Genomic DNA, 72,089 nt, shown 5'->3' on the forward strand with positions numbered 1-72,089 from the left:
TCTGAATGTAATGTATATTCATGAGTACTATATGCATTCACATAAAAATACGGCGGTACAATACCAATTATTTTGATCACAGTAGAGCATTCAGACGTGTTAATCTATCAGTATGCATTCGTTTGGAATTCATATTTTAACTTGATCTTTTCTATTTGCTAATATGTTAATGCGTTTTTGTTGTTGTCCATTTTAATGAAAGAATAGGCATTCAATATTATATATTGTTGTCTGATACACCAATAGATCCCTTTCACGTACAAATTGGTTGGAAAATGTAACATTTGTAGAGTTGTTTTTTTATGCCTCAACAATAAAGTTACCTGAATTAATGTAGAAAAGAAAAAGTATTTATGTAAAATGTAGAAATCTTTTAAGAGCAATTACTCAAACATAAATCATTTCCCCGGAGCTACATGTAGAAATGCGCATCATATATTGTACTTAAGGCTGTTTATAGTTCCATAAAAACCGTTAAGTTGTTTCTCAGAACTGGCGAGGAATGTTTATGTATATTGCAGAAATATTCAAAGTACATAAGTCAGATGGATATAATTGACCCGGAACGATAATACTTAATCCGCATCTCCTCTTGGTAGTTCACGATGTTTTATAGTTGAATACAACGGATTCAATAGTTTCTGGAATTGATTAGGGACGGACGAACAGACGAAATGGCGAGGAAACGGATGGTCAAACCAGTGACTTGATGCGTCCTCTTAAAAAGCATAAACTAACACATTTGAAATTATATTTTTAGCATGTATTCGCATTACGAAACTATTATTATTATTAACATATTATATCAATATTTGTTTTCAAAGGACATTGTGTAAACAATTCCAGCATAAGGGAGCATTTCATACACCGTTTTAGTTAGCACCATACCTTTTAGCTTATATCTCATGTTTGTTTTCTTCTTTGTTCTGGTGAAGTTGTTGTTGCATCAATGTCACTAGGGTATTAACTTCAAACTATCCGGACGCATTTTATTTTGATCATCATACGCATTTTATTTTTCTCGTAAAATACAATGTATGATATATGGTCTATGACATAAGCATAAACTACATAATGACGCTTTAAAACAAAGATACCGGTAACACTAAAATAGCTCATGAACATTTCGCACATGTAAAACGAATTCAAAAGCTTAAATAGATCTATGTTTTATCGAAACAGTGGCCGTTTAATTTTATTTTGTATAAATTTTTGGCGTTGTGTTTGTTTGTCATTTGTACGCATTTCGGTGAGTTTGGGAAATAACGTCCGTCGTTTTCTGAAGAAAATGTTGACGAATAAGCCACACATCCCAACTTTTTTAACAATGAATAATATGATATTTCTAATGTTTAATATGCACCATCTTTCATATTTGTTGCCACGTTTTAATAAAAATGCCGAACAGTCGAAGTGCTGACAATAGTTGTTATTCGGAACTCTCATGTCTGGGTTTTTCCGATGTTTGAGCACACGCGTTAGGTACAAACAAAAGCTGACTAGCATATTTTAAAAGAGAGTGAATCAATAATTTCTCTTATCGCTGATAGTCAACACCACTTTTCTGCTCAAACGTTCGTTATAGTTGATAAAAAATACCATGATTTAATCATTTTTTCTTTAAATGAACTAATCTCGATCGTGTTTAATTTTATTAGATTTGTTATGTGTAATTATCAATGATAATAATAATATTATATAACAACAAAATACTTGAATTTCGACATTTCCTAAAAGAAACACTACTGTCGTTTAAATACGTATTATCCACTACTGAATGGGAAGCAAATCGGATATCGACGTTACTGGTCATTACTGTATTAATGACAATGTTTGTACCTCCCGTGCGCTCAGAAATCGGAAAAACCCACAGCGTGCGAGTTCCGAATTAAATCTATTTACATGCAGTAAATACAATGTTTTTATTTGAATACCTTTGTGATTGTAGATCTTTCATTTGGATAACATTGATTGAAATTAGAAGACTGGAATACGAGTTCAGACATTTAGACATAATACTGGTTTGATTACGTGTTTAATGCATATTTGTGAATATCCCGGAGAGAAGCGTAGAAGTCTACTAATAAGGAAAAAACAAACACTTAATACTATGAACAATAAATCATATTATCAATATCCTATTTATATAAAATAATTTACAATAAAACCTAGAAATACCACCTATACAAGGTAAACTGATTGTCTCAATGCTTTATACTCGAGAAAATTCTACCTAATGCTGGAAATTAACACATGCGCAAACTATAATGGAACTAGTTTCGTGAATTGAATATATGCCTACCATGTGTGTTTAAAATCCTTTACAGATTAATAAAGCGTTAGAAATTATTGCCAATTTAAGCATGTTGCAGTATTTTTGTGTAAAATTGTGCATTGTCTTAGAGTGTATATTTGTGGAAAACATGATCATTGAAAGCAATAGTTTGTATTACCTGCTTTGATTTTTTCTTAATTTTAAAGGGGCCTTTTCACAGATTTTGGCATTTTTTAACTTATTCATTAAATACTTTATATCGATAAATGTAAACATTGGATCGTAAAAGCTCCAGTAAAAAATCAAGAATAAAATTAAAAAAAGGAAAAGAACATTGCCCGGACCAGGTTTCGAACCAATGACCCCTAGAGTCCTGCCAGAGTCCTGAAGTAAAAACGCTTAAGCCTACTGAGCTATTCCGCCAAGTACACATGCATGACGTATTTTATACCTTATATAAGCAATCTTCGTAGTTTCACAAAATTTAACGACAAAAACAGAACTCTCCAAATTATTCAATCGTTTCGCGTTGCAACGCTTTATAATTTTTAGGTTTTAAAATCGTCAAAAGATGCATATAATGGCTATATTAGACCATGGTAAATGCTCAGTATTACTGTTTCCTCACAAATATCATAACTAAAACGAAAATTTGCGAATTTGAAACAACTTTTTTCAATTTTGTCAATTTACCAAAGCGTGAAAAGATCCCTTTAATGTTTATTTATGAATACTATAAATTATGCATTTTGTACAACAATACGGCGATACCATACACATTATTTAGGACACAGTTACACATTTAGACGTTCTAATCTTTGAAAATTCATACGTTTGAAATAACTACAGTACAACCTGTGTTAGTAGCCACCTCTGTTTTCAAAAACTTGTCATAAGCAAGCACAATTTTGATTTCCAAAATGACCTTATATAGTGCAAATGCACCTCTATTAAGCAGCCACCTGCACTAATTGGTCAGATCTGCTGCTTCCCATAGATGGCTGCTTAATACAGGTTCAACGGTTTTTGTAATTTTACTTCATTATTTGTTGATATGTCGATATTTGTATTGTCTTCTATTTATGAAATGTAAGGGGGTGAAACTCAAGCTGCCTGGCAGTATAGCACTCTAATAATCCAAAACTCATAAGAATGAACATTAAATCGATTACATATGGTTTATAATGAGATTCTTTTTCGGCGGCAAAAGAAAGATGCGTTCTCATATTTCGACATAATGCTATTTCTTTAACAAATAAAAACATCAAATGTAAGAGAAGATGCTTAAACTGTCATAATATTGCCCTTCATATAATAAAGTGACAGTGCAGCATATTCGTTTTAATGAATCCAGAACACAACAATTATGAAATTGCATAAAATAATCAAGGGAGAAACATTCATCATCACTAGAAAGTATTAAATAGTACCAATTATATCATTTTCGCGCAATCAATCTGAAATTGGATCAACAATAAGACTAAACCGGTTGTGGTTATTTTATTATGGCGTTGTCGTATTTATATTGTTTAAATTTGAATAAAATAACTTTACCATTGAGAACAGTAATGCATGAATTTTTACTCAAAAGCAACATTAAGGTGCTATGATTGCTAACATTCACTGCGTAGCGGTTTCCGGTTTAGAAAAGAAAACTCTGTGTTTTTGGACAAGTCGAAATTTTGAAATGTATTTCTTAAGCCTAAATCAACTAACCAACGTTATATAAACTGCACTATCAAAGGCGGCGTTCGAAAAACAATCTTTATAGGGTCAAACCCACAACATATATTATTAGTTTTGGAGAATAAATTCCACATATTTTAAATTTCGCCCTAAGCCTGGATTTTATAACCATATACATATTTATTTAAAACAAAATCATGAAAAATTCATTTAACATTTGAAAACGTCTTCAAATGTATTTAAATATTTGCTAGGTCGAACTGTATCAACGTACAAAGTTTCAAACCGTAATCGTCGACAGATAATTAATAATTAATTACGAGAATTAAGTCGCCTTCGACATAATGGTCGAGGTCGACTTAACTCTGCAAAACTGGATTTCGGCTTCGCCCAACGGTCGCGATAGTATTTATATATATATATATATATATATATATATATATATATATATATATATATATATATATATATATATATATATATATATATGTATATATATATATATATATATATTCATATATATATCTTCTTAAAAATAAAGATACCAAATTAAGCTTACTACAGTCTTTATATAACAGTGTTAGTTTAAAGCAAGGGCTCTGACCCAAAGGTTGCTTTTTACCACAGAATGAATGTTAAAAAGATGTAACACTTAAGTTTGAAATTCACAATTATAAATTCATACTTGTCATTGACAATATAAATTCTGGCTAAGAATATACTCAATAACATGGCAAAAATATAAATAAATACATTTCGCTCTGAAATTATACTGTAGATGATTGCAAGTGCAGTATATGAAGAGATGAATTTACAAGGTTGCGATGACAGTATTTTCACCTACGTGAAGACATGCGCATCCATTTGTTGGGAAATGCGAATCCACCAACCTCCCGTCTGTCTGGATTTTAAAGAGATTGATGATCGTACACTGTTTAATGCATCGATCTATAAACACTACACAAAAAGTGGCCCTCACGTGGATTACGTTGTGTGGCCGGCTATGTACCTAAATGAAGGAGGACCGTTGCTTAGCAAAGGTGTTGCACAGGGGAAATAACTTGTCATCAAATTTATGTTGGCATTGTAAAGTATCGTTGAATTACATATCAAAGTTTCGTGTAATTAACTGTACTGGTACTACAAGTTTCAATCACTAAGTTTGTGTAAAATACTAAGTGAAAAGTATAGTTACTGTACATCCATTTCTTCAGCAATAACTGTATTCATACCGATTGTTTTAATATGTGTTTACTTTACTACATTTGTGAAAGAAATTGTTTAGTGAGTTCATAAAATTTGTTTCAAAAAGTACTGTCACTTGCTACATATTTCAGTACGTAGATATCGGTTGCTTAAGTTGTCATAATAAACATATTCGATCGTTTTCATCAACAGTGTCATCGTCACTCAGCTATCCTTTTTTGTTTGCTACATATAGCAGCTCTTAACAAATCTTTTTCAGACACAAATGCGTTTATTGATTTTTTTTCCTGAAAAACAAATTAGGATGAAATAAGTAACTCCTATAATTGTCATTTTATAATCTGAACAATACACAGTGGAAATGCTTATTGTACAGACTGGATAATTTATATGTATAACGCGATAAAACATGCAAACGAATTTAAGTTAAATAATATACAGTATTATTCTGTCTAATTGTGTTGTTTTACCGGAATTTTCATTGGTTTAACACTCAAATAGTAAATACTTCTGTTGAATGTTTACATATCTACATTTCCACCATCATAATTCCTTTAACGTTTCACAAGCCCGGGTAATGGGTAGCATGTGTATGGGTTCTTATGAGAAGGAAAACAGCAAAAAAATGCAATTTCGATTAAGTGGACGTTTTGCATATATTGGTTTATAATTAAAAGTAAAAACCAACAAACAGAATAAAACTTACCATTATACTTTCGTGATACAGTGACATGGGAATTGATTAATATGGAACGTTACACATAAACAATTATTAAATGTAAGTTAAATATTAAATAAAATGTTATGTCTACTCATAAGGAATATGTCTTTAGTCCCCTGGCATCTTTTGATGCGGGAGGTATATAGCGATAGACCTGTACGTTCATTCGTTCTTTCGTCCGTCCTTCCGGCCGTACGAGGTAACCCAAAATTACATGTTTCGTAGAACATTTATATTCTTCATCTTCATATAATATATGTTATTTTATAGATATAGAGTATTTGCGAAACACATATACGTATAATAAATTATTTTTAATCGTGTTATATACCCGTTTGTTTTAAGAACCTTACAGAAAAGAGACAAACCCTTTTATTAACACGACAATTTGACGATAACATAATATCATGCTTAAATAAGTTTATTTCATGATGTTACCATTATTATTAAACACGAACGCATGTACGTAGGACATGTATTTAATTATAAGGGAATACATCCATTGTGCACCTTTCAGTATTGCATTACATTCATTCACTAATGATGTGTTGACGATGCTTCATTGAAAAGAAACACAATGCAACTGAAATGTTCTAATACATTTTCGTTAGAAAATAAACTTACCGGGTATTTTGATTATGTAGTATTAACAGATGCAACTAAAAGTATTGAAACGGTATTATCCAATACATGAACTACATCCAGTTGCATCTTATTTGAATTTAAAATTTCTGAAACTATTTTATAATTCGGGTCCGAATCCAAATTTATATGTTTATCAATCATCGAATTTTAGTCAATACCTTATTCCGCTTTCAAAACGATAAAGGACCACTTAAAGAAAGACCAATTCCTTCTCTCACGTTTTAGATTAAAATGATGTAAATTCGAAATAAATTTCTGAAATCACTATTAAATCTGTCAACTGAACCACAATGGAACTGTAGAGGTATTCCTGTGAGAAGTTACAAATCCTCTAGTGTGTATAGCAAATCAATCTCTTAAATTCAATCTCAGTAATAAAGTAGTGACATCCCTTACTTAGATGCAAATCACAAATTCAATTAATTGGTTTGTCGTATTTAATTTTGAACTGATTTAACCCTACGTTTATAAAATATTAAATCAAATGATTGGTTTATAGTGTGATATTTATTTCTTGAGTCGTATTTTTTAACAATCAGCGCTGTACATGTAGTCACAATGCATACATTTATTTTTGTCATATTTTCTCAATTATAAAGCTGTTTGGAAAGAAACAGACGTTTGAAAACTGTTTTTCTCAAAAACATTCCCCGTGTAAGAGGGGTATTTAATTTGTTAGCAATTTGCTTGCAATTTACATAATTTTAATCTAACACGTGGGAGAAGGATCAGACATCATAACGCGACAAAGAGACTACTTTTGATGGTTGATGCCAGCTTTTGATCGCGAAATATATGTGTGCACGATAAACAAACAATTCAAAGCAAAAACATTTACTGGTGACTTATACATACCACCAACTCATGTGGAATGCTATCTTGGGTTTATGCTCTTTGAATGTCATATACTAGTATATCTAAATTTGTGTTATGCGTGTGTCTATATAGTGATGCGTTTAAAATTGGCAAAAACTTTTTATAATGTTCCACTTAAAATTTCATGTTTAATACTCAACTTCTTATACATGTTTAAACACAAATAATCTAGTTCCCATTTCAACAAAAGCAAGTTCAGTGCAAAAAGTAATTTACTTAAACTTATTTTTTAAGAAACGGTATGATATAAAGATTGTATTGACCAAAACAGCTTTAAAGATACAAAATATTTGACTGAAGTGGAGAAAACCGAAATGTACCAAAAGTACATTTTGTCACAGTTGTTAAAAAAAATATGCTCCGACTTTGCATGTCATCGCATGATGTTACAATCAAATCTTGCCACATACTAGGTGTTTCTATTTTTAAACCAGGGGCATGACTTGGAACTTAAATAAAATGCAACATACCAAATATAAAACCTATTGGTTTTGTTGTTGCAAAGGAAATTAATGTTTACGTTATTTTACTACTTAACTTTATAGAAATTAGTTGAACCCCCACACGGGTGTGGACAGGGTTGACCTTAAGGTCATGATGCTTATATAAAACTTGGTTAAAAACACTCTACGTTATAACATAGCAAACAAAACACCTCTGGATAATCAGGTTTCAGCTATATCAATGGTGTAAGTTATTTGGCTAACAAATGCCTTTTATAAATAAGTTGCAAAGGCGAATAACGTCAACACTTTAAACGTTTTATGATAAAATATACAGAAAACCAAACCATGTGTATACATATGAATCATTTTCAATTTAAAACCCTCACTCAATGACTTCAAATAACAAGAAAATAAACAATATGGCAAGCCTAGCTTATCTGTATGAAAATTAAATAAACATTTTGAACCCACTATATTACCTTGAAAGTCATATATTATATCAACAAAGATTTTGTTATTGAATACAAAATATTCTATTCATTCACTATAAAGCGATTCGTTGATAATCTTTAAACAACTGAGCGGTGCGATTGAGGTCGATGTCTGTTGCACATTGATAATTTAATTTATTTATTTATATCAAGAGCCCTGTAAAATACAAACACCCACCCCTAGTTTGTCTTTGTGTTATTATTTATAATGAAAGAAATTGTTATGTTGTTGGTGATGATGAGGAAGAGGATCATATGGTACTTTGAGAATAGATAATAATATATGTACTCATGACTATTAGTAAGTGTGTTCATAACTAGCATATCAAAGGTGCTCTATTACAACTGTGCTATTGTTAATTGCATTTGATGTACAACCAAATCATCGTTCATACTTCAGAGTTCTTTCTAAATTATTCCACGAGCTTCCAACTGTTGGAAGTTCTGACTCCCAAGCCTTCAATTTTGGACGTCATAAGGTTTGAAGTCCCACCTACAGCGTATGTGTTGATCGTTGGATGCATACATGTTTCTATTTTCAAAACCAAAATATTGCAAACATTGACGATGAATGTGTTAAAGAATTGCATAGACACAGACGTCCGCTATTTAAAGCACGTGCATATTCAAAGTGAATTGTGGGATGGGGGTATTCCCATTAAACATGCGTGAAGCACGTGACGAATACATGTGTATAACAAAAACCATATTCGATGTACATGTAAGTATTTTCAATTTGCATAATTAAACGTGTTATCCGAAAAGAATTGCCAGATTTTATTATGCACGTAAAGTTAAGAAAATTCTAGAAACAAATAAACATTTTTGTGGATTTCGTGTAAACCCTTTTTAAAAGCATGCGAAAATCATAAAATATACTCAACATAACCCACGACAGCTCACCATCATAGCAATCACACATTTGGCTTCTAAATTACTACACATACATAATTCAACGTTTCTATGATTAAAATATTCCCTCGTAGCTCCCTTATCTTTCGGCATCAAAATTACTCATCATATTGACGAGCCACACGTGCACGTGACTACCTGAGCACATTAAGGTCTCATCGGCCACCGTGCTCTGGTTTCCATCTAAAAATATATTTGTTCGGCGAAGTGCAGCCGGGGTAAATTCGGACCCACTTTGGCTAAACATTTGTATTCTCCCCTGAAAGTTCACAGGGGCAGGTCAGTACTGAAAGTTGTTGTGAAGACGCGGAGCTGATCTGTAAATAAACTATGATCCACTCACACGCGCGAAATTGTGACTTCTTGTACAAACTCATGTCATTCTACCTCGAGGAGATCGTAGACTTTAATATTTGCTGAATAAAAAATTCGTAGCTTAAATCTTTTCTTTTGGTTAAAATATGTGGACACTATCGCTGCAGTCGTTTAGATACGTCAGTATTAACTATTGATATGTGATGGGTGCAGTTATTGTATGCACTTTCGCATGTGGTCGGTCCGTATTCGACTGCCTGAAATGATATTAACAACAATAATTTGATTGACAGCTGGAAAAATAAATATGGGCCACTTGCTGAGAAATTCATGTCATACAGTAGCATGTAAGCGGATGTAATAACAAGATCTAGTGTTGAGATTTATACGTCTTGTGTATAAGAAAACAGCGTAGATGCGTATTGTCGGACGTCCAACGGACTTCCACCAGTTATAAAATGGAGGTGTGCGACTGCCGTTTTGGGCGTAATTTTCGCCCTGACGTCCACTAACGGAAGCGCAATAATAATGCTGATGTTGAGTCCCTTCATGAATACATTGTCTTGATGAGAAAGTTATCTAACACTGACGGGGGAATACCGTATGAGCATCTAGTAAAACATGTGACTGGAAGATGTTTTAAGTTAACGGGATCCCATTCGTGAAACGGGAAGTCACGCGGATTTACCAATCAGCGCCTAGCCATAATGCTCTAATTCTTTTAAATTTTTCCGAATTATTATTATACCGACGTAAGATGGCTATTTGCTTAATAATCTCATGGTCAAACTATTGTTCACTGTAAGTATATTTATTACTTTTTAATTTAAAAAATGCTTGGTTTGATCGGCGGCCTGATTAAAGGAGGTTCCGTTTAGTGGACCAATTATCAACTATGATATGGTGTGTGTATCTCACAATATCACCTCTTAAAGATATGAGAACGTGAGTAAGACCTGTCTAGCACAAGAAACTAAGAATAATAAAGTCATTCCAAGTAACGTGTTCGTTGCTAATTGAAAGTTGTGTTTGCTTTAAATAAAACATTTCTCACATTTGCTGTTATGTAGAGAAAATTCGAAGGCCTATATTCGCAAAAATAAATGGACCGAAACGAAACATGAACTTCATCTGTTACTCATGCAGATAGACTCACACACCAAAAATTAGGTAAATATGTTAAAGCAGGGACCTATACAAACAAGGTATAGGTCCCTGGTTAAAGAATATTAAGGAAAAACAATCGGCAACGGAATTCCGGCCGACCGAACGGACATATAAATTGACTACTATATGACACCTTTCCAAGGTGGGGGGCATAAAAAGGTATGCGACCATTAACAACATGTTTAAGTTTATTGTTCAATTATTTCTACTAACAAGACTCAACATACTTGTAAATAAAAGTACAGGCAAATGCTGAGACAAAAAAACTTACCAAAGAGTACAGTTATACAAAAGTTATATAAGCAATGCGTCCAAAAAATTATTTGAATTATTCAACATACATGTATTCAGTCCACACAGGGTCAATATAAAAGATGGGGTAACATGGTTGGATAAGAAATTGTAGTACACATAGCCTGTATAAGTCAGTACTGAAGGATTCAAGTAAGTTTGTTGATGCTAAATAAATCAATTAAATCTAATTATCCAATAGAAACTGCTCATTTTGTATGTAAATACATCATTTATTATTCCAAATGAAGACACTAGCAAAAAATCAAAGTAATGCTTGGTTATATGAATGAAACACTAAAGGCCATAAGCATCAATTGTATAAGTAGTTAAGTTATGTGGATAAAACAAGAGCATCGCATAATGGGTGCCACGCTAGGCTGCGAAACCTTGTCAGATTATTTTTTTTAGAGGTCACAGTGACCTTGACCTTTGACCTAGTGACGCAACAAGAGATGTGTTTGTCAAAACACAATGCCCCCTACTGCGCCACTTTGAAATTAATTTCTATTTATCATTTTGCAGATATAGACATCATCTCCCTTTAAAGCTTTATTACTTCCCTTGTTTTATCAAAGAGATCATAGTCAGAGTTCATCATGTATGTATGGACATAAGTCCACTGGTATTTAATGAAAACTAGCATTCACAAATTAGAACAGGTAAGAAATGATAATTATATCAAGAGATGTGTTCGTCAGAAACACAATGCCCCCTATTGCGCCGCTTTGAAATAAAATTGCTATTTATCATTTGGCTGGTATAGAAATCATCTCCTTTTAAAGCTTATTACTTCCCTTGAATTTTGTCCAATCCAACCGGGGGGGAGGGGGGAGGGTCTCACAGTCAATTATGACCATGTCAGACATCACTGACAACGAAGGCCTGTGGTTTAAAAGAGATCATAGCCAGAGTTTTTTTTTCTTTTTTATAAAATAAAATAGCCAGAGTTCATCATGTATCTAAGTCCACAAGTATGTAATGAACATCAAAGAAATTATAATTATATCATTAAAAAAAACTTTGAAAAATCAATCATTTGAGTTATAAATAATCAAAATAATAAATCTGAACAGTAACTGTGAAAAGAACTTCAATTCTTGGAAAGGAAATATATAATATGAGATTTATAATTATATAAATTACTTCCCTTGAAAATAATTGTCTCTAACAAATCTCTATATTTAGTAGCAAATAATTAAAAGCCACAACCTTGACTGTGATTGACCACTCGAAGAGTGCAGCTCCATGATATACACATGCATGCCAAATATATATTGTGGCTATGTTCAATATTGAATAATTTTCTCCCATTTTAAAGCTTATGACTTCCCTTAAATTTGTATTTTTTACCGTAGACCGTAAAGGATGACCTTGACCTTTTACCACAATGTGTTTGTCAGAAACACAATGCCGCCTACTGCGCCGCTTTGATTTATTTAACAAAAATATATACGTGGGCAGGTCAGATAACTTTGTCTATTTAAAGCTTATTACTTCCCTTGACTTTGTTTTTTCGACCCTAGACCTTGAAGGATGATGTTCACCTTGAAATTTTACCACTCAAAATGTGCAGCTCCATGAGATACACATGCATGCCAAATATCAAGGTGCTATCTTCAATATTTAAACAGTTATGGCCAATGTTAAGGTTTTAGCATGACGCCTACGGCTGACGGCGGACGACGAGCTGGCTATGACAATAGCTCGGGTTTTCTCCGAAAACAGCCTCGCTAATAAAAACTTTCTCTTTAACTTTGTTGGGGAAGAATAATGTTCTCTCATACATAATTATCACCCAGGCGTTTCTCACATTACGATCATGGTACAAATAAAACTATTTCTCAATATTCAAATTGAAAAATAGTGGTATTGTCTTAAACAAAATAATGCAATATACACACTGACTTATAATATAGATTGCATTTATCTATAAAAGAACATTTCCCTCAAATTGCCTGATAAAGTAACAACACCTGATATTTACATGCAACCTTAAAGCCTTTCGTAAAATCAAAGCACACATTTTTACTAGAGTACAAATCACTTAACAACAAAATGTAAATTAATACATATTTTTTACAAGAAATATGAGAAATAGAAGGTTAACGTTACAAATTTTTCCAAACCAGTTGGGCTGATAAAAAATTACAAATACAGTATGTTCATTACACAGCAATAGCTTCAGAAATATTTAACTATGTTCTGACTTCATATTATATTTTCTGTACTAAGGGTAGCAACCTATGACAGAACATGTTCTTACATTTGGCATTCACTGAACACAAACATATATTTTCTTAAGTGTAAAATTGGATTGAAAACAGTTGTTTAATCATAAAAAATAGTGTACATGTAATTAAAATATCAAGCAAACACTTCTCGAGCAAAAAGTAAATGAATTAGTATGCATACAAATGATTTTTACAAGAATGTGCCATATTGAGGTTTTATTTAATGTTTTTATATGTAACTGCATTATTTTTAACAACTGGATTCATTACAATTAATGTCAATAAAACTGACCAAAATAGATATAATATGACGAAAATGTTCACCAGCCCACCTCAGGGTTCAATTCATGTGGGCCATGGTCTGTGAAAAAGGGGTTTAATGCAAGTGTGTTGTGTCGTCCCAGATTAGCCTGTCCAGTCCACACAGGCTAATTAGGGACAACATTTTCTGCTTTTATGTTTTTCGTTCCAAGAAAGTGCCACCCCTGCAGTCCGCACAGGCTAATCCAGGACAACACTTTAAGCACATGCATTAAACCTCCTTTTCACAGAGCACAGCTCATATGCATTAAGACTTGTTTTGAACAGTTTTAAAGTTATTTGGTTACATAGACTTTGTGGCCTCTGATGTATTCACAAAAACATATGATAATATGCTTTTTCACCAAAAACAAATACATTCTGTATAATATGTTAACAAACTGCATTCCTTAAAGTCTATTTCAGAATGGAGCTGTATTGACACAAAAGCTCATCCAATGATGACATTATTTTTAAAAGCTAGCAACAGAAATACGAGCATAACAAAAATCTTATGCCTTATGTCTTATGCCACATGGGACGAGTTTAACTCCAGACAAGAACTACTCTGAGACCATACACAGTGTTCTCCAGAAACATTTAATAAGCCAGTTATATTTTCACAGTAGCCCACGTCTAAGCAATAAAACAGGTGTATTTTCGCCATTCCATTTGATATTTTGGGGGAAAAGTAGCCAGTATCCAGATTAAATGTAACCTGTGAAATGGCTTCCATGGATTGCATACAACTTTGCATAATAATACAGCAGACTAGTAGCTCCTGACCAGACTGTAAATGTGCAAGTTAATCTGGAGCTATGCTGGCCACATGCCGCATAACACCCATTTTCCATGAAACAGCTTACATTTTTTGTTTGTATATGTGGATATTTTCTGGGACACTATAAGAATTTCTGTCAATTTCTGAAGACAAGTTTTGCACACATCAAACTGTACATACAAAAAATATTAAGTACAAGTACATCAACTATTGTACCACTTCCCATATTTTAACAATAAAAAAAAGGCAGAAAAAAAGCTCTTCTAAAATTGACATCTCAGTGTGTATTTGCTGAACATTAACTTAAATCAGCCTCATTGTGGTGGGGCACCTACGCAGTCCGCTTACGAGAATAAAAAACGTGCATGACTTATAGACATGGTAGCTCCTTGCTAGACTGGAGTTACCCTGGCCAAATATGGCATGACACCCATTTACGCATGACAAAGCTCATATGATACATTTCTCAAGTTTCAACTGAATCTTCTCAGATCACAATTCAGTGTACAAATAGCAGTATGATTAACTTCTTGCTGTACCATACCTTTATTAAATAATTTTCTCCTTTTTGGGCAATGCTGTTTCTTATTTTTAACTCATGAAATCTGTCCTATTTTTATTTTTCATACATAACAATACATCAATTACTACAAATAAATAATATACAACACTGAATTCTCAATTTTCACATTAAGCTCAGTAATAGTTTTTATACAAATGCATTTCAAGTATTTGGTTAGATAGGATCATTAACAAAATTGATAATAACATTATTTAAATCAAAATTTGGAAGAACAAAATATGAAAACATGTGAACAACTGCTTTCAAATTTTTCATTACAGCATAACTTTAACGAAAAACTGATCTGATATAAAAAAACAACCCATGGACTTAATTTAAGATTCCATAGCAAATGTGGATTAATTTTTTAATGGCGCTCCTAATCAAAGTTCAAACATTTCGATTTGTTTAAGACTATTACACTTTTCCTGGTAAATTCATTTTTTTAACATCATCAAATAAATGTCCTACTCAACATTAAAACAAAGTCAAGCTATTTCTGTGTTTAAGACCATTACAGTTTTATGATAATTTAATGATTTTTACTTGAATTAAATTGCAGCTACTGGGAAAGACCTATCTGCCCATTGATAGCTGCCAGAGTCTCCCTGGACACTGAAACCAGAGCCTGAGAAAGCCCAACAGCAGGATCATCTCCATCAATGTCAGTCTTTTTTTTCTCGGTCGGATTTGGAAACTTCCTCGTGTACTCCTGGAAGATTTTTCGGTAGATATGCTTGGACACTGGTTTCTTGTCATGTGAGGCACACAGAGCCAAATACTCCTCGTACCATTTGACTGCATGGATGTTCTTTGGCAGGGCTTTGTCGGTGGAATACTCAGAGAGATGCCTGTCAAGGTGGGCATGCATCACCTCCACCTGTTCCTGAGAAGTTTTATTTACCGGCGCGTGTTTTCCGCGGCCGTCTTGCACGAACAAGTCTCGAGCCTTCTGTTCAAAGGCCTTGTAAATGTAGCTATCACCAATACCAAGTGTACCAGAAAAGAACGGTTTGCAAACAGACTCATACTTGCCATTTATTTCAAATGAGAAAAGCCTATGCACGGAGCGTCTTTTGTTCGTCCTTGTTGCCACCTGTGTTACTCGCGATACTACAAACTCTTTTTGAGCCGTGTATGAACCTAATTTCCAGAACCAGTCAAATATTTTCTTCCTCGTATCCTCAGAAATCTTATCTGTACACCGTTGTTTACACTTCGAACAATCAACAGGCCGCATTTCCTTTGCAGGTACAAGCTTTCCTTTTGCGTTCACATAAGCTTTGCCTTCAGTCTTTAATTTCTTTTTAATATTACGCTGCCAGGTTTCCGGTCGTCGCTCACGCTTTTTCTTTGCTGACCCTTCTTTGGACTTCTCAGCCTCACTACTAGCCGCAGCCTTGTTCTTTGTGGATTTTTCTTTATTGCTACCAGTGTTTGTTTTCACATTCAGCACCACTTCCGTGACCGGCGTTGCTGATAGCATCTCCTTGATCAACTCTGCCTCACTCATGCCATTAGACTTATCTTGCTGATTCTGGTGAGAACTTAAAGATCCAGGCATTGGTTGATGCAGGGGCTGATTAACAAAAGAGTCTTTGTTGTTAATACTGTCAGCACCGGACATGTAGGACGACTGGACATAGTTATCTGAAGATTGCACGCTCTGTGAGAACCCCCCCTGAAAGAACGAACCCGAGTTTGCACGATTTTCGTTGACAAACTGACCAAACGGTCCCTGGAAGAGGGTGTTTGGCTGATATGACTTGTGGTTGGTCTGCGACAAGATGCCTTGAACGAATGAGTTCTCCTGAACAGCAGATGTGGGAACACTTTGTGAAGGGAAGTAACTCCCTCTCTCATGAGAGAAGTCCAGTGGGTAGTCCCCCTTCTCAGAGAAACCAGACTTGTTACCAGCCTGCTGACGGCCGATCTCTAGAAACCTCTTCTGTGCCCCAAGAAGCGTCCACACGTCATCTGAAATCACAATTGGGAGGGTCAAATCATTGAAATCTACACTGCTTACTTCTTGAAACAGTGTAATGTGTCTTAAGAGACCGTTTTGAATGTTTTTCAGTCCTATCATGGCGGTCAGTTTACTAACTCACTCGAGATAGCTGATTTACCAGTACTGAGTGCACATACTTATTCCAGTAAGTAAATAAAGAAGTTATGGCAATTTTAGCAAAATTTAATAATTTGACCTTGAGAGTCAAGGTCATTCAAAGGTCAAGGTAAAATTCAACTTGCCAGGTACAGTAACCTCATGATAGCATGAAAGTATTTGAAGTTTGAAAGCAATAGCCTTGATACTTTAGAAGTAAAGTGGATCAAAACACAAAATTTAACCATATATTCAAAGTTACTAAGTCAAAAAAGGGCCATAATTCCGTAAAAAAGACAACCAGAGTTATGCAACTTGTCCTTTTACTGTACCGTTATGATAGTTTGCGATTGTTCCAATTATGAAAGCAATATCTATGATACTTTAGGGGTAAAGTGGACCAAAACACAAAACTTAACCAAATTTTCAATTTTCTAAGTATAAAGGGCCCATAATTCCGTCCAAATGCCAGTCAGAGTTACATAACTTTGCCTGCACAGTCCTCTTATGATAGTTAATAAGTGTTGCAAGTATGAAAGCAATAGCTTTGATACGCTAGGAATAAAGTGGACCTAAACACAAAACTTAACCAAATTTTCAATTTTCTAAGTATAAAAGGGCACATAATTCTGTCAAAATGCACGCCAGAGTTATCTAACTTTGCCTGCCCAGTCCCCTCATGATAGTAAGTAAGTGTACCAAGTTTGAATGCAATAGCATTGATACTTTCTGAGAAAAGTGGACCTAAACGCAAAACTTAACCGGACGCCGACGCCAACGCCGACGCCAAGGTGATGACAATAGCTCATATTTTTTTTCAAAAAATAGATGAGCTAAAAATGTCACATTTTGCCAACAAGGCCCATTCAAAGGCATTTATAGGATATCTACATGAAAAATATGAAAAAAATAGTGCAAAAATTTAATCATTATGTCCACCAGAAGAAAATTCCAATTGAACCTGTGAGATTTTACACTGTGCAAAATCTGTACTTTTATTTATGTGAAGCACTATTTTCATTTTGTACTTACTTTTGAATGCCACACTTCAATGTAATATTTGCAAAATTAAGACCTGCAAGTATTTGCAGCAATAAATTAAGTATTTAATTCATATCCTTGAGATATTTTCAATAAACAACATTTAATCTTAATAATCATGCTTAAAATACAAGAAAGTGACAGTTGAAATTGTGTTGCAATACAAGGAGGTGAATTAAATTGCTCCTTATAAACTCAATGTTTTAGAGTTAACAAGAGATGTGTTTGTCAGAAACACAATGCCCCCTATTGCTCTGCTTTGAAATACAATTTCGATATATCATTTGGCAGGTTTAGAAATTATCTCCCTTTTAAAGCTTTTTACTTCCCTTCAATTGTATTTTTTAACTTTTGACCTTGACCTTTTACCACTCAAAATGTGCAGCTTTATGAGATACACATGCATGCCAAATATCAAGTTGCTATCTTCAATATTTCAAAAGTTATCGCCAATATGTTAAAGTATTCGGACGGACGCACAGACTGACAGACGGACAGTTCAACTGCTTTATGCCACCCTACCGGGGGCAAAAAAATAAATATAATGTTATTGTAATCATGTTTAATCATGGCTACTAGAAGAGAGTATAGAAATTATGCTCGTTTGGCAATTTCTTACTTTCAAAAGGGGACTCTATTCAATACTATTGGATGTGTATGGACATTTAGCAAACTATGGCTTGTAATCAGTCATGGCATACAGGTACGACCAAAACAGTGATGTAACACTTTATCACAACTATTTACAGAATTACATACAATACTAGTCTATGAGATAAGAAAAACACTGAGGTAGCCATCAACTAACAAATGCAATACTAAGGTAACCATCAAATATCTAATGCAACATTGAGGTAACCATCAACAAACTAAAGCAAGATTGAGGATACCATCAACTAACTAATTTAACACTAAGGTTACCATCAACTAACAAATGCAAAGTAACCATCAACTAACTAATGCAACTACATGTAAAACTGTAATCTCTCACCTGAGCAAATCTTGGAGAATCTGTCTGCAATGTCAGGGTTTTCTTTGAGGAAGATCTGTCCACGGTTGGATCCCTGGATGCTGATGTCCCCCATGCAGTCGACCGTGACCAGCATGGAGTTGACACCACGTCCACTGAGCATCTCCAGCTGCAAAGGCAACCAGTGAGGTGTCAAAAGTAGTGTATGAAAATAAAAAGTATTTTCTGAAATTCTCCTTTGAGCCTTGCTTTGAAACAACGGCGTTACATGCATCTTCCCAGATTAGCCTGTGAATCAGCACAGTCTAAAAAGGGAAATACTTTCTGCTTTTATGGAATTTTCCATTTAAAGGGAGCCTCTTTTATATTTTAATCCAGTCTTAGCTGAACGTGTCGTCCCTGATAAGCCTGTGCAGACTGAGTATTTTCTAATCAATATAATTAAGTGACTATTTTTTAATGGCAAGTTCAGATTTTGTAAGGACACATTTAGATTTCATAAGGGCAACTAAGGATTTCCCTTTTCGGAAATGTGCCACCCCATCTATCTCACTCCCGCTGAACTACGTTACGATGAGAGGTGCGTCTGTACGACAACGCGATACGGCGTCATAACTACAACGGTTACAGCGTCTTGACAGTTATAGACATACACACGCATTTACTTTATTAAATTCTTTGTTTAAACGTACACGGGATATGGCATCTATTTTCATTTATTAATGTTTCTTTACTCGCTTCTTAAGCTATCAAGACATTTTCTAGTGTGAAATCATGATAAAAGAAAGAAGTTCAAGCTAAAAAACATAAAAAATCCAATTTATTTGTTGTTTCTGGCTTGCAGTTTCTGTCAAGATGATTATTTTCAATGAATTGTATCAAGTTCACTCTTTTACACACATGTGATGCCCATGTGTATACTATTATTGGTGATTTCTATCCAATTTTGCAAAAAAAGTTGTAGCATGCCAACTTTGTGTACATGTTACAGTATCTTCTCTTACGACTAAGACATGTTACGGTGTCTTCACAGCGTTACAGCGCCTGCAGGAAGTCAAATTTACAACCATGGAGATTTTGTTCCACAATAGTAGCATTTTGGACGTGAGTATGGAGGTCGTCATTGATTGCAACAACAATAGTTACTAATTACCTCAATTACTGTAAAGAATTTAACAGGAATGTAGAAAATATTTTATACCTCGAGAGTGGGGAATTCAATAACATATTAAGGTCATTTAAAAGCAAGACTTCATTTGGGTAATATTTATTTGTATTTCTTTATAGCGTTTTTTTAATCAATGAGTAAAACAATTTTTAAAGATTTGGTACATTTATTTTCAGATAAAATAATAGTAAAAATATTTAACTTAAGACTGAATTAATCTTAGAATTGCAAATGCATTAATATTTGCTTATGTTTTTTTAAGTAAATCAGTACTACAATATTTTACAAGACTTTGAACATTTGTTAATAGCATTAATCTAAATTGAAGATTTTCTATTAATTCAGTCTTTAAAGCAAGACTATACGATTTTATATGTGTTAAATTGTAATATATTGATAAAAAATGTTATAATAATACAAAATAGGCCAGAAAAATTATACATTGAAGACACATTTCATAACACGCAGCAAAGATAAATAAGCGCCCGAGCCGATTGTTATGAAGATATTTCGTACATATTTTCCTACAATAATCGACGCATTCGTATTTTTAGTTAGTGTTTGTGTGTCGTATGAATAGATATTGTTGCAGGAATTTTAAATGAATCGTTAAACTAAATTTAGATTCACATCGTATATGCATGATTTACATGCTGGCGTATTCAACTGTACAGACCGTACATTTTCGATTTCAGAATTAAATACCTGGCTTATTTTGCATTTTTTGACACATGTTCTTCTTAACTTTTATATTGAAATATATTTATAATAAGTTTTTTTACACATTTTATATAAATTCATAAATATTGACAAAATGGTATAGTCTCGCTTTAAATCAACATTTATTATTACTTTTTTTTTTAAATAAATGCACCAAATCTTTAAAAAATTTAGTATTGATTTATTTAAATCGTAAATTTACTTTCAATAAAGTTACAATTTCAACTCATTCAACTTTTTTGGTTTGGTACCTAAAATTATTCTTTTTAAAAATTCAGTGGTAACTCATTCATGCCCCTAAATTCTTTACTGTAGGCATTGCATTAATTAATCAATTAAAAATTAATCACCAGTTTGAAAATATGTATATGCCCCTGATGTAAGACAATAATAGGTGGCATTAACAAGTCATTGTAGGTATACCTCTATAAAGATCTATTTTACCGAACCCTCCACAACATTTACTATATAAATACAATTTACCGAACTTGTTATTTACCGAAACCTCTAGTACCCGTCTATACTATACCGTAACCTTAAACATGCTGTAGTAAATGCACTGTAACACTCTCTGTAAGATGCCGTAACATTTTAATTTATCAAAATTTATCACTTACATGCAGTTAATTTTGAGACAGATCTTGATAAGATTGATTCAATATTCGTGCTTGCTTATGTTTGTTTGCATTTTCTTCTGTTTAATGTCAGACTTTGAATTATATTCCAATGATTTTATAAGTTGTCTATACAGGTCTGTAAAACTTCCAAGATATCGATAACATAGGAATAAATTGCACTACAAGCTGTGAAAGAGGAACACAATATCCATATTTAAATAAACATTGGCTTACACATACAAAAACTATTCAAAATTACCGTTATTATCATTTATGTCAACAACATCCCATATCATCAACAAACTGTGGAAAGACGCCGTAACCGTTGTAGTTATGACGCTGTATCGCGTTGTCGTACAGACGCACCTCTCATTGTAATGCAGCTCAGCGGGAGTGTATCTAGTGGTTTTGGTCAGTTTTAGGGATAAAATTCAACCCCATTCCAAATCTAAACAAGGAACAAAATTGTCACAAAACCAGGTTTTCAATTTGAAAAAAAGTCTGATTAAGGGAGACAATTCAAAATGTGCATTGTTACCCCCCTTGTGTAAGATTCAATCTATTTTTACTCCTGGGGACCTTGATTTCAATTTGAAAAAAAAAGACTGATAAAGGGAGACCAACTCAAAATGTGCATTGTTACTGATTGTTTAAAGTTACCCCCCTTGTTTCAAAATCAATCTATTTTTAGTCGTGGCGACCTTGACCTCGGAGATATTGAAGTTATTCTATCGGACGACACACCCTCCAATGATGGTGAACAAATGTGCCAAATGATTATAAAATCTCACAATAAATGACATAGTTATGGCCCAGACAAGCTCATTTATGGCCATTTTTGACCTTTGAACTAAAAGTGTGACCTTGACCTTGGAGATATTGATGCAATTCTTTCGCGCGACACACCGTCTAATGATGGTGAACAAATGTGCCAAATGATTTTGAAATCTCACGATGAACGACAAAGTTATGACCAGACAAGCTTGTTCCACCCGCCATCCAGCCCACCCGACCACCAGCCGACATTCGCCAATCTAATAACCAGTTTTTTCCTTTGGAAAACCTGGTTAAAAATTATCATTTGGCAGGTACAGATAATTATCTCCCTTTAAAGCTTATAACTTCCCTTGGATTTTTTTTTACCTTTGACCTTGAAGGATGACATTGACCTTGACCTTTCACCACTCAAAATGTGCAGCTCCATGAGATACACATGCATGCCAAATATCAAGTTGCTATCTTCAATATTGCAAAAGTTATGGCCAATGTTAAAGTTTTCGAACTGATGGATGGATGGACAGACAGTGCAAATGCTATATGCCACCCTACCAGGGGCATTAAAACTCATGACGAGTACATTGTCTCAGGTGAGCTAGAAAGTATATGATTATTTTTCCCAAATGACTACCTCCATGTAGGTTCACAATTGAAAGTTCTAACTAGAGATGTGTTTGTCAGAAACACAATGCACCCTATTGCGCCGCTTTGAAGCCATTAATTTGACCTTTGACCATGAAGGATGACATTGACCTTTCACCACTCAAAATGTGCAGCTCCATGAGATAAACATGCATGCCATATATCAAGTTGCTATCTTCAATATTCAAAAAGTTATGACCAAACTTTAAGGAAGGTTAAAGTTTTAGGAAAGAAAAATACAATGATATTTGACCTTTGACCTTGAAGGATGACCTTGTCCTTGACTTTTCACCACTCAAGATGTGCAGCTCAGTGAGATACACATGCATGCCAAATATGAAAATGCTATCTTCAATATTGCAAAAGTTATCAGACTTTAACCAAGGTTAAAGTTTTGGTACACACACATACAATGAATGAATCAATGAATGCATGAATGACAGACAGACAGGCCAAAAACAACATACCCCTGATCTTTCGATCCGGGAGCATAAAAAGAGGTTTTTTTTAATCAATTTCAACATTCAGTTCATTTCTATATCAAGCTCTATCAGTTGAATCTAAGTTTATATTATATTTAAAGCATTTAAATTTTAATCTCAATTTTTAAGAATTTCTTATAAAAAAACAACAACAAAATTTCTGAATTTTAGTCAAAGCGACCTGATATCTCCCCACGAAAAGGACTCCTACCCCATTCCCAATAAGGTAAATAAAACAATGGTTACATGTTAAACTAAGCTAAGCTCTAGAGACACTGCTTTACCATTTGCTGAATCTGTAAAATGATGGTCTGTATGTCTCCATGACTGCTCCCTGGCTGTGATATGAATGAAGACACAGGAAGGTTGATGGCACCATTGTTTTGAAGACTGTGGGATAACCCTTGGTTACCATGGGTCTTCGGATTGTCCCCATCCATCATGGGAGATGCATTGAGGACTCTGAAGATATTTAAATTAAATTTTCATCACCATTGGAATATCTGTCAGCAAACTGCATTAAGTAGCAAAGCAAAATTTCATAGGTGAAAACATAAAATAATATGTTGATGCAAACAAATATTGTTGTTTGGCTCTTGAATAAGATAAAGCAGTATTGATAATATTTGTACAAAACAATGACCTCAGTACCAACTTGCTTATAGATTAAATTGTAATACATGTTATTTATGCAGTGAAACCAATGGCAATACAAAGTTAAAGTCCTGACTTCCAGCTAAAATTCTGAAAGTCCCAGTCATCAATATAAAAAAGTCATACTCCAGCTGCTGGAGCAGTATTGCATTCTCATTATATACAATTTGTTGGTCCTTTATTTAAGGCAAGTGACCAATTGCCAAAACTGTACGAAACAGCACAATAAGAAATAGCATACACACATAGAAGAATAAAGCTTGAAACAGTCAAAGCAAAGCATCAAGTCACATTCTTTCTTTTTTTACTTTGGACATTTGAAGCATAAGATGCAGATTTGTTATCCCCACGCTTTTTGAAAAGCGTGGGGATATTGTGGTTATCTCCGCCGTCTGTCCGTCCGTCCTGGCCACTATCTTCTCCTACACTATCAGCCTAGAACCTTGAAACTTACCCACATGGCAGCAATGAGCATATGTGAGACCATGCACTATTTGGAATTTTAATCTGACCCCTGGGTCAAAAGTTATGGGGGTTGGATAGGGGCCGGGTCAGAGATTTTCACTCATTTTTTGAGGTTATTTTACATTAACTTCTTCATTTCTACACCGATTTACTTGAAATTGATACTGAACCTCTCTTATGACAAATACGGTCAATCTCAACTATGCATGGCCCCATTACCAACCCTGGGGCTCCCCGCCCACATAGACCACACCCACCCAAAATTGCCTTTTACGATAATTTCTTCATTTCTACACTGATTCACTTCAAATTGATACTAAACCTCTCTTATGACAATACGGTCAAACTCAACTATGCATGGCCCCATTACCAACCCTGGGGCTCCCCGCCCACATAGACCACACCCACCCAAAATTGCCTTTTACTATAACTTCTTTATTTCTACACCGATTCATTTCAAATTGATACCGAACCTCTCTTATGACAATACGGTCAATCTCAACTATGCATGGCCCCATTACCAACTCTGGGGCGCCCCGCCCACATAGGCCACACCCACCCAAAATTGCCTTTTACTATAACTTCTTAATTTCTACACCGATTCATTTCAAATTGATACTGAACCTCTCTTATGACAATACGGTCAATCTCAACAATGCATGGCCCCATTACCAACCATGGGGTGTCCCTGGGTCAAACATGCGGCGTGGGGATACGCGTCGGCCTCTGCCGCGCCATTCCTAGTTTGTGTTTATATTATGGAATTTTTCAAATACAACAAAATACAATGCTTATTGCTTAAGAAACTTTGGTAGGACGGTAATACTTTTGAAATCATTAGGAGCAAAATGTATAATGGTGTTCTATGTAGTGGGATTTGTTTGTAATGTATGTGGGGAATGAAATGTTCTAATGTTTTTCATACCATTGATATATTTAACTTATGTGTGCTCCATGTAATATGCCTGTACTTGGCTGTAGTGATGTGGATTATCACTATAAAAACTGTGCTTCCTTGTACATTTTTGTATTAAATACTTGATGTTTTGAATGTAATAATTGTGGTATTTACTTTATTGACAACTGAATGCTACTTTATGAAATGTGCTTTGTTGCCATCAAATGAAAATGAAGTCAGCTCAGGATTTTGCACTTAAATAGACCAGTAAAATGTTATTGCTTTTACATTCTGGAATTTTCCGTGCATGCGCACTGACTGGTTGGAAAAAACACTGGTTACAGCAACAACAAAAATGTAAAACGGTCTTTAATTTGGTCAATACATCGATAAAACATCCGAAATAAATATTAAAACTCTAAAATAATAGTGCAAATATATCATATTTAGTACCAATAAATGTATATGAATAAATATAATTTCCTCTTCATAAAAGTATAAAGCATCAGAGTATACGTGGTAGGAAGACCTTTGACAAGAGCATCGCATATCGGGTGCTACGCTCGGCTACAGGTGCAATTTTGAATAAATGAAAGCTTGTCAGATTTAAAAAAAAATAATAATTAAAGGTCACAGTGACCTTGACTTTTGACCTTGTGACCCAAAATGGGTGTGGCGTGTAGAACTCATCAAGGTGCATCTACATGTACATATGAAATTTCAAAGTTGTAGGTGGAAGCAATTTGATTTAAGAGCCAATGTTCAAAACCTTAACAAAATGTTAAGGTTTTAGCACCACGCGGACGACTAGCTGGCTATGACAATACCTCCGGTTTTCTCCGAAAACACTCAGCACCCAGCTAAAAAAAAACTGACAAATCCGCAAAACAAAAAAATTAATTAGCTGTATTCTTTCTCAAAGCAAGACTAATAAATGATATTTAAAAAAAATTCAAACAAATATTAATTTGATTATAATCATAAGACATAGTGGTGTGGATAGAGTAATTTTTCATCAACGATCGAAAGCGTAAGAGGTGCATCTAATCAATTATAAAACAAATCCCTAAAAGCGGAATACATTACAATTTTTAAATGTTGTGGTACTTTTGTTTTCCATTGAATGGATTTTCTTTTTGTTTACATTGAATGATAATATTCATAAATTTTAGCATACAAACAGGAACCCCCCCTTCATATTATGCAAATTAAACTGTCTGCGCAATGTATACTGAAATCTGTTTACTCCTGATAAGGTGTGATACAAATCTAGCATTTTATGATAAATAAATTATATATATTTCATTTATTTAATGCAGAATTTTTATCCTGTTGTGATTGCTTGTTTTTATCATAGTGTTTTATCAAATTGTGCTTAATCTTTGCGATGTTTCTGGCGATTTATACGGCCTGAAAACAAGCATTTACTGTAGAGTGTGCATTTGTAAACTATTAAGGGTCTTATTTTTTTCAATCGCTAATTTCATGAAAATCTTATTTTTAAACGCCAGCCAGGAATTGTAATCGCCAATGGCGATTTAGGCGCTCGGTTACGCTAACGTAATGTCAGAGGACAGCGCGCTCAACTATTCGAGTGCTTGACAGTATAACGTAAGCCATCATGGAGAGGGGGGTATAATGTGGGTGTATGGTCATTTAATAGATGATCTTTAAAAAAAAAAAGAAAAAAAAGATTTTTTTTATTTATTTATTTTGGGGGGGAGGGGATTCTGGGGTGGGGCGTGGGGGATAGTTTGGGTGTAGTCCATTGTGGTCTGGGCTTTCCACAGGCCATTTAACGGTCCCAGCCGGGGCGCTTGAATTTCGAAATCAGAGTCCCCGGGGTGCTTGAAATTTTCCGATCAGTGCATTTTTCAGTAAAAGAAAGTGGAGATTGTAAAAAAAAAATCAAGGTTTCTCTATCAGTGTATCAATATTCCCTGTTTTAAAAGAGCACTCGGTACCTGCTTTCACATGTAATCGCCATAAACACCACATGGGGTAATGGATAAACGACTGATAAGAGAATAGCTTGACGCGCGTATCGATTATTCTAGCCACATTACACAGACATTTAAATGCTGACAAGGATGTATCAGGTAACGTTCCAGTCATTTCCAGTCGTCAAAATGTGATGTTCATCGTCCAAAAGTTACGCGAATGCGTATGAGGGCGGTGGTTAAATATCGACCATTATTTTTTTATTGTTGTCAGGCACGAAGTAAGAGTTTGTCGCAGCTTGATTAGCAAGAAGTGGTAACATTTACGTAATATAAAACCAGTATCTAGAACAGTACACTAAAGACGGTTTCGGGCATCATTATCACACCTTTTTACTGTAAACAAGTGTTACCTATGACTCATAATTCATACGAGAAATTAATTGCAAGTGGTAAACAATTAATTACTTATAGCGAGTAAGTTGTGCAAATAACTCCCGGTTACAATTATGGATTTAATTCCAGAACATGTATATTACATCATGTCCATTTATAGAACTGATTCACCTCGTTTTTCTGACATTTATTGGATTAGTAATGCCCTTTAACAAATTTTCGTTGAATAAATTACGCACACTTGTAAATGTTTCGTCCGATAATCGATACTTATAAGACTGATGATGGCAACCGGTCGTAATCCTCGTGGACAACGTGAATTTAATGCATAATTCCGTCAAAACATTCATTCGACTCGTAAAGTGTTTATACAAATTATCGTTGAATTCATAACGCAACTGTTAATATTTGTTGAAATCTTAAATGGGAATAATTAAATTTGTAATCCGAAATCCATTCTGGTAAGTCGATGTTAACGCGTTTTTAATCTGAAACACACTTCCGAATGTAAATGTTACCGCAACGTTAAAATATTCTTGCTTCAAATTAGCAGAGCACATTTATTTTGTGTCAAACCTTTTTCTCAATTACAATGAGCGCGAAAATTATGCTGCATGTACAACGTCGCGTCATTTGCATAGAAAGTGCGCGCATGTATCGTTTTAACAAGCACACAACACGTCAGGGGATTGACGCATGTTCAGAGGCAATATTTCAACAAATCTATAAATAGTCACTTAAAATTGATTTGATACTATAGAAAAATGGCAAGGTTTGTGTTAAAGAAATAATTGAGAGATTTTATCATAAATATTTACCAGAAAGTGATTTATAAAAACAGGATTATCAGGTAATGAATAGAAACTTGAATAGTAGTAAGTATACAGTAATAGAGTCGGGTTGAAACGGATGTATTGGGGAATCGTTTGAGTCGGGATTTTACTATCTGTACAGGAAAGTTTTAAAACAATTAAACAATATAAAAAAATATTTTTTTTAAAGACTGGGGGATTTTCTTGAAGAGTCATAGGGCACAAAATGACGTCTATGACGCTGTTTTCTTTGAGTTATAATGCACCACAGAACGTGAATTGACACATTAAATTTTTAAAAAATTCAACTTCGGGAGGGAACAACCCTCCCGAACCAACCCTATCAGCCCTGGGGCGCCTGACAAAAATCCTGTGGAAGGCACTGATTGTGGTATGTCAGGTCTGGTAAGTGTTGTTTTGTCAAAGTATAAATCAAATCTGATGTTAATAAAGAAGTTTTGGCAATTCAAGCAAAATTTATTAATTTGACCTTGAGAGTCAATCTCATTCAAAGGTCAAGGTCAAATTCAACTTGTAAGGTACAGTAACATCATGATAGTAAGAAAGTATTTGAAGTTTGAAAGCAATAGCTCTGATTCTCTCAATAGCTCTGATTCTCTTAAGTAAAGTGGATCTAAATACAAAATTTAACAAAATATTCGAAGTTACAAAGACAAAAAGGGCCATAATTCCTACAAAATGCTTGATACAGTTGTCTGCTCTTGTTTATGTTGGGGTCATGTTGGTAAAGAAGTAATACTGTATGCAAAATATAAAAGCAATATGTCAAGGGACATTGAAAATATTTGAGGTGGTACGCAAACTTTAACATAGAGTGTATCAATAATATGCATATTCTAAGTGGAAAAAGGGCCATAATTCTTTAAAATTTGCTTGATACAGTTGTCTGCTCTTGTTTATAGGTTGGGGTCATGTTGGTAAAGAAGTATGCAAAATATGAAAGCAATATGTCAAGGGACATTGAAAATATTTGAGGTGGTACGCAAACTTTAATATAGAGTTATCCACAATATGCATACTCTAAGTGGAAAAAGGGCCAAATTCTTACAAAATGCTTGATACAGTTGTCTGCTCTTGTTTATAGGTTGGGGTCATGTTGGTAAAGAAGAATGCAAAATACGAAAGCAATATGTCAAGGGACATACGAAATATTTGGCGTGGTACGCAAACTTTAATATTTGCACGCTCATGTTCACGCCGACGCCGGGGTGAGTAGGATAGTTTCACTATATATTTCATATAAAATAGCCGAGCTAAAAAGTGAACTGTGATTCCAGTTAATATATGATGGGTGTTACTCGTAATTATCGGTGGATTAACAAACTGACAAAACTTTCTGGACTTAATAGTGGATCAACGTAATTAATAGACCTTAGATCAATTTTGTTTTTCTTAAATTATTTTTGCCGACTTTGTTTAACCGTGCCGTCTGCCAAAAACCTGCAATTATTGATTGGTCAATCAATTATCACGTAAGCTCAGTTGAATTATCCGAAGGGATATTAAATAATTATAACTCTCTGATTATACTCATTTAATTGACGTTTCGGCACATTTATGACGTCATCATGTACAACCTCATTTGACGTTTAAAAACATTTTTCTTTGTTATTTAAATTGTGCAGTCAAAAGATGTAAAAATTTAGTTAACATATAATTTCCAATGTTTTGATAAAGGCATTATGCCGAAACGTCAATTAAAGGAGTATAATCAGAGAGTTATAATTATCACGTAATCATTAGACAACTTACGTAACACGTGAAGAAGCACGAGTGTGTTGTTATAGCAACCAATATTAAGGGACTGCTTTGTCACGGTCAATTAACAATCTGTTTGGGGGGTAAATTGTGTAACCGTTAGATAAACAACAAACAATAAACTTGCTAATCGCTGGTGGTAGCACGCCTTAGCAAAAATTATAGGACGGCTTGATTTTTGCTTTCCTGGTCTTGTTTACTCAAAACAATCACACCAATTGATCTTCGCTTTTCTGGGCTCATAAGGCGAAATCACGGGTGTTAGAGCGAAATTATCGCTCTAGTCGCCCGTAGGGTAGTCCCTGGTTGTTTCTTTTCATCCATAGGATCAATCTGGGTAAACACGGACAGTGGTAAAAAATCAGACACTTCATAAAATATCTTATTATTGGACATAAAGTTCATCAAAACCAGTTATTTTTGGATCTTATGAATAACAGAGTTATTCTTAGAACTGATATTAAAAAAGAATTCTACGTCATCGGGAATTCCTCTTGCATTTAAATGAATTCTGGGATATTCTGCGAACTTCCTTTCAAAACCAAAACAACGCCAACCCTTTTATACAGTAATTGATTACTGGAGCCTATATTGATTAAAAAAAACAACATACATGTATCCGACTTTTCTCTCTACGTGTCCGAAATTTTCCACGTCGTGTCCTTGTTTTACCTTCCTCGTCCGAGTTTACCATGTTCCGCAATTACAACAGTTGCTTAAAATTTACAATAGATCGGCAAATGATACGTCTGCACATAACGATAAAATCCGAGGAGAACCGTTTGATGTTTTCGGTAGCATTTAATAGTCCGAAATATAACGTTGTGTAGGTCATTTGAAAACATGGCTATTGGTGAGAGCTGAAAAGTGTCTGAGTTTACCTGGATTGACCCCTAATTGTTTTGGTTCATCAAGTTTAATTTATTCTGAAAGATTTTCAATTTCTGAGAATGTTTTAACTTAAAAAACTGTCGAGAAGAAATGCTTGGCAGTAGAGATTTTTGTGGTTCCAATATACCGAGCTCTTAGATTGTGTTTCATTCCCGAGTTTGTTTAAAAAAAACAATATAATCGTTCCAAAAATTCATTTTCTTGAATGCTTATGTTTTATTCAGAGATAGTTAGTTAAATAATTAATTATATTTGATATTGTGCATGATTATCAATAAAAATAAATTCCACCTCTGTTTGCCAACCAGGGAGTCTTAATTTTGCAGGTGCACGTGATGTCACTGGTCAACTGGTCTATAAATGTACAACTGCAATTCTACGACTCACACTACAACATCCATTTAATTGAGCAGGCCTTGAAGAATTTTCCCAGAGCCACTCGCCTTGCAGGGCGAGTAGGCCTGACAATCCACTCGCCCGTCACTTTAATCTACTCGTCTTGCATTAAAAATATATATATATCTATATTTATAGTTTTGATGACCTTTCTTTCTGTTCCCTGTCTCCACCACCTTGCAGATATTTTAAAATAGAACCCTTTTCCATGCTGAGTTTTAATATTTCAAGCGAACTTTTACTGAAAGACACGCTTGATTGACAAATGGTTACAATATGGTAAATTTTTGCTTAGGTTTCTGATCAAGAATTATTCTGTTTATTAATTTATTTTTTTATTTTTAATTAAATATAAGAAGTATAATAATTAACCAGTTGTTTTTATTTTTTTTATTGATATTTACATTAAATTTTAAGTTTATTCTTCACGGAATGACCAATACATTTAACTGTGTTTTTCACTTTTAATCGATTAGCTGACAGCACTGACACTTACAAAAAGAGCGCAGACGATTTCGAGAATTATTTTGACTGTGTCCGTTACGTCATTTTTCAGTGTCAAAACGAAAGTGCAGTTTCTTTGTGTACTTAACCTATTTTTTGTTCGTTCGAAAAAAAATTCACAATTTGTATTGATGTGGCAGGAGTTCTGGAACTGAATTTATATTTCTCAACTTGAAAAACAGCACTCGCCTGGTCGGTCGAGTATTTAACAAACTTTACTCGCCCGAACATCAACTTCACTCGCATATGCGAGCGGTCGAGTGGATTCTTCAAGGCCTGTTGAGCTTTGTTTACGAATTAATTTACAGATGAAGAAGGTTCTAATGGACATGAAACTCTTTATGTGGGTTGATTATGCAATAGACAATCGCATCTGCACGAAATGCACAAATATGAAGATGGAGAAAGTGGATAAGACATATATTTATTGCATTAAACAACCATGCTTCTAGGAAAAAATGTTGATTTTACTGGTGGCACTAGATATCTTTGAATGTGCATAGTTGATAAAAAAAATATAGTCAATATAACAGGAACTATATTTAAAGAAGTATCACTAATTTGATGATTTCAAGAAAAATAATAACAAGGATTATTACCTCCCTTTATTGACGTCTTTAAATAACGCAAACAATTGAATGCAGTGGAATCTTGGAGACTACGTATGATTGTGCTAAAGATAACAGAAATTTCAAATGTATGAGACGTACAGTACTACTAAAATTCTCACTTTGTTTACAAAGTCGATAAGTTATCGAATTCCTAAAACCCTGTTATTAACCGGAACAGCATAATAAAACTATACCGAAGGGTTAAGGGTTTAACGCACTAATTTTGTATAGGCTGCACAACACTCTCTATTGACATACGACTGCGGAATGTGATTTGTTTTTTCCCCATTTATAATGATAAATTTTAAGATCATGACCACAATAATAAAGAACAGTTTGGAAGAGATTTTTGCTATTTACATTGATTTATTTGCTCAATCTCGATTATTCTTTAAGTTAAAAACTTTCAAAACAATTATAATTTTCAAAACAGTATGCAATTGTGTAAGTCCGGCACGATGCCAGTTTGCAACTTACATAACTTTTGCGTAGTGATTTTTTGTTTCAACTTTCTTCAGTTTTCTTTAAACTTAACTGGTCTGGATCGGGATAAATAAGTCGAAGATGCCACTTCTGGCGAAAATGTATAAGAGTTCACAATATCATCACTTAGTGTATTCTAGTTAGACACTTTGAGCACAACGAAGATGGCAGTTTTTGGTAGAGTTGATTGATTAAATGATTAAAAATTATTGTTCTCTAGATTTTTCTCGTGGATATAGTCCTCGCATTGCTGGGCCCCTATAGACTCTTTTCACAATCAGCCAAAATGATAAGTGGGCGAAGTCACGTGACTCGCAGAATTTTAGAGTGTACGTTAGGGTACGGAACAACATAATAAAAACAAGCATGTTCGTTGACCACAACGGGGTTAAATAATGTTTCCGAAAAACGCAAACATTAGAGATTTATTGTCCTCTACCTTGAGGGGACTTATGCCATGGTTTGCGCTCTGTGTGTCAGTCTGTCAGTCTGTCTGTCAGTCTGTAAGTCCGTCACACTTTTCTGGATCCTGCGATAACTTTCAAAGTTCTTCATATTTTTTCATGAAACTTTAAGCATGAAAATGACAATATGGAGATTATGCACGTCAATTCATTTTGTTCCTACGTCAAAAATTGTAGTTGCTATGGCAACAAATATATATATAAAAAAAATACTGACAACGGTGGAGTTTTACCGCTATATAGGGGACAATATTGCTTGCTAATCTCTTGTTCTACCTATTTTTCACTTATAATCACGTATAAAGACTAAAGATTTATCAATATTCATGCACAGACAGTTCAGTTTGCACTACGTCCGTTTTTTCCCTTGTCTATAGAATTCTTCAATATTTTCATTCACTTTAAAGGACAATTATAAATACACTGTAAAAAAATATTAATATATCATTTAAATAGTGTCGCGTTCTTCACCTTTCATAGTGCTTTGTCTTATGGTTATTTAACTCACCTCTTAAACGTTCGCTCGTTCATGAAAAATATCACACTCCAATATTAATGCTATGTATTGTATTATTCGGCTTATGCATATATCTTTGTTTTGTATAATTATCGATGTTGAGTCTTAATTCAGACCACCTTTTCTCTAATGGTCATCGGTAACTCATATGTTTATAAAGATGAAATAAAATTTATAAATGTACACTAATATTACTAAATATTATATCGTTGAAATACTATTGAGGTATTAGAATGTTTAATGTTTATATTATAATTACTTATACATTTATTTACTAAACACAAGTATGCATATGTTTGAAGCTATTGTAAAAGTGTAAGTGCTCACGAAAATCCCGAATGTGATGAACAACAATCAACTGGTATAAAATAATCGATATTCTCCGCCAAAGAATGGTACATGTTCAGCCTTGTTCTGAAACTCGACGGGTCACGTGACATCTAAAATAGCAACATCGGTAGTATTGTGAAACTGGTCTATTGTACGTTTAGGCATTCATGGCTAAAAGTAGTTTTCAATCAAAGTACTGATAGTACTGGTGTGACGATGCTAATTGGGTACGACAAAAACTTGGTACGAAAAATGTAGGGTACGAATATAAATTAGTATCAATTAAAATTTTCGTTAGTTTTCAACAATTTTGCTCTTTATTCATTTTTTAAACTGTACTTTCACTTTCGGTTGTAACAACATGGATCCTTTATTGACGAAAGTTTGCAAAGAAATAGCGTTTCAAAACTCCTTAAAGATTTTCAGAAGGAGTGTCTGATGCATGTTTTGAAAAGACACGATGTCGTGTCTATATTGCCGACTGGGTATGGGAAAAGTATATTTCAAGTGGCTCCATTTGCATTGTAAGAGAGTTCAAGTTGACCTGTTCAGTTTGATTAATTTTGACACCCTTAAACAGTATCATGATGGACCAAACCAATGCATTGAGCAAACAAGGAATAAGTGCGTGTTGGCTTGACTATAACTGTCAAAGTGGCTATAACTGTCAAAGTGGTCAGATCACAGCAAGTGTTGAAGGCAGTTCTGAGCAAATTAACAGAAATATTATGCAAGTGGGAAAATATGGATACATGAGTAAGAGCACAAAGCTTTGAAGTTCTTTGATGGTTGTTTTTAGGGAAGCCTCTAACAAATTTTACCAATAAATAGATCTAATTATAATGTTTTTATAAGTGCCTGATAGAAATTTTTCCTTATATAATTGAGATCATTTAAAAAAATAGTAAAAGCACAGCATTGATGTACTTTGATGGTCATTTTTAGTGGAATAGTATGTTACAATAAAACAATTATAGCTATTGTATTAATGAATTTAGATTAGGTGACTTCTTTATAGGGGGTAATCATTCATTATATGAGATTAGCACATTCTATAGTTGAAAAATAAATAACACTTTAATGACTTACCCTAGTAAAATAAAGTAGCATAGAATATATTGCAGGTCATAAAATGTAAAACTGAAGTTGAAGAAGCTATACAAATATTTTACACTGTCAACACTGATATTTTCAAAAAAATATAATTCCCTTCCTATCTACCTACCCTAGTTTTTTGGGGCAAATTTAAATATTATTAAAATCATTGAGTTAAATTAATAAAATATCAATATGTTTTGATTATATTTGCTAATTATATTATTAATAATGAAATACTTTGCAAGGAAAGTGCAATTCTGTTTTAATTAGTATAAATTAGCTACTAGTAAAAATGAAAATATCAGTGACATCCAATAATTTGATTATATACATAATGAATGCATATTTTTTGACAGCTACATAGTTTATTTATTTATCATATTTAACTGTTACAATGAGAACATTTTTTAAATTAATATAAACGTGATTTTACCATTTTTCAATTCACCAATTGACCCTATTTAATTGGATTCAAAACAACAAATAACAGTTTCACAACCCAGCCCAAGTTTACTTTAACTGAAATAATTCATCAATTGATCCTATTTAATTGGATTAAAAACAACAACATGTATAAGATACTCAGTAAATTTTTGAGAATATTCCATGTATTCCTCTAGTACACCAACATGCCCTTACTAATGATTTACATGCACTCCTTAAACAGTTTAACAAAAATAATAAATTCTTAATCCAAAGAAAACAACAAAAAAGCTGCTTCATAAATAAAGTTAATGAAGGATTACATACATGTAAGCAAAATAATCATTTTGATAATAAATCAAGATTATACCTCAACCAAACCATTATAAATTTATTGGGAGGGGGACGTAAGCACTTAAACTAAAATGGGGGGAGGGAAACGTCTATGGAGGAATCGTCGTGGGAGGGGGATATGTCTGGGGAGGAAACATCTTGGGGGGGGGGGGGGGAACGTCCTGAATTCCTGCTAAGGGCGACAGGGCCTTTAGAAGAAATAATTGAAGGAAAAAACTGATTGGTGTATGCCCATCCAGAAGCATTTCTAAGCACATTAATTGGAACAGCAATATTGAGTGCATTTGAAAGGGATATAACTGTTTCATGCATTGCTGTTTATGAAGCCCACATGATCCTTGAATGGTAGCTTTCCAAATTTTATACTTATAATTTTACTCTATAATCTAGCTCTTTTGTCATAAAATGAGGTTTTATTATCCAACAGGTTTCGTGTTTGAACCTCACACATTTTCTTATACCGAAGTCCCATCATATAATCATCATCACAATCAGTAGCAGCATTATCATATTCATCATCATCATCATTAGCATCATCATCATTGTGTTGTATGATCATAATTTAATACAAATACAAACAAAAACACAACCATTACAACTACCTCTACTGCTAATTAATTAACTACTACAACAAGAACAACAACTACTACTACTACTGATATTACTTTTACTACTACTACTACTACTACTACTTCTACTACTACTACTACTTCTACTACTACGTGCATTTCATGAAAAACGTGAGAAAATAAGAATTAGTGTACATCGTGTGATTTTTCCTCGGGGAAAGCATGGGCATTAAATTTGAATGTCGCATGGGAGACAGGTATACAGTTGTTGAGGTATACGGGCGTAGCACTATATTTCGACGATTTTAACGAATGTTTGAAACGCCACTGTTGAACGTTCAATATTTATACACACAAAATGCGATTGCATATTTGCACGTTCTCAAGTGTCAATTAGTGTCTCAAATGTCAATTAGCGTCTCAACAAGTCGTGGCACATATTACTCAATAACATCTGCCAATTAATGACAAAATGACCCCCTTTCACACCTACCGTTACCAGCAAAAAAGACCTCGTTCGCACCTACCTTTGCCTGCACTACGGAATGTCGACAACAGTCCCCATCGGAATTCATCAGTTAAGAAGTGTAAAAACACAAACAAAGAAATGTCCGCAAGTTTATTCAAACAAATTTATTTTTTACCAAAACTTCTTCTACCGCGTTCATATCTACCAGTAGCGACTTCTTGTTGTTTCGACAATGGCCCCTCAGTCTGTCCGATTATAGGGTGGGAGTTTTCTGGAAAATAAATGGCGGCCATTTTGATTATTTACGATTACAAACATATTTTTACCAATTTAGCAGCCAGGATAGCATTGTATCAATGTATAGCGCGCACCAGCTTTTTAATTTGATTTTTGGAGGTAAAACACTGCGCGCTATACGAGGAAACCTACGGTACTACTACTACTTGGCACACCATTACTTGGTGTCCATGGAGACGATAATGAGAACACTCCCAGAGTATGGATCGAACCCACGCCCATTTGCTAGGCGGACAACTTCCTCTACACCACAGCGACCATAAATAAATATTTGACGCCATGTGCAACATAATTCACCTTATTACCAAAAAAACATGGAATTTGACAAATGACCGAAAATGCTTTAAAATAAATGCAAATTTGAAATTTTGAAACAAAACAACCTAAGCCATACATAATTAGGAAACACTACATTATTGAAATACTGATACCATGAACATTTTAAAAATCAGTAAACAATTTATGGACTTGATTGTTTTGCATATACGAAAGCAAAGCATATTTATTAAATAGTAAAACACACTGTTCATGTATCTTTTTATTTATACATGCATCAACTATTCTGGTTATGAAAACATTTTTAAAATTATATATAAAAAAAGAGCACCGCATTATGGGTGCCAACGCTCGGCTTCGGGTGCAGCTTTTAGTAAATGAAAATTTTTTAAGTGTGTTTTTTAGAGGTCACAGTGACCTTGACCTTTAACCTAGTGACCCCAAAATGGGTGTGGCGTGTAGAACTCATCAAGGTGCATCTACATATGAAGTTTCAAATTTGTAGGTGGAAGCACTTTGATTTTAGAGCCAATGTAAAGGTTTAAGCACGACTTGGACGTCGGATGACAAGCTGGCTATGACAATACCTCGGGTTTTCTCCGAAAACATCTGAGCTAAAAATGAGCAGATATATTAAATGGAAAACATACAATATTATGGCAAGAAAAAAAAGCTGTAAAAACCTCACCTGTTTTACTTTGATGTTGCGATTAGCACGTTCAGCATTTTCAGTATCTACTAAATAGATATATGAACGTGCCAAATGTCCAAGATACCATGACGTCCTCCTCCACAAATGTTATTGTCAAATCCTTCGTACATTTTATTTTATCCCTGAATAATCCTCTCTCACATTAGGCCTACATGTAAGATTCCTTGCAATGTTCACAGCGTTTATTTTGAATCGTTTACGTCCTCAAATTTCAGCAGATATTAAATTATAAATATTTATTTATGATTTCGATTTATTTATTATTTCGAAGATAACAGTCTTGCAACGCGTTTAGTTAGTTACGTTTTTAGTGATAGACTGGCGTGAAAAGTGGCTCCTTTTGAAGCACAACCTGCATCCAAGAATATATTATAGCTGACCCGGTTTGATGGGGCCTGTTTTTGATAATAATTAATTACCATTTTTCACTTCCGTGTTTTTTTTTATGTTTACCAGCGCCACGCTGGAAATAGTGCCACAATTCTTAGCGCGCATTTACACAGGTCAGTAAGACCGGTGTGTACACAATGGTACCCGTGGGGAACTTGATCCATTCAGCGAAACTGGGAGGCGGGTTACATTCTCGATCAAATATAACAAGAAATATCTTTAAAAAGATATTCGACGTGTATTTTCTTTACCACTTATCTTTAAAAAAAACGTTCTATTACAGTAAAACGTTTGTGGGTTATAACATTACGTTTCAGCATATACATTCAAAACTTGACATGCTCTTAAATTACACCATGCTCTTTAATTTCAAATGTATATCATACCAAACTTTATATTTCGTTGTTTCCTTTCCTAAGTTAATGATGCTATGTGTGCGGACGTGATTTCACATGCCCATGTGCATGAACATATAATTTTTCTATTTTGATTTTTTTTCTCTAATTCAATAAGCTTAGGCATGTTTGTTCGTTAAGTACGGCAATAATTTCATGATGATTCCTGAAAGTAGGTATGAGCACAAAGTCGTAAGAGCACATGAATACGTGAGTTCGCCCATGAACACTTGGTAAGGTTAACTAAAACTCCGCGATATGACCTAATATGTGTTTAAAACAGCAAACAATATCCACTAAACGAATGAATTATCAAACATAGTATGTGCACTGATGTGGCTCTGTAATTTCTGTTTGAAAAGTTTATTACATATGCAAAATGACAAAGCACGCATAAGAGCGAGTTTCACAGATTTCATATGGCTATTATGCTGTGTATATACCATAGTCGCTACAATTATAAATGGCAGGTTCGAAATAATTCGTTTTCTTTACACTCATTATCGCGTTGAAAGTTAATTATACACGTTTTAATTCGCAATTTATTTACTGAATCACGACAAATGTCAAATACAAAACAAAAAATGCATAGTTGTTTCATTGATCTATATACATATAATGGATTGAATATAACTGATTTAAAATTAACATTTTTAAATCTTTTTTCCCAGAATATGCTGTACTATTTATAGCTGAGCTTCCTATACCTTTATCAATGATAATCAGCGAGGTATGTCGATTAGAAAAATCGAGCTATCTCAATCGGACTGGCTCGGTCTTTTACAAAGGTCGCCATTGTGAAGAATTTGTTCATGGTAAGATAACTTTGACGAGCTGCTTCGCAGCATCGTCAATAAAAATGGCCGGTACAAGAGCGCCAACATGTGAGCACGCCGTCTGTTCTTGATTGCTGCGAGGTCCAACTTATATAACACGACTGTGACATAACCAGGCTGTCTCAGCGGTAGTCTCTGGTTATGAACCAGGCGGCTGATCACCGAACACGATCTAGGCGGTCAATGTCTGTGTTGTGTGACGGGTCCCATTCAACATTTGCATTACCTCGTTAGGTAGGCATTTTGCGAAAGTTTACAGGTCTGTGTCTGAGGTTTCTTCTAAGGAATCCAAGAGTAAAGTTAGCCCGTTTTGTGATATTGAAGATAAAGGTTTTCCATTCCATGTCTTATGAAAAAAATAATAGGAAGATAGAGTTTTTTTTGTACTCTTTTGGGGATTTCTTTGTGAATGTTATAGGAGATTAGTATTTAGAACTGAAAAGATAACAATTATTTACGTTGAATTGCATGCCGCATTCGTTGGACAATTTCTGAAGGTTGTCTTTATACATGTCCCTCTGGAGGATTTCAAGACATTTTAATGAGGTGATATATATGTAAAGGGGATAGTCATCTGCCTACAGTCAGATCTGTGACTTCTTTCTCTCTGAAAGGTAGTTCATGTGAGATAGGAATAATAATGGCCCTAGTACTGTCCCCTGAGGAACTTCGGAGCCTATTTGTACTTGTTGTGGTTCACCATACAAAACCACACACATTTCTCGGCGGGTGAGAACGATTGAAATCAAGAGAGGAGGTTACCTCGGATCCGTAGTTCTTGATTTCAGTAATAAGTGTTGGTGTGGGGCCGTGTCGAAGGCCTTGCTGAAGTCAAGGATTGAAAGGAATCTCATATATTTTTTTCATACAAAAAAGCAAATCCCTGAAGATCTTTTACTGTAAGTCTAAATAAATTATCTCAACACCTGGACCGTGGTCAGAACAACAATTGTATGATTTGAGCAAACTAAGTAACGGGGACTTGTGACGTAGACTTGGTAGTCTTGGTCCTTAACATTGGGAAGGTCTGCATTTAAGAAAAACAATATTCTCGCTATGCACATCCTAATAAATGGTGGATCACTGATGTCGCTAATGTTGGCGATATATGCACTAACATGACTCTCTCTGTTTAAGTAGCCATATGCGACGGAAAAATGTACAGCTCGAGAATGTTATTAAGTAATGGGTGGATCAGTCTCTATTTACTAGAAACTCGCTTCCAACGAATATTATTGAATGACTTTTCTTGAATATTATGTGTAATAAGCTACATACACAGTTGTCAGGCGTTACCTCGTTTAATGTATTATTTACCAGATGTGCATTCATTTTCAGTACATAGTTAGCAACCTAAATGTGAGTTGTTTAATCCAGTAGCTTTCCGCGAGGAGTTCATAGAGTTGTATAGTTTGAATTTGTTTCTTACACTCGCGGTGCCTCCCGTTTCGAAACCCCGTTCGCATCGCTAATTTTGTTAAAATGTATTAATCAAGGAAATAAAACTTAAATAGACAAGTTCCACTAGTTGTGATCGTCTTCTTCAATCAACAAGACTTAACTTTCAACGAACCAGAACGATAGCAACAACGTTAAAATACATTCAACCAAGGATCATTCCTGTGAAGTTTCGTTGAAATCTAACTAGGGTTTCAGGATGACAAGTGCTTAGACATAATTTGAACAAACTAGATACAAACCCAAAATGATATGTCCCATGCCAAATTCTACACCTTACGGTATTGCAGTTTTTGAGGAGAACTTAAACGATTCCGTTTAATTGAATAGTCTGTAAAATTTAACAACACATTAATATTAATAAGACAGTTCATCATTGCACAAGTATTTAGATGGGTCACAGTCATGGAATAGAATAACATTTTATTCAATTTTAATTTAGCTTTAAATTGGTTTAATAACTTAAGTTTGATAAATAAGTGTTTTGTGTCATTGATAATAATGTTTTCAAAGTCACTGTAAACGATAAGACCGCATATACGTTCATGTTCGCAATTAAGACCGAATTCGTCATTTAATAAGACGGAATGATGACAAGTCTAGCGTCTTGCTTTGTTCTTCCTTTCTTTCTAATCGCAGTAGATGTATATGTTGGTGAAAATGAGTTTTCTTTGGAACACAGATTGGCTAATCTCGAATTGAAGATCTAGTTGGAAATTGTCAATATTAATCATATCGAAACGTATGACATAATCATTATTTTTTTTATAAATATTTGTGTATATGCAGCGACAAATTGTTTTTAAATAACGCGCATGTACTGTAGAGAACGAGTAACGACGGTGCAAGAAACCCGTTTGAAAAAAGGTCAGTTTTATGAAAGCAATGACAAAGATGCAAGGGGAACTTATGTATTTGAGAAGGATGCAAAAAATGCAACAATGTTTAAATGTAATCCCATTAAATAATTGTATATACGACGAATTTAATTTAAAAACGGTTATGCATTGACCGTTACAATTGAAATAAGGGTATGAACTCGGTTTAAAGGGGCCTTTTCACGTTTTGGTAAAGTGACAAAATTGAAAAAAAAGTTATTTCAGATTCGCAAATTTTCGTTTTAGTTATGATATTTGTGAGGAAACAGTAATACTAAACATTTACCATGCTCTAAAATAGACATTGTATAAATATTTTGACTATTTAAATACCCGAAAGTTATAAGGGGTTGCAACGCAAAACGAATTAACAATGTGGAGAGTTCTGTTCTTGTCGTCATATTTTGTTAAATTTCAAGGATTGCTTATATAAAGTATAAAATACATCTGGCAATGTATCTGGAAGGATAGCCGAGTGGTCAAAGTCGTAGCCTTTTAACTCCAGAAGTCCAGGGGAATCTATAATCTAAGTTTTTTATTTTATGATAAATACAAAGCAAATTGAAACGTCATTCATGACGGTACTACTTTGTCATTAATTTATTCATTGTTTGGCGTAAATTGTTGCTTTTAAAATTACGGTTTACAAAATTCAACAAATAGTTTACTTTTTAACACAAATTGAACTCAAATTGTACCGATGAAGGTTTGAAAATAAATATCATTTACAGAACCAAAACTTAAGGTGGACATATTTCTTCAAAACATTTATTTTTACGCACTTAATAGTCATAATGAAAAAATGGCTCTAAATCTCAACATATTCATTTTGATGTTTAAACCACACCTTCAAATCGCATTGCTGTACTTATTTTAATTATTTACATAAATCAAACTAAAAGTGTACCGCCGTCATTTCCCCTTACACACATATTTGATTGAACTTGTTCTGAATTGATCGTCTATCGGTAGCTTTCATACTTACAGCGATTAACCAGGGTGGATGTCGCGAAATAATGCGTGCATTCATGCGGTTGTTATACACACACGAATACAACCATACATGCATTACTCGTTTAGATTCAATGCTATAATCACTACATGCATAGTTTGTATGTATCTGTGATAAAGCTTTAGTGCTTTGCCCAGTGGACACAATACTATCATTAACGTATTTAATAATCCTAGAGAGAGTTCTAAAGCGGGGTCAACGCAGTTTCCTCTCATTTAGAGTTACTTTCTTTTCTATTTGGCGTTGCTTTTATTGCTATCTGAAGACAAAGGAACAAACCATGAACCGTCGAATGCGTTAATTGAACATTCGTGTTTATCGATTCTTCATTAGCAGAATGTAAGAAGTAAACAAATCCATTTTGATTTTATATAATTTACTAGACTTTGATAGCATGTATCTCATAACATAAAACTTTTAGCATTTATGTTAAACGATTATATGTCACTCGCCAGTTTCGACCATATATTTAGACAATATGGAACGAATCGCTCAGCTAGTTTTCTTACTGACGTGCCAACAAATTTCAGACCTAAGCTAACATAACACCTAGAGACTGTTCTTCAATAATTCACATGGGCCTTCATATGATACCTCTTAGATCTTAAAACAAGGTGTATCGCTCCCCATACTCTGCAGTCGAATTTTGAGAAAGACGTAATGTCTTCATAGAACAATCGCACACTATTGGAACAGAGTACTTCTTTAATAAGACATTTTGCCATAATGAAATATTTAAAACACTATATTTCAAGGTATATTGATTTTAAACCAAATGTTAAATGTCATCAACGAATAAATTCGAGAAACGTCTCCATCTAGCACATCGCAGTTCTAATCGTCATTTTTCTAGCTCAATTAAATCGTTGGACTCCAGGGTTTTCTTTACACATACCTTACAATTTTTATATTGACAAAAAATTCCTAATTTACGTTTAAAATACAAATCGCAAAATTTTACCGACTAAATAAAGGTAATATCGATTACAATTTCCACTAGAAGGTTACCGCAATGTAAGACGTGTTGAATGAAGAAACTCATACATAAAATTATCATTCCTCTATATACCGTTTTCGTGGTTTTAGTAAGCCAACTGATGGTCATGGTATAATTCATTGATTCGTAAATATAACGCAAACGGGATCGACAAAAAATAACAGCAATACACTGAAAAAAGTTAGCCGGTTCGCAGCTTGCAGGCAATCATTGTTAACAATATGACAAAATGTGCTAAAGAAATGTTTTATTAACCTCTACAACTGTGTTTTTTACAACATGGCATCAAATAACCGTCACTCATGGAAATCGGTTTACTGTTAGAAAATAAAGTATACCTGATAATACCAATACTTTACCTTTGATGAATTGATCCCGACGAGTCTTTTTGTGTTAAAAGGACATTGAAAGGGAAACACATGTATTGCTCTGTCACAGCTTTTGATTGAAAAAAAAACAGATTTACTTTCTTTTGTTTATAGAAGCGATTACTACGTTAAGTGGAACGATTTCTAACGATTATCTAAAGAAAGGACGTCATTCTTTCCGATTCAGTTATAAATAAAGCCAACGGTCCCAACGGAATGTGTCACAAACTGCCAGATAAAATCGTCAGCACACTGAGGATGGTAAAATACAAATTGGAAAATGAACGTCTCAAACAGAATCGTATTTCATATATAAGACCCATATTTTTATTTTTATTTTTAAACCTATTTATTTAAGGTCGATTGCATAACAAGCCTGAGCTGATATGAAACGCTCTCGAGTCCGTTTCCTTGGTGTCTATGGGGGAGATCTAAAGAACGCTCCCACAGTGGGGATCGAACCCGTGACCTCCCGATCGCTAGGCGGACACCATATCCACTACACCACGGCGATCTTAATTGACCCATAATTGACTACGCTTCTATGTTTTGGGACCATCGCACTGACTATAAACAATAAATACTTTCTAAATAGTCGAGACGTAGATCCACAAGTTACAGGTCTAACGCGCTCGGCTAGCGCGAGTAAAACTTCTACAGAAAATAGGTTGGGATTCATTACCGCTCGTGTTCTCTAATCCATTTCCGAATCATCTTTATGCATCGTTCATTCGGCCGCTGTATGAAAAATTAAATTACGCTTCATTGAAACTCCGTTATTACGTCTTAAATTAATTGTGAAACGGCCTCGATATATGAATAAGATCGAATAGTCTATCCAGTTGGGAACGCAAACTGAAACAGATATTCAATCGCCCGATAGAACCACCGTACATCTTGAATGACGACCGTTCGCTTGCAAACAAAAACATCACTCTTAAATAAGATATACATGTAATTGACGCGAATTAAACGCAGATCTATATGTTAATCGCTTACCCGGTAGAAAAACTTGTCGTATGTATACCTATAAAAGATACTAATCACTTTTTTTAAAATTTCCATTCTCTCAAACCCAATGCTTTCAACTATTCACCAACAGTCGTCCCTTTTAACCCCTCAGTGCCAGTTAATTATTTTATCATACCGTCGCATTTATATCTGCCTGATTTAACGTTGCCTGCAATGATATAATTATTTTATATCATGGCCAACAGGAAGTTCTTATATCAGTCATGTGTGGAGAATGGTCATATTACTCGGAATCAACTATAAAGTAAAATCGAATCAGATTAAACAAAACAAATAATTTTATACCAAAATGTGATATATTTTAAACACAAAATGCAACACAAACAGCAAAAAACATTTTTTTTAAATATTAAGCGCGCGTGCTCATGATGTCATTATTAACACGTCAAACGACGAAAGTCATATTCTTTCCCGCTAAAACTGCAGCTTAAATTAGCGATTGTTTCATTATTTCTTTAAAATCGGGGGCGTAGATAAACAGAAAAAACAGGCTACTGTCTGATCTTTTTGTAATATATCAGGCTCGGCACGAATAAAATACAGTTTTTACAGTGAATACATCATTAAAACAAGTTTTTACATTGGATACACGAAAACAAGTTTATACGGTGGATACACGAAAACAAGTTTTTACAGTGGATACAAGAAAACAAGTCTTTACAGTGGATAAATGAAAACAAGTTTTTACAGTGGATACTTGAAAACAAGTTTTTACAGTGGATACATGAAAACAAGAGTTTACAGTGGATACAAGAAAACAAGCTTTTTCAATTTTAATCATCCCTCTGATATACTGCTATTTTATTAATTAATATATACCATAAAACGGTTACAGGGATTGTTTGAACTCTAATATTAATAAAATGTGTAACCCAACCTATTTGTCGTCCAATTATACATGTTTATTTTATCACATGCCCCCTGTTTCCCATGTAATACAACCATTACAAATATTTTTTTCTTACACATGTGTTATATACTTTTTAAGCGTTTTTATTGGCTTAGTTTTTGTTCGATTGACCAATCGCATTTTGTAATTTTTGCTGAAATGACGTTGCAACATCAAATGACGTCACGAAATGTAAACAACATTCGGGATTTATCATTATGTTCGCGTAAATATTTATTAATTTGCTCATTTAAACGCATGTGATATAAAAGATCTGACACTCGTTGTCAAATCATACCATATTTTATTAACCTCGTCCATGAAATTCGTAAGTAAGCTCGCCAAAGGCTCGCTTACTAACAAAATTCTTGAACTCGTTTAATAAAATATGGTATGATATGACAACTCATGCCAGATCCTATATATATGTATATATATATATATATATATATATATATATATATATATATTGATTATATAATCACTAATATTATTGCACTGTAAAGTATATTACAAAATTAATTACAAGTTTTTATGATCAACATTATACAATTTGCTTATTACATACCTAAAGAAACTAGCTATTGATTGTTTATGTGTGAAGATATGTAAAGATGACTCTTTTCATTGCTGCAGTATAATGTTCTGTTCTGTTATGTTCTGGTATTGTTCGTATTGATGTGTTATGTTAAAATGCTCTAAACTCTAACGCAATGAAATATAAAAATAATGATTTGACTTGACAATGTCGTTTATCTTTCCAACTCTATTCCAGAGGGACCATTAAGCCGGATCACATTTAAATTGTTTGCATTCCCAGAATCCCATATGAATCATTTGTTTTTTCATGTAATGTCGTGTGTTTGAAAAATCTTTGTCACTGAAATATTTAAGTGCATCCGTGGTGAGTTTCAAAAATCCGCTGCTGAGCGAACATTATAAACACTGCAGTAATGTTTTGTGCAGGGTGCGGAACCACATTCATGCATTGATAACCTATTTGCGATGGATTGATTTCGCATATGAAATCTGCAAACATTTGACATTTTGTATCTCTTATATTTTACTTCGACTGCATAGTTGACTTCCAATGAACGCTTATCCTACTATAATTTATTTTAATTAAGTCCTCAATACATAGTATAAAATCAAATTAAAATACATACGGAAAATTACGCTAGTCAATTGTTCCATGTGTTTGTATCAGTCGATTGGCTTATGTGATGACGTATCTCACGAGCGGCGCAGCCTCAAGTGTGATACGAAATAGCGCAAGCCACGAGACTGATACAAACACGTGTAACAATTGACTTGCGTAATATTCCTTTTATTATATACAAGTGGTAATACGGAACTGGAAAACAAGCGAGTACGGGATACGGGAATTATTTATGTGCAGTTGTGTTTTTCCGATTGATAGAACTTGTATTTTGGGGGAACATAAAGCTGGTATATAATAAAATTAATTACACGCACGAAAGTAACAATCTGAAAAGTTAAAGAAATATAAACGATTTTGAACCCTGTCTCCATCATTTTTAGAAAACGCAACGGGTGCATGTTCCAGAAGTTGTTTATTTATCCGTCTAAACGTTTATATTGTTTGCATATGTAAACATCGACATCCATTCTAAGTGTACTAAATCGGCAATTATTAATTCAACGAACTAGATTGATTGAGGCATTTTCTTATATATGAAGTGTAAGTTACCAATCGTTACCACATTTGACATGTAACCCGCATGTGTAAATGTTCCTTGATAAAGCATTTGAAAATTGTGATGCTCAAGCTCAATTTTCGATTTGTTCCTGCTGTCTGTTATACGTAATGCTTCATTTACAGTTTTAATGATTTATGTAGAATATCTCTACCAGGCAGTCGGAACATACTGGAAAATAATGCTTACAATAAATAACGTAGTTCTCCATGACATAAAAGCTAAGAACATTGAATTTGTGTCTGACAGTTTTGCACTTATCGCCCGTTGGGCATTTTTAGAATTGTCCATGGTAATACAACGTTAATATAAGCAACACTACTCATATACTATGCACAAGACAAAATTATATTTCGTTTTAAGAACAAGGAATGTGACGGTAAAAATAAAACTTCGTTTGCGTTGACTTAGCGAATTATTTATTTCTTGCAAAATTAGCTTCCTAAATGATCCGTACATTCTATTTTCTTCTGTACGTTTAATGAATACAATCATGAAAACAATGTAAACTATCAAATAAAAATTAAGTGTGGGTACATTACGAACAGAATAATATCAGTATGTGCGTGTGTACACAGTACCTTATTACCGAACAGTATTATACATTATCTAATTTGGACATATATTATTTAACGCTACTTGCAATATCGTACAAAGTAAAAAAGACACAACATATACTTGATACATTCACAACATAGCAAATCCAGACATCTTCATAATTCTGCATTATGTTTAGCTTGCCATTCAAACGTCGACATTTCCAAACACTAGCTATGATGAGGCGGCTTAGTATATTGACATGCTACCATATTAACGTCTGGCTATTTGGGTCACTATAACGAATTCCACTGACGCATGCATCGCGGTAAATCTGTTCCTCTAGTTCTGGTATGATGTGAAACATATCAGAAATGTGATACGAACAACGCACTAGGTACAGTTTCACTGAAATAACTGCCGATATTTCCGCCATCAGAAAAGCAATCCCCATGAGGTAAAATGACCATCCATATCGATATTCAAAGTCTGTGCAGTTTTTGGTAGGGATGGATAGTTCGTCGTTGATGCGAGAAATATACAGTATTACGCCTACAGCGAGAGACAAACCTGAAAGTACAGAAGCGAATAAGGTGTAAGACCAGTGGCCACTTAAATGATCATAGGTATAACCTGTACCAAATTAAAAGTATGTGTTTAGTTTAAATTTGACAAGTCGAAGGCGTTTGTAGAAGAGCCCAGTTAAGGCGTGTGAACAGCGTCCTCTAATCTAAATCATAGGTCTAAAATCTACCTCATTAATTGTATGTGTTACGTTAAATCAGACAGAGGAGATCAAACCGGGATTCGTCCGATTGCATAACAGAAATAAAATCCATTACACTTAAACGAGCATAGATATTGATTTGGCGCGCTTGAATCAATCTTTCAAAAATTAAATTAACCATTCGTTATGAATGTTTTGAATTTATGTGTTGTTTATCATCCAATAACAATTTTAAAACTTTTTATGTAAACAATAAATGTTAAACGCTTAATAACATCTGTCATATAATAGTTGAATGTCCTATAGTACTGACGTTTTATTGGAATGAACCGACATGTATGAAATACAAATTAAATCACGCTTTGAGAAAAATCACACCGGATGAGCAGTGATAAATATGATGAATCATAGTGATAAGGTCAATCGATTCCACGAGGATTTGAGGCAAAAAGTTGATTATGAAATATGATGACATTCGGCTTTTTATAAAGGCGATTCAAGTACGACTAATTTAATTGCAAAAAATATCAAAGCTATAAAGGAATTCACATAGGATAAATTAAATTGCAAAAATAGCAAATCTAAAGTCGTAAAATCTGCATTTCACACTGTCTACAAAATGTTAAATAATTATATATATATATATACCTGACAAAATATATAACACTGCCGCTACCAGGGTTATCTTAACTCCTCGGCAGTTTCCGACGATACTACAGACAAACCCACAAATCGTTGACAACACTGCGAAACAAGTAAATGGAAACTGGATTCGAGTTGTCTCTGAAATTTTAATTAATACGAGACACATTTATACTTAACCATTACGCACATTCAGACCATAACGCACATTCAGACATTTTATAATGTTAAATGAACATATGCAAACACCTTACCGTATTTTAAATGAAAATATCGAAATGTATGCTTACAATACGCCGATTTGTGAATTAATGTTGAGCTTGCGTTGTTGAATTGACAATAGTCGAATACAAATTTTGAGGTTTCCACAGCTTTTGTTAGAATATTAATTAATTCCATCAAAACAGATATAACCATTTTGTCTTCGTCAAATAAATAAAAAGTTAATTTCGTTTTTACATACGATTGTGTTTGATAAGTATGAACTATGCGCATTGTCTATTGTTCAGGTGCCTTTATTCACATTATCTAACAATGTCTGTTTGTGTATTTGCTTAACGTTTTATAAAATGAGACGATTAAAAAATCTGTAACGGTGTTGTTTGAAAGTGCTGATATATATATACCCATAACTGTGCCTGTTCGCCATTGGCTATCGTCCTTGACCTTGTTTTTATCAAGCCCTTCTGTGATTCGGGCATCCGTACAACTCAACGGCACTAAATAGAAAACAAATATTTAAAAACTATATATAAGATAAAATGAGCTCTGGTGGAGTGTGAATGGTATCTGCCAAGCAAGCGGGAGATCACGGGTTAGATCCCCACTGTGGGAGCGTTCTCGAGGTTTTCCCCAAAGAAGTACTGTTTCTACACAGGAAACGGTCGCGAGAGCGTTTCCATACGCTTACAATAAAATTGAGCCAAATAAATAGGTTTCGATTTAACTAAATAAAAAATGATATTTATTATATTTAATTTGAATGCAGTTTCAAACTGTTTTAATGTATTTTTATAACAAATGTACAGTACGGTAAGTAGTCTGACCTTAGAAAAGCATACTTTCCTAATTCCCTTGACATACTATATTAAATAGATCGCATGTGTTAGGCCACGCAAATAATAACGAAAATGAAAAAAAAATAAGCTCACTATGAATTGGCATTCATTATGACAACTTTGTTATTATGAAAACAATATACTGAATATAAGACAAACATTTCCATGTATCTATTCGACTTACTAAAATCTGACTTCATACATAATTTCCACATGCCAGCATTGGATACTAAAGTATCGTTGAACATGAACGTTATATTGTCGTAGGTCTCCGGGAAACTGCAGGTTTCTTTCATGTTGAGCCAGTGAGCGGTGGCGGCGGCCAACAGTAGTGACGTCAGGGAGACCGCTCCTGTCGCTAGCTGAGCAACCATCCAACGTTCCATACCAACAAATGGCCTGCGGCTACTATTTCGGACCCACTATTCAATCATCAAGTTAAATCAAAATATTTATCATCGGAGTAATTGTTAAAGATCGGGGTCAGAATAGAATAGATCCGCTTTTAAAAACAAAGGCGTCTAAGGGTAAGGGGTCTTTTGGCAACACAAATGGTAAAAAGTAAAATCAGAAATTTAATTTAAAAAATAGGCTTTTTGTTCATCAAACATATCCCCATTTATATAATGTTACTCTCATTACATAATTTTATTTTACAATGGAAATAATCTGTTTTGAAATGAAGTTATTTTAACATTCAACATTAACGATGCCGGGTGTAAATGTCCCTGTCGTGACCATTCGAATTCGTGAACACGAATTTTGAATCGTGAGGCATGTCTTGTTTGTAAATTGTTTAATGCTTTCACATTGACATGAGAATTAAATAAGAATTTAAGCATGTTCTTTAACAAATGATAACAAAATACCATTTGCAACATGTTTGATATCTATCTATATCGTTATTGAAGAAGTAAATGTCCATAATCCGTTTTATATGTTAAAAAATACAAAAATACACATGCTGTGTTATTACGACTGTCAACCGATCATCATTTACGACATTTAAACAGTTAACACACTCCATATGTTGGTCAAAGACAAAATAATGATGTTATAATGTACAGACATTGCACGTTTGACTTTGCCTTATTTAGAAACTACCTGGCAATACTCTGTATGTTGTAACTATATTGTGTAATTTTAGTCAATATTATTTATATCCTGTATTAGATTCTGGCTCTGAATCAAGGCAAAAAATTGAGAATAGCAACACATGCATAAATCTTCACTACTTAATACTAAATAATATGCTGTAATTCAAAACATTAATTGAAAGTCGCGAGCATACATATAAATACTTATGTGTAAATGGTCCTTTATATTTAATTTATAACAGCGTAACAAAAAGTATTTATATTTATTAATAGCTGTTCAACATTATGTTCATTTAATCAATTACAGGGTTTTTAATTCGATTCCGTAACGTTTTACCATGTTCAATCTCCGCTAGCTTAGTTTCATGTTTCAATTCTATTAAGGCTATTCGTGAGCACACGGGGGCTTGTAAACTAGCTGAAAATACAGCTGCTTGTGAGCACACGGGGGCTTGTAAACTAGCTGAAAATACAGCTGCTTGTGAGCACACGGGGGCTTGTAAACTAGCTGAAAATACAGCTGCTTGCCTCGTGTCCAAAGTTTTAATACTGTTAATCCGCCTACATGCCGTACTTGTCTTAACACGTATTTGACCACAAATAACAAGTGCAGGCAGTGTAATCAAAAGTATTGTAATATATATAATGTTAAATCATAACAATGCTATTCTACCAATTATGCTGTTAAATTTTTACTATCATATTAGAATATACACATATGTTTGTTTCTAAACTGTACAAGAATTACTATCCGAACAATACGACTTCCATCTAGATGGAACACAGTAATCGAGTCTCGATGGCGTTCATGTTCGTTGTGAAGGCCGAATGTATAGGACAGAACAATAATTTTTCTATAACTTTTAATAATAATTATAAGCTCTACCGTAACGGTTTATATCAACAAATATATATACTTTATAAGTGCAGTTTGTGTTTGTATTATGAATTTGTTGTTAGATCTCGATTTAGTGTTAGGCAGCCAATACATATTTTTGTAAATGCAATTAATTTTGTAAATAAAAATGATTTTTTTATTCATATTTAAATTCATGAAACGGAGTCTGACAAAGTTTTAATGACACAGCATGTGGTTTTGTATTATATACAATGAACAATCAAATTATAATAAAAATGCTATAAATAGCTCTTTCATTGATTTGGGTGACAATAGTCTGGGTGAACATCATTCTGTGCTGATGTTTGTTAATCCTGCAAAGTAAATTCAGAAGCGGAATGTCAAGTTGTAGACATTAAAGATTTTAAAATTGGTTTATAGTAGTTCATGATTATGTGGGCATATTAACAAAACAAATTCAATGTGTACAAATAACTCGGCTTGGCATTATACATGATAAGAATGGAAACAGCCTACACAAATCAAAGAGCATATGCGATTGGTTATGTAAGTTATAGCTTAAAAAGCACGAGTGCATGGAACAATATGATATCCTCTAAAGTGAAGAGAATGGAATGTAAAATCTACTATTATCTAAATGCAATAATTGCTAAAAGATACTTTAAACTACGATTCATGTATAAAGATTGTATTAAGATGATATAACCTTAGACATGTAAGTTTCCTAACAGTGACCTTTTTAGTAGCTAATCAAGGTATAGCTGATAAAAACATTATTGATTTCACTTCCATGCACACATCCGCGTGTTTGAGATATGCATATAAGTGTCTGCACATGATCTTGAATCCAAAAGGAAAAGTTAATTTCAGTTTAACATTCACTTAATATTTATTTTAATAAACGCAATTTAAAAAACATAGTCCTGTATTGTTGAACGTGGTGGATTGTGTCTTAAGACACAGTTTCTACTCTAGCAGAATTACCGCTAAATACAATAGCGTCAATGTGTTTAGCAAAATTTACTCCGTTTTTGGGTACACAACTATAATATATGCCTTAAAAGAAAATTAAACGGATCGTAGGATGGGCATACGTTCATGTTTTAATATAATGTCGACTAAAAATATTTTTGTTAAATTTGAAGCGCGAATAATCTATGTTACATACTTCATGCGCTTGTATATAACTACAATGATATAAGTTTCTATATGCAATCATTTCAAAGCTATACATACAAATATTATTGTTATATATGATGTATGTTGTACAATTCGTAAATATTATACTACAATACAATACAGATACAAAAACTATTTCAAATATGTATACATGTAGCATATATTATTTATTCATAAACCTATGCTGATATTACATAATACATACCTTTATTACATTTAAATATATCTCGATAGAATTCTGGAATTAATCACAAACTCGAAACAATTTTTCAGATGTTTCTTAAATCTTCAGAACGTAATAATATAATCAGATTAAAGATAGCTATTTTAACAATCTTAAATATTAAGCACAGCGTAGTAAAACTTTCAAGGTGCACCAACTGTTGCAGGCGGATCATTAAAACTTGGCAATTCACTTTACTTCAGTCGACTTTGTAGTTTCAACGTGAGGCTTAATTATATATCAACAGTTATGTTCCGCCTCTTACATTTTCCGATAACCGTCTAATATTATTGTATGTTTTGAATATTCCATTTGAATTGATTTCGTTTAAGCTGCACTGTTCGCACCACGCTCTGTAGACATAGAGCCGATAATGCATGCTCGTCAAATCGTCCGTTTTTGCTTCGATCATTGCGCGTATAATGAATATAAACGTGGACCTGTTTCAGACCCATCATTTCGACCAGAAATTATACTAATAGAAGACTAGTGACGTACCAGATAGTTCTAGTGTGATAACCATAACTATTGATGGATTTGGTTTCTATTCGGCATTCTTAAATTCTTGGAAAGGACAATATTGCTTGGTTAGATGTCTCCCCGTGGGAAAACATAAGAAGTTTACGAGAAACACCCTTGAAAGCAAAATGCCGAACATATTATGGTAACAATTGTTAAATTGAAAATGTAATGAGTAAAGAAATTCCCAATATGAGTTGAACAACCAAGGAAATGGCAAAATCCGCTTTGTTAAGGGTATATCAACACATATTTGGATTCTATATGTGACATTTTAATGGCCGTACATATTCTTAGAACGATTTTCATGAATTGTTATGCCCAAAGGACATGTATCATACTAACCTCAATAATATACTTTGAAAATGTTACAGATATTGATCCCTTTGTTAAGGTTGAATAGAACATTGTAGGATAATCGGTCGGTTCGATCTGCCCGAAAAAAACTTTGGTAATCGCACGATATTTAAAGAACGCTTAGAGGAAAGATAATTAACATTGGTGTTATGGTTACTTGCAAGACAAGGTAGACCCCTATCGATTTTAAGGAAATCTTCTTACAAAAGAAACGCGTTTATTCGTTAATAAGTCACCAGGATAAAGGTCAAGGTAGGTCGATAGTATCATAAAATAAGTTTCGGCAATACTTTATGAGCACGATTTGACTTAAAACCATGCTTATATATAAAATGGCGAGACAGAAGAAATAAAGACGCATTTTTTTATTTTGAGGTAACGCGGTCAAAAGTAAAGGTCAAACGAGTTTTTTTCCAATAAATTGGTTTCTTTATGATATCGAGTGAATGCTTTGATCTCTGATAAAATATATGCTTTCGGTACATAAGAAGAAACAATTACGCCTAGTAATTTTAGGGTGAAACGGTCAAAAGTCCATGTAACAGGTGATTGTAACACGACATTTGTTTTCGAATAATACTTAGTGAATACTTAACGCATATTAATGCAAATTTGTGACGTTGTTACAAAGGTCGAAATCAATATGTCTAATATTGTGGTCTTTATGTCAAGATCACACAGTCTTCTATCACGAACTTGCTTTTGACATTATATCTATAAAGGGCATACATACTTGTTTAAAAAAATATAACTTGTTAATATTTACCCCTGTTATACGACTCAACAAAGGCTGTATACAACAAGGGTGGTGCGGTGGTCGAGTGGTAACACTCTGGTCTACCATTCCAGAGGTCACCGGTTCGATTCCCGGCCGGGGCACTCGAAATATCAGAAATGCTTTAAGTGTTTCTCACCCAACTAGAGATGTACTGGTATGAAACCCAGGTAATTCTCGCGTGTATCGGTGCTATACACTGAGCACGTAAAAGAACCAATGGATCTATTCGCAAAGAGCTAGGGTATCGCACCCGGATTTCTTGTATCCCAATACTGTCTCTTCTGCTTGCTGTCTCTTCAGCAAAACCAAAGGACCCCATTGGAAATAAGTGCTTGCACTTTCATGGGATATCCTTGACTGCAAGGTCAAAAGAGAAATATGAATATAATAATATAACATAAAATTGTCTGAACAAACTATTCTCTTTTGATGTATACAATGTTTAAACATGTAAATGTCTTAGTCTTAGTATAGGGACAAAGTCTCAACTAGTTTGGGGATGTTTCGGATACGATGTTATCTGCAATATATTTATAATAACAAGAAAAGGAACACAATTTCAACATATGACGTTGAATCGCGAACATCATCATTGAACCTAAAACTCCCCCCACCACTTTCAATTTTGCTTGATTTGTTGTATAAGTAAAAAGAATTGCAAATAATCTCATAGCCATTGGTTCCATGGGCATAAAGTTTGCGTTTGACGTGGACTGATCAGACGAACTTTGACGGCAGGCTTGACAGCTTAATCGTGTCAATGACGAATTGCGGTGCGATTGGAGAGATTTTTCCATCAACAACACAAATATTGAGCTGCTGTTTGTTTGTATAGACATACAGTAAAATATCGTATTGCGTGAAATAAAAACCACACATATGTATGTGCATACGTTTCTTAACAAACACTTTCGATGGTGTGTAGTTTTAAATTCAATTTTACATGTCTTTAAAGTGTACAAAATCTGTTTGTCAGACCACAATAATTTGCTTTAATCGCAGAATGTTCTTAAAACCGTTGCTCTCAAAACAAGCTATTATTATGGGTACTTGTGATTGGTATGACTTGATTATTTCATTGTTTGAAATAGTTACAAGAATGTTACAGTTAAAGGGAAAAATATTAGTAATATCTAAAATTTCATGCTTACGAAATATATTCTGGTCGAGTACCCAGAAGCCGAAAAAAAACTATAAACGAATAACCTTTATAATTTATTAAAAATAGGCTGCTCACGCAAATCAATTAAACAAAATGATGCATTTGAACAATTTCTCGAGCAGTGTACGGTTTCAACTCATTCTAGTGAGTATTTATTAAAATATCCCAGGACCATAGTCATTCAATTTTGTTATTGGATATTTGGTCATAATGTAAAACACGCAATTTTGGTGAGCACTATATGCAAGATTTGCACTATTCCTATTGATCCAAGATATATGATACGGTATTAACAACATATTATACTACTTTTTCTCAAATGCATTACTGTGATATGAAATTTCCTCGCTAAGTTGTTATGTTTTGAAATAGTATTATTCAAAAGGGATAAAGCTGATAACTGTCCTTATTTCTTTCATAATTAACGTATGTTTGACTTATTATTAAATCAAATTATTATTTTGTTGCATTGATACTTGTTTGTGTAACTATGGTAAGAGAATTATATTTAAGGGGTAAGTAGAGATTTGGGATCCCTTCAGTCGCTTAAAACCCACAATGCTTTGTGTGGACTGCTCCAAAGCAATGACACCAGCTTTTATCCACATTATATGTCAACTCTTATAGTGTATGTATAGTGTATGTATTGTCGATTATAAAGGCTATTCGTTATTTGCTTTCATGTCATAGAGACCCGTGGACACCAATATTGTAATAAATCATGTAAAAAGTCAACCGGAAATTAACTTTATTCAAAAAGATTACACTGCACATGTTAACAACAACAACGGAGTACACATGATCACACTGAAAACAAGATAAGTATTGATGCAAAGCATCAAAGGCCGTCGGAAATTTCAGTGTAAAAGGCACTCAATGGAACGATTTTTTTAAGGTAAATATTTATATATTGGCCGATTATTTTAAACAAAATAGAAAAAGATACTGGTATAACCATTATCTATGATTTTGTGTTATAACACCCAAATAACCATTATCTATGATGTTGTGTTATTACCCCCAAATAACCATTATCTATGATTTTGTGTTGAAACCCCCAAATATTTCATAGTTCATTTTATTTACACTGGTTTCCTTTTTTTACTGGCATCCGTGTGCAGTTTTCATTAATGGAACAGAACTCTCAACTTCAAAGGGAGATGATTCTGAACTTATTCTTACGTTGCTCATTTACGATAGGGGTTGAGTACTCATTGATATGAAAACACTGTAAAAGTTTTAATGTGTTTACGAACCCCCCCCCCTCCCACCCCACCCTCTCACACATATATTTCATGGGCATAATAAAAATACTGGGGCTCGAACCTTGGGCCTCTCACATGTGAAGCGAGCGTGTAAGGCACAAATGCAGTACTTATTTGCACTAATTTACACAAAAAATTACCACTATGCAAGATATTCTGACAACAAAAATATATACACTGATCCGTAAAATAACTTCTCCTCCCATAAGCGAGAAAAAAAAACGTATAACATACGAGTCTCCGCACTTCAGTGCGACGCCAATGATGGTTGTAATGATTATATATTTTATCCCCATTTTTTAAAACACATTTAAGATACCGTTGTATGCGATAAATATGAAACATTAATAAATTAAATAATGTAATATTCAAACTTGTAAATGTGCTTTAACAAAGTTATATGAAATGATACTCCAAATCTTATTGTTAGCTATTGCAAACCACTTGGGTGTTTATATTTTTTATAGGAACTATAATTAACTATGAATTAAACTAACACGTGTACACAATGTTCCTTCTCATCATTTCTCTGCACAAATGTCTATTTATGACTAGTGCATTTGACTTTGACTAGATTAATACACAAATATTTCGTAGTTTGTAAAGGCTTTAAGAGTATGTAAATTCCATGTCACTATGTTCGTATGATGGTTTGTGGTGAAAACGTTATCTAAAATACAATCAGATCATGAGTAAAATTATGACGTGAGGTGTGCATTGACTATCTGCTCAAACACTGAATGTCTCATAAAACAAATTGAGCATATTACAACCCAATGAACACAAACTGGTTCAAATTGGAAGCGTATTTTTAACCTTTGTTTAAAATATTTAAAGTATGCTAGACAATGGCCCTACCATTGAATCCATGAACGTGTGAAGGTGCATTACGCTTGCAGGAATCAGACAATAGGTTTCCGAGGCCGTGACAGCGTAATTGTTTCAATGATGAACAGCAATGAGATTGAACTAGGGTGACCATCCATCAGGCGCATCATGAGTTTAAACCACACATGAGAGAAAATATTTAATAGAAATGCCAGATAATCAAGCACCCATGACATCTTGTATGTCACTTAAAGGAAAATAAAATTTGAAAATTTCGAATAAATGCCCGCATTTTCAAATGCAGGAATAACGACAAATATATAAGGAGGAATTATTCTCTCGATATTACACATTAGCATGGTTCTGTGTCGGGATCGGTTAATGATATATTTCAGTCTGTTATTTAGATACATTTGTATTTACACTTAATGATGTAAGATAACATGCTAAAAGCTTGAAACTGAAGAAAATGCATACATATATACACTCTACATTTGTGTTCTAACACGTACAAAGGCAATACCCACTTAATTTTGAAAACAATTATAGAAAGCGAAAAAAAAGGTTCAAAGGTATCTCAAACCATTGACTTTCGGCTTGCGAGACACAACTTGATCCATTGCACAATCACTGTTAAAGGTGACTGTTTGTGCCGCTGTGTATGTACATCGACGGATTCGTACGTTTTTATTGGTGTCATTCGTTTTCCGTAGAGCTATTGACAATGTCAAATGATGAACGAAAATTAGTGGAGACCATTTACAATATATCGTTTATTATGAGTGGTAAGCGAACACTATATGGCAAGCGGTTCGACGCATAATCCCAAGAAACTAGGTTTCTCATGAGAACCTAGGTTCTCAGAATGAGAATCTAGGTTCTCAGAATGAGAACCTAGCTTGAAGAATGCACATTGCTTCAAGAACCCAAGTTTCCAAATGAGAACCTAGGTCTTCATGAGAACCTAGGTTCTCATTTGAAAACCTAGGTCCTCATAAGAAACATAGTTTCTTGGGATTATGCGTCCAACCGCTTGCTATAAACACAACAAATAAATACTCCCTTTGACAAGATTGTGACCAAAGCCTTTTATCTTAGAGTACAAACAAAATCAACACGTAAGTCCTTTCGAAATCGAGCTGCGTATCAACCGTAATTATTTAAAATAAAGGCAAGCGTTGTTTAAACCGATAGAGCCATATGGTCTTGACGTGCGATGGCATATCCTGCACTTACATGACATATATCATTTAAATCCAGTTATTTTACATTGAACATTTAAAAGATTAAAAATAAAATAGACAAATGATCAGATACTAAATAAGACACGAATGCCATAATTTCAATAAATATAATACGAAATAACCTGAAATCGATTTTAACAGTTGAAGATATTTTAATAGAGGTAAAAAAGTAATAATGGAGGTCCCGAAACATTATCAGGATAGAAATTTTATTCAAACATTAACATGTAAAATCATTTCATAAATGTATTGAGGCGTTTCGAAACCTCTATGTTACGCAACATGTGCATTCATTTGAAAGCATTTGCATTACGAATATGAATTCAATTATGTATGAACTACGATATTTCTTGAGTGTTTAAAATCTGTTTGTAAAGTTTAATTTAGTTGTTGTTTTTGCGTTGCGTAAATGACGTTTTCTTACATACATTTTATCCCTGATGCTGAGTTTGCGGAATTGAAATTAATGAGCACATAAACGCATTGTTTTATAAGATAAAAGTATTGTTCCCTTTTAGTTTGTCTCCCACTGCCATTATTGGTGTCTATCGGGAATTGGGTACACGTTCGCTAAGAAATCAGACATTAAACACTTAACAACAAGTAGACATATTTTATTGTGAGTGGAAATAATCATCCTTTTGGGGAAATAAAAAAATGAATGTTGCTATAAAACGTGAATACGACACAATTTATTTTCACCAGACGTTGTATAATATGCTGTGTGCGTCGGTTAGGAATCCGCTCAAATAAGCAAAATACTATTAAAGGTACGGTGCTTATTCGTTTATTCTATGTAGGTCTATTCATAACACAGTCCACACGCAAGCTATGTTTCCATTTAAATAAAATCAATAAATTAATGGCACTTCATAATAAAATAAAACAATACTGTTAAAGCCTTGTTGTGTATTGGTTTATACGACTATGATCTTTTTAGTTTGAAATGCTTTATATTGATACATACTTATAAGCAATATGATTTTCCTCCTAATGACACGTGTTTATTGTGTGATAAATTATGTCTAAGAGTAGGGTATTTATTGCATATTAAGCGGTTTAAACCCATAATGCTGTGTAATTATTGTTCCAATGCGGTTGTCCTAGCTTAACTAATGTGTGCGTTAATATTTTGTACGCATCGTTCCTAATCTTTCATGTGTTAACTCAATTTGTCTCCATATAACTTGTTTAAAATGAATCGATGCGAACTTAAATTGAAGTCACATATTTTAAACGATCATATATATTATTAAAAGAACTGCAATGCTATCAAATAATAACTTTATTTTACTGGAAGAATACTTGTTAAAACACTGTTATAGAGATGGCAGGCGACAAGCAATTTTGGCGTTTTACTATATTCATTTATTTGTACTATTTTATATGAAGGAATATAAGAAGGAAGAAACTAGACGTTCGCAAAAAAGTTATATTAATACAGATGCACACACGTATTTTCGTCATCATTATAAACTCTTTCCCTCTTGTTTCAATAATGCCCCCATGTTGTCAATTCTCCGTCATTTTTCTCTATTATCTGACATTTTAACATGGTGTCCATCACATTGCATCAACAGATGCGCTAACGCGTTGGACAGTAACGTTATGGTCATTAAACAATACGTGTACCTGTAAAAGAACACCACCATACCTACCACCGGAAATTAATGTTGAGCATAAGCCCAAACAGATTTTGTACTTTCGGTGTTGATCTAACATGATATAAATGAGAGAGAAAAAGGCGTGAAACTCAACCAAAGTGAAGCCATTCATTTAGAACTAATATTTATAAAAGCAATTGCTTCGATCCATACTTTGGAAGTATTAAATGTCAAAGGGTGCATATTTACGTTGACTTATGGGCTTTTGTGCTTTCTAATACGATAACAAAAGATAACGATGTCGATGAAGACACGTGCATGGATAACATGGTGTAATCAATTATACAGAATGTAATCGAGTTCTTTGAATGCATTTATGACAGTTTAATGGAAACACATAGTTCACGTTTAATGTTGCATACCCAAAGGACTCATTCATATCTCGCGGCTCAAAACAAGTACTATTTTAATGCTCAGTGACGAATATTATAATAATAGTCGAAATAGTTATTTATTTAAAAGTTATTATGGACACATAATTAGAGTATAACATTCTTAAACGTATGTTAAAAATAGCGAAAAAATATATAAAAAAGTTCAGCTGAGGAATAATTACATACGTTCGTATTGATATTCGAATACTTTGAATTTGTTAAGTTACCTCAGTACAGCGTGAGTTCTTTGTCAATATATAAAATAATAATACAATTACAAAACTTTTCTTCCCTACAGCAATTTAATCAGATTACATAAATTATGTTATTTCTTATAATAACGCAAAAAAGATTATATTGAAAGCAGTTCTGATTTAAATGATATTGTATCTTCTAATAATGATTAACGTATAGAACATTTTCCCACAAACACAAAATACAAACGGCATTTAAAAAATATTACTCGTAAAGAGTGGACATTTCTTTCTCGACAAAGATGTTTACGGTCATTTATTCTGCAGTATTTATATGCTATCCATCGGAGCTTAAAACGGTTATGAAACAGCATTTTGTTCAGATATTAGTCGAAAGTAATTTCTGTAAGATGTACAAACCTGTTTAAGGTTCTTGTAGCCCCGTTTGAATATGGCTATTAAGTGATCTATACGTTGGAGGTTTTGTTGAAGTTTTCTGACAGTCACACAGTTTTATATCATAACCGACTTTATTAATTAATGTTTAACTAATTAATGACTACTTGCCCTGTGATGATGTTGTGTCATTATTTCAAATATGTATAGCTTGAAGGCGTAACCTCGTTGGGGTTAACCGAAAAAATACCGTGTTCAGACAGCTATCACGCGCAACATCTGTAGCACGTTGCATATGGAGATAATAACACTTTGTATTGTTAGGCGGCTATATTTTACTTGCTTGTTTATATTCCTCTTTATAGACAGAATTCACAGGCTGTCTTGGGTTCCTTGTGTAATTACTCTTTCGGGATTTCCCGACTGAATTATTGTTAACGTTGTTGATATCCAGACACGAATATTCTACAGTTTTCTACAGCGGTGCAACACTATAACGACCAAACAAATACATTTTTATGTATAGTAATTAAAAATAAAGCGCAACTCAGTAGGAATACCTTCATATGTTTTGTCATATCGATATGTCAATCTGAGAACCTAGGTTTCTTCGGAGTATGCGTCCAACCGCTTGCCATAAACACTACACATAAATACTCCCTTTGGCAAGATTGTGACCAAAGCCTTTTATCTTAGAGTACAAACAAAATTAACACGTAAGTCCTTTCGAAATCGCCTTGCGTATCAACCGTTATTATTTAAAATATAGGCAAGCGTTGTTTATACCGATAGAGCCATATGGTCATGACGTGTGATGGCATATCCTGCACTTAAATGACAGATATCATTTAAATCCAGTTAATTTACAGTGTACATTTAAAAGATTTTAAATAAAATAGACAAATGGTCAGATGCTAAATAGGACACGAATGCCATAATTTCTATAAATATAATACGAAATAACCTGAAATCGATTTTAGCAGTTGAAGCTATTTTAATAGAGGTAAAACAGTAAAAATGGAGGTCCCAAAACATTATCATGATAGAAATTATATTCAAACATAAACATGTAAAATCATTTCATAAATGTATTAAGGCGTTTCAAAACCTCTATGTTACGCAGCATGTGCATTCGTTGGAAAGCATTTGCATTACGAATATGAATTCAATTATGTATGAACATCGATATTTCTTGAGTGTTTAAAATCTGTTTGTAAAGTTTAATTTAGTTGTTGTTTTTGCGTTGCGTAAATGACGTTTTCTTAAATACATTTAATCCCTGATGCTGAGTTTGCGGAATTGAAATTAATGAGCACATAAACGCATTGTTTTATAAGATAAAAGTTATGTTCCCTTTTAGTTTGTCTCCCACTGCCATTATTGGTGTCTATCGGAAATTGGGTACACGTTCGCTAATGAAATCAGACATTAGACACTTAACAACAAGTAGACATATTTTATTGTGAGTGGAAATAATAATCCTTTCGGGAAAATAAAAAATGAATGTTGATATAAAAACGTGAATACGACACAATTTATTTTCACCAGAAGTTGTATAATATGCTGTGTGCGTCGGTTAGGAATCCGCTCAAATAAGCAAAATACTATTAAAGGTACGGTGCTTATTCGTTTATACTATGTCGGTCTATTCATAACACAGTCCACACGCAAGCTATGTTTCCATTTAAATAAAATCAATAAATTAATGGCATTTCATAATAACTTAAAACAATACTGTTAAAGCCTTGTTGTGTTTTGGTTTATACGACTATGATTTTTTTAGTTTGAAATTCTTTATATTTATACATACTTATATGCAAATTAATTTTAAACCACTAATACATTCCTCCTCCTAATGACACGTGTTTATTGTGTGATAAATTATGTCTAAGAGTAAGGTAATTATTGCATATTAAGCGGTTTAAACCCATAAGCCTGTGTAATTATTGTTCCAGTGCGGTTTTCCTAGCTTAAGTCATGCGTGCGTTAATTTTTTGGTACGCATCGTCCCTATTCTTTCATGTGTTAACTAAATTTGTCTCCATACAACTTGTTTAAAATGAATCGAAGCGAAGTTAAATTGAAGTGTCATATTTAAAACGATCCTATACATTATCAAAAGAACTACAATACTATCAAATAATAACTTTATTTTACTGGAAGAATACTTGATAAAACAATGTTATAGAGATGGCAGGCGACAAGCAATTTTGGCGTTTTACTTTATTCATTTATTTGTACTATTTTATATGAAGGAATATAAGAAGGAAGAAACTAGACGTTCGCAAAAAAAGATAATAATACAGATGCACACCCGTATTTTCGTCATCATTATAAACTCTTTCCCTCTTGTTTCAATAATGCCCCCATGTTGTAAATTCTCCGTCATTTTTCTCTATTATCTGACATTTTAACATTTTGTCCATCACAGTGCTTCAACAGATGCGCTAACGCGTTGAAAAGTAACGTTATGGTCATTAAACAATACGTGTACCTGTAAAAGAACATCACCATACCTACCACCGGAAATTAATGTTGAGCATAGCCCAAACAGATTTTATACTTTCGGTGTTGATCTGACATGACATAAATGAGAGAGAAAAAAAAGCGTAAAACTCAACCAAAGTGAAGCCATTCATTTAGAACTAATATTTATAAAAGCAAAAGCTTCGATCCATACTTTGGAAGTATTAAATGTCAAAGGGTGCATATTTACGTTGACTTATGGGCTTTTGTGCTTTCTAATACGATTACAAAAGATAACGATGTCGATGAAGACACGTGCATGGATAACATGGTGTAATCAATTATACAGAATGTAATCGAGTTTTTTGAATGCATTTATGACAGTTTAATGGAAACACATAGTTCACGTTTAATGTTGCATACCCAAAGGACTCATTCATATCTCGCGGCTCAAAACAAGTACTATTTTAATGCTCAGTGACGAATATTATAATAATAGTCGAAATAGTTATTTATTTAAAAGTTATTATGGACACATAATTAGAGTATAACGTTCATAAACGTATGTTAAAACTAGCGACAAAATATAAAAAAGTTCAGCTGAGGAATAATTACATACGTTCGTATTGATATTCGAATACTTTGAATTTGTTAAGTTACCTCAGTACAGCGTGAGTTCTTTGTCAATATCTAAAATAATAAAACAATTACAAAACTTTTCTTCCCTACAGCAATTTAATCAGATTACATAAATTATGTTATTTCGTATAATGACGCAAAAAGATTATATTGAAAGCATTTAAATTTCTGATTTAAATGATATTGTATCTTCTAATAATGATTAACGTATAGAACATTTTCCCACAAACACAAAATACAAACGGCATTTAAAAAATATTCCTCGTAAAGAGTGGACATTTCTTTCTCGACAAAGATGTTTACGGTCATTTATTCTGCAGTATTTATATGCTATCCATCGGAGCTTAAAACGGTTATGAAACAGCATTTTGTTCAGATATTAGTCGAAAGTGATTTCTGTAAGATGTACAAACCTGTTTAAGGTTCTTGTAGCCCCGTTTGAATATGTCTATTAAGTGATCTATACGTTGGAGGATTTGTGGAAGTTTTCTTACAGTCACACAGTTTTATATCATAACCGACTGTATTAATTAATGTTTAACTAATTAATGACTACTTGCCCTGTGATGATGTTGTGTCATTATTTCAAATATGTATAGCTTGAAGGCGTAACCTCGTTGGGGTCAACCGAAAAAATACCGTGTTCAGACAGCTATCACGCGCAACATCTGTAGCACGTTGTATATGGAGATAATAACACTTTGTATTGTCAGGCGGCTATATTTTACTTGTTTGTTTATATTCCTCTTTATAAACAAAATTCACAGGCTGTCTTGGGTGCCTGGTGTAATTACTCTTTCGGGATTTCCCGACAGAATTAATGTTAACGTTGTTGATATCCAGACACGAATATTCTACAGTTTTCTACAGCGGTGCAACACTGTATTTGTCCGATCGTTATCGGAGTATGCCCTTTATAGTTGTATTTATAGTAATGAAAAATAAAGCGCAACTCAGTAGAATACCTTCATATGTTTTGTCATATCGATTTTTTGTCATTTGTTGGCATACTGTACAGTCATTTGTCTATACAATTACAGTCTCAATGATTATGACGAACATTATACATATACATGACGGTCATCAGGAAAGCATGTTCTCGTGATATGGGTAAGTATCGTGCTATTCGTGCTTAGACCAATTGTTTTGGAGAAAGGTACACTTTTGTCAAAAGCGAAGTAGTATGGCTGCTCGTGAATTGTTTGCGGTATGGCGACATGGAAATCTCTGCGGTAGGACTGCGAAGTATAACTGTTTTAGGACTTGTCGTGAAGATCCTGCGATATTAATGCACTGCGATAAGACTGCTCTACGTTATAATTGCTCTATTGTAGAACTGCTCTACGGTAGGACTGCACAACGGTGAGACTGCTCTACGGTAGGAATGCACTACGTTATGACTGCATTACGACAGGACTGCACTACGGTAGAACTGCGCTGCAGTAGGACTGCACGACTGAACTACGGTAGGACTGCACTACGATAGGACTGCACTGCAATAGAACTGATCCTGATGATCCCAGGAGTCCCATTATTTAAAGATTTGAACGTTTACGTTGTAATGGTCGGTTTAAGTAAAATTCAACATCGTGAATTTTGACGCTTTGTATCAATCTTTTAAACATTGATAGTAATAATCAAATGGTTTGAGTCACAAAAGAATATCATCAGTAAAAAGATAACTACTTAACAATCAATTACTATGGATACTAGGATTGCCCCATGTATTCCATAATGTTTGGTTCTATTTTTACGCCAGTCCGTCGGTCTTTTAGGAGCCGCTATTGCAATTCCCTGTCTTTCATCAATAATTTAGAATTCCTTAACCTACAAGCATGCACATTTTTTATTCCAAATAATTTATTCAAAGCTTTTCATCCGGGACCTCCTTAAAAGCCGTCCCAAGACATTTTGACATTCAGCGAGAGAATGAAAAGTGTTTTTCAGAACATTTTGTTCTTTGAATCAAATTATTCTGTTATTTATGAATATTTGTAAAACAATAATCTCGAATGTATAAGATGCAAGGTTTGTACTTTATGCATGCGCAAAGTATTGTTTTTTTTATAATGAACATATTAAATAAAATAATATGAATTAAATACTTGATATGATTCTCTTTTAAAATACTCACTTTTAAAGAATCAAAAGATTATCCATGTGTACATATAATTTCTAAACACGGAGTCTAATATTCAGAATCATGATGTTTTTTAATTTCAATATAGATTTAGTAATAAGATACGTCCAGCATGATTTCATGTAAGACATCCGTATTATATTTAGTATATGTCTAGTGTCATATTCATTACAATTCTAGTCTCATGTTCAGTGCCATTCTTGTGAATAAGAATTATAATATTCACACATACATAATGCAAATTATATATAAGACAACACCATTAAAGGAGCGTGGCAGAAGATCATACTCAATCAAATGAGAACATAAATCAAAGATAACTGCATGAATAAACAACAGTTTTGTAAAGGCAGACGAAGTTTCAAGTCAGCAGCGAAAACACCAGTTCAGCGTAATCAAGAACAAATGTAGGACATACTGATTAAAAAATACACTTGGAATATGAATATCATGTCGTAACAGTATAGTAATCAAATTTAGACGTAGAAATATAAACCGCGCGCTCTTATGCTTTCACTCTGTCTAAAATATCAATGAACTGCGGATTCCCTCATGTCCGAAAGACCAGATCCAGTATACTTATGTGTTTTGTTACCAGATTATAGTCTGACTATTCGAGTCCGTACCATTTCCCGATTCGATATCAATGTATAATTTATCTTCAAGGCCTGGGATGATGAGAATCAAATCGGAGAGGTTTCTTGAGCGTCGGAACATGTATAATGTTATAGAAATAACGGCCGATGTTTCCTCCAAAGCGAATGCCAGTCCAATGAGATAAAATGACCATCCATATCGATATTCAAAGTCGACACACTTCGCATTTGGCAAGGAGAGTTCGTCATTGATGCGGGAAATGTAAAGGATCACACACACCGATAGGCACAAACCTGCAATAAAATACCAGCCTTTTAGAAAAAATAAAAGCGCTGTTAAGACTCGGTAGTGAAAATTTGTATTTCTTGAAATACTAAGAAAATGGTGTAAAACGCTTTTACGTATTTATTTATCTAATGCAAAACTGCAGTTGGGAGGGGGGCTTTTTTTATTCCACAGCCCTTGACAATTTGTGTCGTGTTCTGAGAAAACTGTGCATACTGCATGTTTCCGCTTTTAAGGTATTTTTAGTTTCAAGAAAGTCCCTCCTTACCGAAAATCAAGTTTAGGCGGAAACTGTCGTCCATGATTAGCCTGTGCGGACTGCACAGGCTAATCTAGGACGACACTTTACGCACACGCATTAAGTCCAGTTTTCTCAGAACAAGGCTCATTTGTTTTTCCCTTTTTAAATACAAACATACTCAGTGTGTTTTAAATGAGTATCAATGATTTTATAAAGTCAACTAAAATACCAATTATTAAGAATATCGAACACTCTTTCATGCTATTAGCTACACATTATAAAGAAAATTTTCATTAGGATCTTACTTCATGAAATATATTTTGCTTCAGATGCTTGAATGTAAGTACTTAAGTGGAAACAGCAAAACTAATTCACTAAAACCGCCGTACACCAAATGTTTTATATGTACGTGTATTTTTGTGATTAATTATGAGCTAAGCGTGAAATCGGTTAGTCTGTACACTTGTTTAAATAAACTGTGTATTCATTAACTATTAAAACGTGGTGACCACCCGTTTGTTTTCATTGAAAATTAAAACTTGCCCCCCCCCCCCCCGTATTTTAATTGACTATTAAAACGTGGTGGTTTTCTCTATGTTTGCATTATATTTTAAAACGTGGTGCCTCCCATATGTGTTGGCCTCCCTTTGTTTCGATTAAATATTGAAATGTGCTGGCCCCCTGTGTTTCCATCGACTTTTAAAACGTGACGCCCCACCCCCTCCTGTGTTTTCATTGACTATTAACCCGTGGTGGTCTCCCTTGTGTTTCAATTCATTATTAAACGCGGCGGCTTCCCATTTGTTTCAATTGACCATATAAACGCGGTGGCCTTTTCTTTGTTCCCATTGACTATTAAAACGTGGTGGCGTCCCCTTCTTTTAAATTGACCATTAAACCGTGGTTGCCACACCTTTTTTCCATTGACTATTAAAACGTGGTTGCCACCCCGGTGTTTCCATTGACTATAAGATTGTGCTGGCCTCCCGTATGTTTCAATTGAATATAAAAACGTGGTGGACTCCCCTGTGTTTCCTTTGACAATTAAAACGTGGTAGCCTCCCCTTTGTTTTCTTTGACTATTAAAACGTGGTGGTCACCCCTGTATTTCAATTGACTATTAAAACGTGATGGCATCTCTTATGATTCCATTGACTATTAAAACGCGGTGGACCCCCCTGTGTTTTCATTGACTATCAAACCGTGGTGGCCTCACCTTTGTGTCCATTGACTACTAAAACGTGGTTGCCTCCCCCTTGTTCACATTTACTGGTAAAACGTGGTAGCCGCCCCTGTGTTTCAATTGATTTTTAAAACTTTGTGGCCTCCCCCGTGTTTCCATTGACTTTTAAAACGCGGATTGCAACCCTTGTGTTTCCATTGACTATTATAACGTGTCGGCATCGCTTTTGTTTCCATTGAGTATTAAAACGTGGTTGCCCCCGCTTGTTGTCCATTGAGAATGAAACGTGGTTGCCACACCTTGTTTCCATTGACTATTAAAACGTGTTGGCCTCCCATTTGTATCCAGTTATTATTTAAACGCGGTGGCCTCCCCTGTGTTGCCATTGCAAATTAAAACGTGGTGGCATCCCCTGCGTTTAAAAAAAGTGGTGGCATACCCTGGGTTTTAATTGACGATTAAAACATGGTAGCATTCTATGTTTGCATTGACCATTACGGAGCGGTAATCACTCGTTTGTTTGCATTTTCTATGACATAGTGGTGGCCTCTATTGTGTTTGCATTTACGATGACCTAGCGCTGGCCTCTACTGTGTTTGCCTTTACAATAGCATAGCCGTTGTCTCCACTGTGTGTGCATTGACAATTACAAAGCAGTGACCTCAGCTTTAGTGATATTTAAATTTAGAGTTATG

General features: G+C 34.0%; 1 protein-coding gene across 1 annotated transcript; it reads right to left on the reverse strand.

Moving 5' to 3' along the window:
- Positions 1-10,910: 10,910 nt before the first annotated feature.
- Positions 10,911-32,959, reverse strand: LOC127851102 (uncharacterized). Its single transcript, XM_052384630.1, has 4 exons — positions 32,764-32,959; positions 23,714-23,891; positions 19,045-19,192; positions 10,911-16,885 (listed from the first exon to the last, which is right to left on the reverse strand). The coding sequence occupies exons 2-4, from the start codon at positions 23,870-23,872 to the stop codon at positions 15,471-15,473; spliced, it is 1,722 nt and encodes a 573-aa protein (XP_052240590.1). The 5' UTR covers positions 23,873-23,891; positions 32,764-32,959; the 3' UTR covers positions 10,911-15,470.
- Positions 32,960-72,089: the final 39,130 nt, after the last annotated feature.

This window comes from Dreissena polymorpha, chromosome 11 (assembly GCF_020536995.1).
Source record: "Dreissena polymorpha isolate Duluth1 chromosome 11, UMN_Dpol_1.0, whole genome shotgun sequence".
In the NCBI taxonomy this organism is placed as follows: Eukaryota; Metazoa; Mollusca; class Bivalvia; order Myida; family Dreissenidae; genus Dreissena; species Dreissena polymorpha.

Bases quoted from the DNA above. Each gene is read 5' to 3' on its own strand.
- LOC127851102 (XM_052384630.1), bottom strand. From the start codon at position 23,872: ATGATGGATGGGGACAATCCGAAGACCCATGGTAACCAAGGGTTATCC. The intron at 19,193-23,713 runs GTAAAGCAGTGT...TTGCCTTTGCAG, and splicing joins TTTTACAGATTCAGCAAATG to CTGGAGATGCTCAGTGGACG. The intron at 16,886-19,044 runs GTGAGAGATTAC...TTGTGATTTCAG, and splicing joins ATTCTCCAAGATTTGCTCAG to ATGACGTGTGGACGCTTCTT.